Genomic DNA, 72,089 nt, shown 5'->3' with positions numbered 1-72,089 from the left:
CAAATGTAAATCCAGTCAAGGAGATTAAATGGCATACCATAAGATTTGGTGGTGAGCTCATAATTTATTTTTATAATAAAATAGGCTAGATATGCATAATGCTAAAGACTTTGGAGCTATTTTAGATAGCTTACAATCTATTTACTTGTGCAATAAAATTAATTTTATTTAATAATATCAAAAAACATAGTTGAGAGGACAAAAGAATGCCAACTGAAAGTATGGAATAATTTCTACAATTGAACAAAAATTCAGATTTTTGAGATTTCAAGTATTCAGATAGGCAGAAAGTTAATGAACCATATTCACACTTGAGAATTCCCATATTATTAACATCAGCCTCAATATCTTGTCTGTTCTTATTAGATTATCAATTCCACTTCACTAGCTACTGTCTATCTCTAGGTTAATTTTTTTCTTTTTTTTTTTTTTTTTTGGTATGGTGGGAGTATAGTGGAAGGAATGATGTTATTTCAGGATATTTGTTTTTCCATTGTTTTGCTTTGTTTTGTTTGGAAATGTTTTTTTTTATCTGATAAATAAAGTAACTTAATGAAAGATAGGCAGCAAAATTTAAAATCACATATATCATCACCAAAAATAAGAAAATACAATACATCTTAGATTTTTTAAAGGGACATTTTTCTGATAGATATGCAGAGCTACTAGCAGTTTAAAAAAAATTTTAGGGTGTTGGAAAAATTGGAGGGCATACAATGTAGAGATTATATATGAGAGAACAAAAGTCAAGAAAAGTAAAGTTACTTGTACTTCTGTTTAAATCATTTTTACAGATGAAACATGAAGAGAAAAAAGAAGGCAATGGTTCCACAGTGATGCAATTTGTACTCCTGGGATTTTCTGATCTTCCAAATCTCCAGGGATTTTTATTTGTCCTGTTCACCATTATTTACATGATTGTTTTAATTGGAAATAGCCTCATAATCATAATAACAAGGTTTGACCCTCCTCTGCGGAAACCCATGTATTTTTTCGTGTCAAATTTTTCCTCTTTAGAGATCTGTTATGTGTCTGTCACTCTCCCCAGGATTCTGGTGAACCTCTGGACTCAGAATAGAAGTATTTCTGTGCTGAACTGTGGCACCCAAATGTGCTTCTTCCTTATGCTGGGAGCCACTGAATGTTTCCTCCTGGCTGTGATGGCCTATGACCGCTACGTGGCCATCTGTAACCCTCTGCATTATCCTCTAGTCATGAACCAAAAGATGTGTATCCAGCTGGCAGTTGGTTCCTGGGTCAGTGGGATCCCTGTGCAGATAGGGCAAACATGTCAAATTTTCTCTCTGCATTTCTGTGATTCTAACCAAATTAACCACTTCTTCTGTGACATCCCCCCCATTCTCAGGCTGGCCTGTGGGGACACTTCTGTCCATGAGATATCTGTCTATGTGGTAGCTATGTTGTTTGGTGCAGTCCCTTTTATGTTAATACTTGCCTCCTATAGCAAAATAATTTCCCCCATTCTGGGGCTGCCAACAGCCCAAGGACGGGCCAAAGCCTTCTCCACATGTTCTTCCCGCCTGCTGGTTGTTCTTTTATTCTTTGGATCTGCTACCATCAGCTATTTAAGGCCCAAGTCCAATCATTCTGTAGGAATTGACAAACTTCTCTCTCTTTTCTACACTATTGTGACTCCAATGTTTAATCCCATGATATACAGTCTTAGGAACAAGGATGTTATAGCAGCACTAAGAAAACTATTACTTAAAAAATAGTGTGATGAGCTTAATTGCTATTGATTTACCTGATTGTCACACAATTATCAAAAACACATTCAAATTTCTGTATTACCCCTTTGATAGATAAAGACTTCTGCCTGATGATGTCCTTTTAGATTTTGCCTGAAATGTGCTGTACTTGGTATATATTAGGCACATTAATCTACCTTCAGTGTGCTGTATCTAAAGAAAAATCTTATCTCATAAATAAATAGTAATGTGCCTCTCATCTTCCATTAAAAGCTATGTACAGCATTCAAACTTCTAAGAAGTTTGGCTTAAATTTACTAGAAGGTATAAGATTAGTTGCCCAAGCAATTACTTAATCTTCACACTTGCATTTGTTAGCTTTCTTTTCTGTTTCTATAACACACCACCTGGTAGGTTGGTGAAAATTTATTGAGTGAATGATAAAGTGACTGAATGGATAAATGAATATTACTATGCCCTACTTCAAACTCTAGCTTAAACAGTTACATGTTAAAGCATTAGTAAACATTGGAAGTAATATTTTGTTAACCTACTATGTCCCCATGTAGAATTACTCAAGCCATGTTCCTAAAAGGAAGGTTTATATGGATTTAGCTCTCTTACTTCTAAGTTCCTGACTGTGTACATCATAGAACAGAAAACTCCCTCTAGTCTTAACCAGTTTACTTTGTACCTATTTCTATGTTATTCTTAGAAAATATGGTCCTAAAGTACTTTGAATATTTTATCTCTTTCATGACTATACTCCAAACAGATACATCATCAATCCATTTTGGAAGTGTACTACTGTATATAAAATGTGGCCTCTTCACTTTCCTTCTAAAGGGGCATTTATACAATGTCTACATAATAACAAATAACATCTTTGACATAAGGTCTCCCTAAAGAAAATGTATTTGAAAACTAAAAATAGTTATCTATAAGATTGTTGCAGCAATTAGTTATTACAAAACCTCATTTCACCAAACAATTGCATGATAACAGAAATAAGATGACCTCTTGGAGGGTAAAGGATTTTAACACAAACTCTTGAAACTGCAAAATAGTGCATGCCTTTTTCCTTTTATCAACAATCCCCCAAACCTTCTGCATTTTGATCTTCTCACTCAAGATATCAATATCCTCCTAGGGCATAATCAATGCTCTAAATAAAAATGAAAATTATGGTAAATCTCTTCACATCTCTTCAGACTCCATGCTCTCTGGTACCATTGTCCATTGCCATTGGAGTTAGCTCATGAAATAGTCACATGACTGAAAATGATGTTTTGGACTAAATGGTATTTTATTGCTTAATAATTAGTAAAAACCCCATTATTATTTACATGAATACTGAGGTGTATTTTGATTAGATCTACTTCATTTCTTAAATAGGATTCCAGGAATTTGTGGGAAAGATAGAAAAATCAAGAATGTAAATGTAATGAAAATTTTCTTTATCCTCTGTAACAGCATTGATAGGCTTTTTATGTAATAGTTGCACCTTTTTATCAAAAAAAGGGGGAGATGCAGATTTAATATATTTTTAAGACTCATCAGTAAGGTTTGGAGTTTGAATTCATAAGCATAATAAGCATTTGGAAAACAGCTATATTCTTTCTCAAATTCTTTTCTAGACAAACTCGTTTGCACACAGTTTGGTTGTTTTTTTTATTTATTTATGTATTATTGTGATTGAATATCAATATTCTCTATGAATCTATTTTAGTATTTAAATTTATATTTTTTCTATTCATTTCTTTTTAAACTATTATCAATATTTGCTTTGTACTTCTCTTACTTTTTTTTAGGCATGTCTTTGTATCAATTCTTTATTTTGCCATCCCTAAATTTCATAAACTAAGAATACCTTCATATGAGTATAATCTTAATTCCTCACCACATACACACACACACACACACACACACACACACACACACACACAATTTAAATCCCATGTTCTCTCAGCCTCTGAATGCTCTATTTGGCCATCTCAAGAATCTGTTCTTGATACATATGCCACTTCTTTATATAAATGCACTCATTCTTATGTTGCTTTTAATTGTATTTGAGAGGTATGTAACAGCACTTTTGTTCTGTAAGTGCATATTTGTCACATTTTCCGACCAGTGTGTAATAAAGGGCCAACTTGTTTTGCAGTGGTAACTAGTATTAAGCTGTTGTTCCAATATATGTATGTATTTTGGCATTGTGTACTGTCTAAAAGAAATACTTGTTTTCCATCTGTGTATGCATAAATAATCATTTTAAAGGGTGCATATAAATCATCATGTTTCTGCAATGTTGAAACTGTTAGAATTTTCTTTCAGCAGAATCTTTTAAATTCCAAAAAGTAATATCTTCAAAGACAGATGTGCATATTCTATAGTACTATTAGTAATTGTAGACCTTTTTATCCCCCAGTGATGAAAGGTTTTTGATTAATACTACCACAATGGGGATGTTCTGATTAAAACATATTTGAAAAATTTTTCAAACCCACTGAGTATGTTATTTCCAAGTTGATGACTTGGATATAGCAACTGATGTGTTAAAGATTGTTTTTTCTGATGAAAATTTCAGAAATTATTACCTAAGATATAATATATATGTGTGCATATTTAATACAGCACTATAATATGTAATATACCTTATATATTATACAACACATAGCAATTATATTGTTAAATATTATATAATATATAGCATATTATATTATATCTTATACATGTAATTATATATAATACCTGCTTATTGAACATTATGGTGAATTTTTATTTAGCTACAAGACTCATTCCACAATCTCTTAAAGACTAGTCCACTTGAACCAATTTTTCTGTTCACTTTGGAATGGACTTTCTGCTAGTGTGTAAAATTGGTGTATTTTTAAGCATGGGCTTGGATATCATAAGTGATTGGTTGATTCTTATTCAGTTATCATAAGTGGTCCATTTGATGATGCTTCACTATACATTCATTACATCTTATATTCATAGGCCTGTCCTTGGTGAATATTCATTTATGATATTAGGGAATGATGGATTAGACAAGAGAAAGTGAAACTCTTCAAAGTCATAAGTCTGTGATAAGAAACCTAAGTGTAAGAAACTTTATACCTACTTGAAAGGCAAATATTGTGAATCAATTATGTGCCTATGCCTCCCATCTACCCAATCAAGACCTGTCTAACAATATTTGATATGATTTTGCAGATGATCCATGCACTTTACCTTGGTCCTCTCTCTTTGGCTTTGGTACAGTCTGTCTTCTATAATTTTCAATGAATATGCAATCATACTAACAGCAGTCATAGTAAAATTCACTAGCAACACTAAAAGTTATTATTTTGCAAATAAATTCAGGCAAGAAGATTCTCAAGGCAAAGATTTTAAAGATAAAATCCTCTTGGTGGTGGATATAAAATTTGCCTGTAAAATCTAAAGGACCAAATGTCATGTGAAACCTGGCAAGAGAAATCATATGGAAATCAGCAATCACCAGGTTGACTGTCTCTAGAAACAGGACAGCCCCCAAAGTTTTGCATCAAATGGACTTTTCTTTATAGACAGAAGAGAATTTACCAACTAAGTCATTTTGTCTTATGAGTTGCAATCCTCGTGTTCTTTACCAAATAGCCAAGTAGAAATTTGGTCACAGAAAGGAAGGTGATAAAATGTCTCACTATACACAAAGCTATGGAAGATTTTGTAGTAAGCATTAAAGAGAAACACTTAGAGTTATGTCACAAGGATGACAAGTGAGGAGTTATAGGTACAATGCAAATAAAGTAATGGTGGCTTGTCAAATTGGTCAAGAATAAGTGTTTTGAGTGGTTGGAGTAGCCAGACTCTATTTCAGGTACTCCTGCCCTGGTAACATATTTTCTGAATTTAGTATTTTAAACCCATTAATTAACCAGAACAAAGTAGAGTGTGAATCCTAAGTGAATTAATCAGCGTTACTCTTTGATATAATATTATATGAGGCATGAGTGAATAATTTATGGCTTTCAGGGGTCTGAACAAATGAAGATCACATAAACCAGTCACTCTTATTTCATTGGGAGATCATGCTAGAGAAGAACATCACCCCCTAGAGAGGGACATATCCTAATTCATGATTGATATGCTACATAACATGGCAAAAAGGAACTTGCAGATGGAAGGAAGTTAATGAGTTTTGAGATGAAGAGTTTATCATGAATTATCCTGGTGGCCACAATTTAATCTTCTTTCTGACTGCTGAAATCATCATTTCTCCCTTAGAGTCCCTCAACTTATTGAATGAGACTTCTCTCATTCCTGAAGGCAATCTTCTTTATCAATTGTAGATATACTCAGCCATGGATGCAATCAACTGATGGGTTTAAATCCACAAATACCCTTGCAATAACAATCAGGTCAGTGCTTGATTGATCAAGTAGGTGGACACCATAACCTAGCCAAGTGACTCATGAACTTAATCATCACAAAGACGATAATATGAACAATTGTGTGGTAACAAATTATATAACTTAGATGAAATGGATGAGTTCCTAGAAACACACAAACTATCTATACTGACTGAAGAAGAAATGAAAGATCTCAAGAAGAAATGAAAGATCTCAACACACTAATAACAATTTAAAAACTTGAATCATTAATAAAAACCTGTCTAGTAAGAAAAGCCCAGGGCAAGATGCATTCATTGATTAGTTTTATCAAACATTCTAAGAATAATTAACACCAATCCTTCAAATTCTCCAAAAAGTTGAAGAGGAAGGAACATTCTTTTTTTCCTTCTATGAAGCCAAAATTACCATAATACCAAAATCAAATAAAGATATAAAGAGAAAAGAAAATTGGAGACCTATATTCCTTATGAATATAAATGCAGATATTCTCAAAAAAGTACTGGAAGACCAAATGCAACAACATATTAAATAATTATATACCATGATCAAGTGGGATTTATTCCATTTATACAAGGATATTTCAACATAAAATGAAAGAAAAAATACATAATAACCTCAACTGATGCAGAAAAGATATTTGACGAAATCCAGCATACTTTCTTGATAAAAACGTTAGAAAATTAGGAAGACACAGAAGCTTACTCAACATGACAAATTGTGTATAGGAAAATCCACAGCTAACATCATGTTCAGTGGTTAAAGACTGAAAGCTCTCCCTCAAATATAGAAACAAGACAAGGATGCTCACTGTGACCACTGTTATTCAAAATCATAATGGAACTTCTAGACAGAGAAATTAGGAAGAAAAAGAAATAAAAGGCATCCATGTGGGAAAAATATCCATCCATATTGGCAAATGACATTGATTGAAAATCCTGAAAAATTCACAGTAAAGCTACTAGATTTCATAAATAAACTCAGCAATTTGGTGGGGTACAAGATCAACAAACAAAATTCATTAGTGTTTCCATACACTACTAATGATCAATCTGAAAATGAATTGAAGAAAAAATTCCATGTACAATAGCAACTAAAAAATCAAATACCTAGGTACAAATTTAACCAAGAATACAAATTATGATAAATGGAAAACTATAAAACATTAATTAAAAGAAATCAAAGAAGACCTAAATGAATGGAAGAATATTCCATGTTCATGAATTAGAAGACTAAATATTGTTAAGATTTCAATTCTACCAAAACTGATTTACAGATTAAATGCAATCCTAAATAAAAGTCCAACAGCTTTCTTTACAGAAAGAGAAAAACCCATCATCAAGTTTATGTGGAAGAGTAATAGACTCTGCAGAGGTTGGGAGCTGTATGAACCCCAGGGAACATATTCTTAAACTTAATCCATTCCTGTGAGTGCAAATCCATTGTAAGTAGGAACTTTTGATGAGGTTACTTCAGCCAAGATGTGGCCCAATTCAATCTGGCTGAGTCTTAATCTCTTACTGGAGTACTTTGTAAGCAGAACAAAATTCAGAAAGAAAATCATGGGAAGCATTAAGCTGAAATTCAGTGGAACCTAGAATAGAACAGAGAGGACAGGAGAGGCCAAAATGTGCATTTCCATGTGGCAGAGACACCAAGGACCAAGGATTGCCAGCAGCCAGTACTAGAATGCCAATCTTCTGGAAGAAAGCAATGCCTTAATGATGCCTTGATTTGGACTTTCTCTTAGCCTCAAAACCATGAGCTCATGCTTACTTTTACATGACTACTTATGAAACAATATTGATTGTAGGAATTTTATATATATTCTCAATATAAGTCCTTTGTCAGATATAAGTTGTAAATATTTTCTCTCAGTCCATGCGTTGCCTTTATTCACTTTTTTAATGCAATTTTTTGAGATATATTCATATAACATGCAATCATTCAGTGTATACAATCAATTGTTCACAGTATTGTCATATAGCTATGCGCTCATAGCCACAATCTTTGGACATTTTCATTACTCTAAAAAATAAAATAAAAATGAAAATAAAAAGAATATCCAAAACATCCCCTTCCCCTCCTCCCCACCATTGTACATTTGCTTTTTTCTAAATATAGTTTTATTGAGATATATTCACACACCCTACAGTCAGCCAGTGTACAACTGATTATTCACAGCACCATCATACAATTGTGCATTCATCACCAGAATCATTTTTTTGAATTTTTTTATTGAGATTGTTCACATACCATACAACTGTCTGAAGATCCAAAGTGTACAATCAGTTGCCCATGGTACCATCATACAGCTGAGCAACCATCACCACAATTAATTTCCTTCCCCAATCCCTGGAACATTTCCTTACCCCAGAAAGGAAATAAAGACAAAAAAAAATGAAACTCCAATCCTCCCATAACCCTAACCACCCCCCACTCCAGCATTGACTATTGGTATAGTGCATTTGTTATTGTCAATGAAAGAATGCCAAAATACTACTAACTGTAGTATATAGTTTGCAATAGGTATCTTATTTTTTCCTATATGACCTTCTACTATTACCTTCTAGTTATAGTGTCATACATTTATTCTAGTTCATGAGAGGGATTTCTAATATTTGTATATTAATCACAGACAGTGTCCACCACAAGATTCACTGCTCTATATATTCCCATCCTTCAACCTCCAACCCTTCTTCTGGTGACATACATGGCTCTGAGCTGATCCTTTCCACAAATTTCATACACCATTCAGCACTGTTAGTTATCCTCACAATGTGCTACCATCATCTATGTACATTTCCAAACATTTAAGTTCACCCTAGTTGAACATTCTGCTCATAATAAACAACTGCTCCCCATCCTTTGGCCTTGTTCTATATCCTGTTAAGTCCCAAGAGACATTAGATAAAAATAAAACATGTTCTGCCTAGTGTTCCCCTCCCAGAGGAATGGACATAAAGACCTGCCCATCTGTAACAGTGACTTTTAAAATTCAACTTTAAAACTAAGCAAACAGGAGATTGTTAATTAACCTTAAAATGTAACCTAAAGCAGCTTTTATATGCAATCTTAAAAGGGTAAGTAGACAGGGATGAAATCCTTTTGTCTCACAAAAGAGCAAAATGTAAAGCCTGTAACAATATGTAAATGTAAAGTTTGCACCTTTCACAGGTGTAACCTAGTTCCTAAAGGAAATAGGAAATACGTAAATTACTGAAATTCTCCAAACCTTTACTACATGATACCTAGAATAATTAACTCTCTTTGTCCAGCTCTAATGGGTTTAGCCAATTAAAGGAGGATTTGAGGAAGATTGCCCCAAACCTTCCGGATATGGATAAGCCTTTTGTCTATCACTCTTGTTGCATTTTAACTGAATGATTATCTCTCTTTGTCTCTGAACCTACTTGAAAACCAAATAAAGAAACCCTTCCAGGAGGCACATTTGTTAAAGCTGCCCTGGTCTCCAGCCAGCATAAATAAACCCTTTCTCCTTCTCAGCCTGGTTCAGTGTGACTTCTATTGTCTGCACTAAGTGACAAACCTACATTCAGGAAATGCCCTTTCAACACATCTAGGTAGGTTTCTGAGTTGTCAAATTTAAATGGAGAAAAAAGTACTTATTTTATTTTTAGAAAAATGAGGAATCGAATATTGATGAATTTTTAAGCAAAACCACTTTATGTCAACTTGCTCCATAAAATGAATTCTGAAATCTAATTTGACTGACCTACTTTGTATAAAGAATCAATTTTACTTATTTATATTTAAACCAAGATTTGTAAGGAACCCATTATCTTACCACTATGCAAATGTAAATTAATTGTTAATAGTAGTTTAATTTATTCTAGTTTTATGCTAACAATAGCTTAAGACATCACTTTCCAACAAAATGTGTGAAGGTGTGTAAATTCAAGCTCTTTATGGACCATATACCATAACACATAATTCTAGAGAAAATTTAAATCAGACCAAAACCTACATTCAAACACACATTTTCAAACACACATAAAAACAATCACATACAAGAAAAACAGTAATATATATACAAAATTTGTAGTTACTCTTCCCATGGTCATTTTAATGGAAATGTCAATTTAGAATACAAAGTCATGTAAATATATGTGTTAAATTCGGTGGTTCTCACTTCTTTGTAGCCCATCTGTTTGGTTTCCCAAAGAACTTTGTCAGGTCAGTCATACAAGTTGGTTAAAATGTGGAAAAGTGATAAAGTATGATAGAAAAGTTCAATAAAATGTGTCTCATGTTATAGGAAACACTAAAGACACCATACACTAAAAACAATAACTTAATTATTTTATTTATTAACTTACATGGAATATTATGAATTCAGTGAAGTGCTCATTACTGACACTTTAAAATCATTAATTTTTCTTTAAGAATACAATAAATGTGGACACTATTTTCCATTTACATTTTTATTTCCAAATATAGGAGATATTTAGTGCTGTATCCAACTTCAGTGTTTCTTTGACATCATTTTGATCTGGAATGAGCTTTCAGGGCAGTGAAATTTATTGCCTGTAATAAGGCAACAGAAGCTAAAACATCACCTATCTCATGAGTGACATGTAAATTTAGAATCAAAATTACTCAACTTTAGTCACAGAATTTCTTTGAAAATACTTAAGAATACCTAGGTCTCTATCTGAAACTCTATAAAAGCTTCACTCACTAAGTCAATTTTTCAGAAACTTAAATCCTCCAGAGTACTCCTATGCCAGATAAGTCCCATATTTTTGTATAGGGTGTGAGGTAGGGTTCTTCTTTAATTCTTTTGGATATGGATATTCAATGAGAAAACAATACCTCTTTAAAAGTGTCACTTATCTAGATATTTTCTGAGGCTAGAAGAACATTTACAGAAACAAATCACTATCTGCTTTAGAGACAACAGTTTGTGGATGTCAAGAGAGTTAAACGTGGATCTCTTATTTCTTGATCATGTTGACAACTATTTAGAACAAGAACAAGGCAGAATGGACAGGAGAAATTTCTCCTCCTTAACTGAATTCCTTTTCCTGGGAATAGCTACTAACTCTGACATCCAAGTGACTCTCTTCATCTTACTTCTACTTGTTTATCTCACTAATATGGCAAATTTTGGAATGATCATTTTAATTAGAATGGATTCCCAGCTTCACACACCCATGTACTTTTTCCTCAGCCACCTCTCCTTCTGTGGCCTCTACTATTCCATAGCAATTGGGCCCAAGATGCTAGTGAACCCTTTTGCCAAGAACAAATAAATTCCCTTTTTTGGCTATGCTTTGCAATTCTTCATTTTCTGTATCTTTGCAGATTCTGAGTGTCTGCTGCTGGCAGTGATGGCCTTGGATAGGTACAAGACCATTAGCAACCCTTTGCTCTATACAGTGAACATGTCCAGCAGGGTGTGCTCCATGCTCATGGCTGGGGGTTTGCCTGATGGGAATGATGGATGCTCTGACACATACCATATTAACATTCTGCTTATGTTTTTGTGGGTCAAAGGAGATTAATCATTTCTTCTGTGATATCCCTCCTCTACTGTTGCTGTCTTACTCAGGTACACAGGTCAATGAACTAATATTATTCACCATCTTTGGCTTAATTGAACTTATTTCCATTTCAGGAGTTCTTGTGTCTTACTGTTACATTGTCCCATCAGTTTTAAAGATCTACTTTGCTGAGGGGAGATTCAAAGCTTTCTCCACCCTCCTTCCCACTTTACTGCTGTTGCAATTTTCCAGGGAACTATGCTCCTTATATTTTTGGCCCAATTCTTCCTATTCCTTAGATCAAGATAAAACTCCCTCATTGTTTTACACCCATTTGATTCCCATGTTAAATCCTCTGATTTATAGCCTGTGGAACAAAGATGTGAAAGAAGCCCTAGAAAGAATAAAAAATAAAAAGTGGTTTTAATTATTAATTAAAAATATTATATGTATGATGGCTCTCTATATAGCTATTGGTCATTATTTCACAAAAGCAAATGGTAATACATGTGAAAAAAGTTATCTCAAATACTCATTTTTTAAAGAAAATTGTTGTTTGTAAAAAATTCCAATCATATCAAAATTTTGTACTTCCCTAAATGGAAATGTCGCATTACAGATCCTGAATTTATATATACTATTTCCTCTTTGTGGAAAACTTACCTGACCCTTTTTGTCATGTCAAATTTTTATTTTTCTATTTTCATTTGCTTAGTATTTCAATTTTTCTAAGATGCTTTGAGTGTTTACTAAATATCCATCATATTATTAGGTGCTCAGTATTCTGTTTTAGGGTGAATCAGGAATTTTACACTAAGGAATATTATAATCTAGTGGAAGTAACAAACAATTAATTATGGATTCAAATAATTCATAAATACCTTCAAATCATCATGAAATTTAAAAAAAAAAACACTGTGTACTGTAAATCAGAAAAAAATGTCTTAGTTTGGTATGTAAAGAAGGAAGGCTACACTGGATGGAGAAATTTTGTCTCAGATATAAATGATGAGTAAAGATGCAATTTGGGTAGAAGAAAGGATTATAGTCAGGGGGACTGGAAATTAAAGAGGAATTGAGGAAGACAGTATCTTGCCCTTTTAGAGGAAATGAAATCCAACATGCTTAGGTTATAAAGAAGTAAGGGAAGGACCTCAGAAAAGTACATTCTTGAATGGTAATTCTTAACTCCTCCATCACTTCCCCTTTTTCATCTTTTTATTCTTTGTATTTCTACCATGCACCTTTCTGGCACATCTACCAATGACTAATGGGATTTCATCACCTCAAAATAATATGTACAATATGTGTTTATAGTGAGTTAATATTACAGGCATGTTTTACTATCTATATTCTTTCCTTAATCCTTTTCACTGATGTCCCAAAACATGATAATGTTGCAGTGGTATGATTGCAAAACATAAAATAGATGAATAAATACTGGTGACAGCCTGTTTAACTGCATTTGTGAGACTAGAGCAGTAATAATACTCAGTGACCCTTTAGTGGGAAGTAGGAAGTAAAGCCAGAAGCATCAACTTTACCTCTCTTGAAGGAATCCCTCTTTAGGAACATGTGATGAGCCAGATGCCCAATGACACTCAAATCACTGTGCCCTTTAACAAGTCCCTATTCCTTGCTAGACTTCAGTGTTCTCTGTTAAAAGGGGGCTCAGTTTCAATATTCCTAAGGTCCATTCCAGCTGCCTCTACATATGGTCTCTATGTATACCTCCTATGATTCTAATGCTGTTAAACCCATCCCACAATTGGGCTGATATGTCAAAAAAAAATGAGTTGCTTCACCTCTATAAAAAAGAAAAGTCATTGCTTCTCTAGACTTATTTGTCCTGATATAACAGTGGTAACAATATCAATGAGATAGTTGGATTATTAGAAGGCCAAATACTTTTAAACACAGCCCTTTTAACTGATCTCATTCACATTCCGACTTTCATAGACATTTCATAGAAGTGACTAAAGAACTGTATTAATGCTCAAGTAAATAAAAATTAAAACCTCAATGCAGTGACATGACTCAACTACAGAATGGCTAAAATGACAATAATCAAAACTAACAAGTATTGGTGAGTATGTGGGATAACTGAAACTCTCACACATTGGTAGGATGAGCAAGAATTGTCATACCTATTTGGAAAGCCACTTGAAGTTTCTACTATAGCTGGAAATATATGATATCGAACCCCAAAATTTGATTTCTAGTTTTATATCCAAGAGAAACGAGTGAAGATCCACCCAAAAGGCATGTACAAAAATAATCACAGTAGCATTATTTGCAATAACATAACAGAGAAATCAACTCAAGTTTATCAATGATTAGCATTAAATCATAGTTGAGAAATTTTTAAAGGTCAGATAGAAAATATTTTAGGCCTTGCAAGCTATAAGTCTCTGTCACAAGCATTCAAGTCTACATTTGTAACACAGCAACCAGATACAAAATATAAATGAATGGAGTGACTCTATTCCAATAAAATTTGATGTGCCATAGTTAGCTGATTCCAGCTCTACACTGAATAAATAACATATAGTATATTGTGTATTACACCTTTACACAGCAATGAGAATGAAGAACTACCATAACAAACAACAATGTGGAGGAATCTCACAAACATAAGCTTTAGCAAAAGAAGTCAGACAGAATTTTATACAAACACTATGATTTCACCTCCACATATTTTAATAATATAGAAACTAATCTCATATTGGATGTCAATTTATAGTGCTTACTAATGCCCTGTTTTATGCTCTGGGTTCTGCACGCAGAGATACTTTCATTTCTGAAAATTCACTTCATGTATATTATCATTTTCTTAAATGTTTTCCAAAAACAAAATCTATTCACTATCATATTGGAAGCAACGGCAAGATTTCAATATTACTATTTTTAATCTTTCATAGTTCCTTATATATAAGAAATATTCTAATATAATTATAAATGTAATGTAGGAAACAACTTTCATAGAATGTATCAATCACTATTTATACCTTATATTAGTCACAATGTGCTGCCTCACTTGTAGAAAAAAAATGTCTTTATAAACAAATGGACACTTCTAGTTCTTCTCCATCAGCAGGGAGACTTAATGTACCTCAGCACTAGTATTGTACAGTGCTTTCTGTTTCATGACAGTTCATGCCTCAGGGCAGGAAATATTTATCAGAAGATAGTGGACTTGTATGTAGACCATTGTCTACATAGTATTATTTTAGTAGCACCAGATTCACCCAGAAGGTCTTAAACATAGACATATATTTCTCATATTCTTGCTTCTGATCTCTAAAATTCCTCCTAAAGATATTGATATCAATATGAGCACCCTTCTGAATTATAATGCAAATCCTTTTGGAAAGACAATTAGGATAAACAGTGTAATAATGATGTAGCTATGCAAACCCAGGTTTTAATAGGGAGAGCTGGAGGGAAGTGAGACTATGTGATCTGTAGGGGCAGTTGTATTTAAGAAGCTTAGTCTGGGTCCTGCCTAAAGTGAGTGTACCCTGAAAGGATTTGACATCCCTGGAGACAGAGAAGCATCTAAATGAGTTTAGAAGAGAACCAGAAGAAATTGAGGAAGGATCACTCCACTTTCTTCAAAGGAGCAGATAATGATAGTAAAACTGTTGAGTAACGCAAATGCATTAGCTTCCTGTGGTTACCTGGTGGACAGTTTTTAGCAATTACCTAGGTGGTTTGAGAATCTAACATTTTAGTATTGCAGTCATTACACAAAGAATGAAAATGGAATGTGAAAAGATATTAAAATTGTCACCTCTATCACTTCACTCAAATTTAAAAATATACTAGTTTCACTGATTTTAGTCTGTTTAGTCTCCTAGCTTTATAGAAAGGAGCATAAACAACAACAGCAAAACCATATTCTGGATTTCTCCCAAGTGGGGTTTTAAAAGAAACAGGAAAAGATCTTCAGTGTTGGAGTTCATAAAATGATATATGCCTAACACCTCTTACTCTTTTTTTGCACAGAAATTTTGCACTGACTAGTTTAGTTACATTAAGATACAGATTTTACAGTGTATGCTTGACTTTGGTACATTACCTTGATGTATAAATCTAGAGTAGATGTTTAATGAACACATAGCAATCACTGCTTGATGATATATGGGAATGATTCACACCTTATAAAATACCACTCCAAACCTGAGCAGCAGAGAGAACATCCCCCTAGAATGCCAGTTTGCACAACTTCAGGGGACAACATTTTCCTTATTTTCTATTTGTTCCCTGAAATTGTGAAATAATGGCCATCCATGTCACTTACTCTTCATATCATTTTTAATAATGTTTTAGTGTTCAATGAAAATAAATAAAACAGTCTACCTCCAATATGGCAACCCTTTCTACATGCCTCTGTCTGCCCACAATTGCAGACTTTGGAATACTGCCTTGGTTTAGATGTGGTACATGGATGACTTCTCTGTTCAGTTAGAAATATAAAAACCTGTGGAACACTATTTTGAAAATCCAAACAAGACTTTAATGTAAACATACATGAGACTTCCGTTAGTTTAACTATTTGTTTTTTTTAAGATGGATTTGTATTCAGGAACTTCTTGAAGGCAAGTGCTTTGCAATCCAGAAAAATTTAATGTCTGTGAGACAGTAGATTTTGTAAATACATCTAAATAATGAGATTGCTAACAAAACTTAGGATATATGAGATAATATAGGAAATACATTGCAGTTTAAAATGAGAAATTAGGTTATTATATGAAAAATGTCTTTGTTGAGAATTCCAAAATAGTCTCTATTTAGACTCAATAATTTTGTCCCTGAAGTCCATTTATACAGACTTATTTTAAAGCTGTAAATATTATTTATTTGTAAATTTTATTTACTTTAGACTTCTTATGGTACGAGCATCTTTTTAGAAACCATAGTGGAATTAAATAAATTATTGTACATTAATAGGAAAAAATACAACTCTATTTCTCAGATACTGTATATAATTTTATATTTTATGTATTCATAATTGTAAAAATTAAAAATCTGATATAAATACAAGAAAGCACAGTTATCTCCAGGCAGTATTACTATATTAAATTTTGCTATCTTTATTAAAAACTTATTTTTTTTGTCTCAATGTATTAACGGGAGTGCATATTCATGTATATGTGTGTTTATAATATGGATTTAAAACAAAATGGCTATATTGAGATTGTTGAAGCAAAAATACAAATATTGTTTGTCAGGAGATTATGTAGCTATATTTTTTTTCAGGTACAATATTAGATAATTGTGTAGATAGGAATAAAATAATAATGTTAAAAATTCTGTACTTCTTCCTCAATCACCAACCTGTAAGGAATATCAGATGATAATCCAGAGGGTAAAGAGTTGTACACCAAGTAACCAGACACAAAAATAGTTATATCCTCTATATCAGTCAAGGGATGATGGTGATCATGCATGTGGATGTAGCTGCATCAAAGAAATGTCACTAATTCTGGATCAGGTACTAATATGTGTGTGTTGTATTGATTTATATTATAGATTTCTTTAGAAATATTTTCCCTCTTACCTGTAAAATCATATTTATAAAAAACAGAAAATGGTATGGAGCTTTATATAAACTTTCTTTTAAATAACACACATAGTGGTTTGAAGCTGTATGAAACACAGAAAAAATATTTTCTTAAATCTAATCCATTCCTCTTGTTGTAAACGCTTTTATAAGTAGGACCTACTGATAAGGCTACTTCAGTTAAGGTGTGACCCACCTCATTCGGGATGGGTCTTAATCTTATTACTGGAGTCCTTTATAAACAAAGTGAGGAAAGAAAGAGAGAGAGAGAATACTCTTTCCAGCAAGAAGCTGAAATCAACAAAATTCAGGAAGAAAAGGAAGAGACCAGGAGACATTGTCATGTGCTTTGCCATGTGACAGAGGAGATAAGGATTTCTGGAAGCCAGTTTTTGGGAAGAAAACTTTATCTTGATGATGCCTTGATTTAGATATTTTCCTGGACTCCAATAGTAAGTGAACAAATTCCTGTTGTTTAATCTGAACCGTTTCATGTGATTTGCTTGTAGCAGCCTAGGAAACTAAAACGATCAGCATCCTTATGTGAGTGGTGACCATGGGAGCTCTAGTAAACCAGGCAGAGGGAGCCATATAGTAAACTACACTCCCTTTCTTGCTTTCTTGTTACCTGCACTATCAGCACCCTTGTAATTAGGTCTAAAGCACTCTTGATAACCCCCCTCGCCCTCCATCAACAACAACTTTCCAAGAAAGGAGTGGTTAGCCCTTACATATTTCTCTTTATCAGTGTAGCCTATTGCTACCATATTACAGAGCAAGTGTGACTGTTTCTGCTTCAATGGTTCCCGAATCACAGACTATGTCCATTCCTCTGCTAAGTCTAGCAAACTCTAAATAAATAGACTGTATTTATTCCTTTGGATTGTCTTCAATTATTTCCACAACAGAAGAAAGCGTTGTTCCTGGGGAAGTCTCCTGGGTTGAGGAGCAAAAGTTATTTATTTCTCACCTTCAGAAGTGCCTTTGTCTCTGGGGAACAATGAAATTCCTTGGAATAGTTTGAAATCCACTGATAAAATAGAAAAAAAAAACAAACATTTTGAATTAGTTAAAGTGATTGAATCTTGCCTCTAAAACTTAGTACCCATGAAATAAAAATTAATCTCTAAATTTCAGTTTTCTCATCTGTAATATGAGAATGATAGTGCAAAAGAGGGGCCAATTAATGTTCTCCTATGCAATTATCAGCTGGCAAGAGAAGTTTCTGTAAACATTTACCAAGATGATGTATTTCAAGTTCTCTATCTTGAGCCCTACAGCTTATTTTTAAAACATTTTTTTTTCTATTCCCTGAAGGCCAATCCCCTACCCCAACCCCAGTCCCATTACTTGTGTGGCCACTCTCAGTATCAGTGCATTACCATATGATAGAATAAATAATATGATATAAAAATTGGGTCAGCCTCAATTGCTTTATAAATCTGCTCTTCTTTTAATAAGAAATAACAGCTAAGAGGAATTGCTTTTACATTTGGATATCTAATCAGAGTCTATTAATGCTGAGAGTTGCCCTATGAATACAATATTCTAAACTTGCTTGCTTACTTCATTGTTTTTTGTTACAAATACCTTGAGGATTTATGAACTGTCATATTCCACACATGCTTCCTTTCAGAACATCAGTTTCCTCTGTGTAAAATAAGTGAATATAAGATGAGATTTTAGAACCCAAATCAGGCACTAATATTCTATGATTCCATCAGACTTCTTATTAGGTTAATACCTTTCTTTCATTCACCTTCTTACTACAATGTTGTCAGCTTCAGACTGTTTTCTAGTGGGAAAATCAAGTTTGACATTCAAAGGCAAAAATAAAAAAAAAAAAAAAGTTTGTTGCAAAATTCATCAGAATTCATTTGGGGCATGACTTTTCTGTCCATAGAAGAAATTTTTTGCCCCACATAGGAAGGCTGAGGTTCCCAAGGAAAATGCAAGACATTTTATCCTTTGCTTTGAGACTGTTGAGATCATTTCCATGATCCCATATCAGTTCTCAGGGCCATAAACTCTGGTATCCAAATCCCAAAGGGGAAGGATGAGTGCACAATTAAACAGTGCTACTCAGGAGTTTGATTAAACACAAAATGAAATGATGTCATATGCTTTTACACATCTTGAGAATGCCCAATGGAAGTATATCTTAGCTTTCAGAGAAAATTAGGTTATATTATTTACTGTCTAATTTAGCCAGCTAAAAACAATTGATTTTACAAATATTGGAATATTGTATATGAAGGGATGGTGGAATAAACTGAGAAAGCAATAAATTTATCTAGCTAAACACTGAAAAGGAAAAAAATTCTGCACTCATCTTATCTAAAGAGAACAAATTGTGAAGAAAACTAAAGACTATGATATGTGCTATGATATACTGTTATCTGTGTTCAAATTGATTTCTGGTAATCTAAGGACAGAACAGCTCAGGAAGTCTTCATTCAATCAAAATATTCATGTCACACATATTGGGCCAGGCAGAAGAGTTGGATAATGTGAACTGGGCATGAATGATTTTGTCAAGTATAGAATAGTGAATGAAGAAGGGAGAGGGAAAAACCTAAGTAATTCCATGCAGATAGAAAACTGCAGGTTGTGCTTACAGATGCGAAATTGGAATTTACAGAGAAGATGTTGTCTAATGAGTACATACATAACTGTAAATATATATCTGATTTAAACTAAAATGGCCTTGAATTCCACTTCTAGGGGTGTGAACTTTAGTCTATGATAAATAAAATATTTATAATTAGGTGTATTGGTCATCTTTTGCTGCCAAACTCCTTTTTAAATGATTTAGACAAAAATGGGAATTTATTGTTGAGATAACTTAATCTGGATACAGAAGAGTTGACAGAGAATCCAACTGTACAAAAAATACGCCGTCAAGAATGTGTCTTTCTGCAGTTCTTAGTATTGTTTCCCCTTTGATGACTCAATTCTCAGTCAGACTCACTCCTCTTCCTGTCAAAGAGAACTACAAATGGTTTTGCTTCAATCTGCCCAAATGATTGGCCTTGGCAAAAAGAAGCTCCTCTTATCTAATACTTCGAACAAACTCTCACAGTTGGCTCATTAGCTCCCTGGAGTGTCGACAAGAAAGCAATCACTGTGACTCTCAGTGACAGCAGTTGATTCTTGCCGATGCCCTGAGTTGGTGCAGAGAAAGAGCCCTACTGAGAATGGCAGAGGTGTGGGTCCCTCCAGGAAAACTGAGATTCTATTCACAAGGAATTTGTGAATGCATATCATCCCTACAGTTGATAAGTAATGGGGTGATTGTGGTTGGATTACATACATGTATATAAGAAAATGAATTAAAGTAACTCAAGAAGGAACAGATATGTTCCTTCTTTGAAGAGCACTAAATGTGAGTTCACTATCCTCAGGAAGGTGGGAGCATTACCTGTGAAGTGAAATTGGGAAGAAAGATAAATATGGTATTTGAAAGATTTCATGGGGCTGAATGTAGGTCAGAGTACTCTTTTCTAGCAGCATAATGAGTCTTTATACTCATTGCACCCATATCTCAGAAGCAGAAAGAGAAAGAAACTTATCCACACTAATGATATACTGTGTGTCCCTGAAGTCCTAATGATAAGGGCACTGAAGATTCTGGATACTTGGAATACAGGGTTTATTCAGGTGACAGAGAATGAAAGTGCAATACAGAGCAAAAAGTAAAGGTGAAAACAATAGTAACGTTATCAGATAATTATTTAATGAATTGCAATATACCTATTTGTAGCACTAATAATTTAACATGTAATATGTATTCAACCATCATAATTTTATGTTACAGTACTATCTCCATTAAAATATGAGAAATTTCTAAAATTTATAATTATAAACTTGCAGCAGAAACAGTTGCAACCAAAATATGACTAAAATTAAAAACCACAAATACATATAAATCCATGGGAAACTCAATCCACAGTTTTCCAGAATATGCAAATAATATGAAGTAAGTGTATATTTCATGGAAAGAAAGTGAAGTCAATATTTGAAGGGTCACGTATTATAATGTTGTTGTAAAGACATGTCTTCCTAGTTGTCCTTTGTGAGACAACTCAGGTTGCCTAGACCTTGAAGATTGAAACTTAAAAACCATCCCAGATGCCCATTCAAAACACTTTGGATTTGAATTATGCATTTGAGTTATGTTCTATCCAACACTGGGTATTTTAAAATAAGGTGCAAGGTGAGTGGACAATAAAGAAGAATGGGTAGAACCTAGCTTCTAAAGTCCATCTATTTTATCACATTATCACCATCCACCCAGATAAAAGCTCCTACAAAAAGCTCCAATTTGAAACCCTGATACCAGCTAAGGAATCAATCCTTGAAAAAGTAGTTTGAATCCCACCATTTTCCTGAGTGCTCCTTTCACGTCCTTGTTCCTCAGGCTATAGATGAGGGGGTTCAGCATGGGAATCACTACAGTATAGAACACAGTGGTTACTTTATCAGTTTCCAGACTATAGTCAGAACTGGGTCTGCAATAAATGAAAAGGATCGTTCCATGGAAGACAATGATGGCTGTAAGGTGGGAGACACAGGTGGAAAAGGCTTTGTGCCTTCCCTCTGCAGAGCGCATTCTCAGGATGGTGATGAGAATAAGCAAATAGGAGGTGATGATGATCACGATGGTGGTGACCTCATTGAAAGTGGTCACAATGTACAATACCAGTTCATTCATAGACACATCAGAGCAGGCAAGAGACAAGAGAGGGGGTAAATCACAGAAGAAGTGGTTTATCACATTTGATCTATAAGACAGGATCTCAAGAGCTAAGCACATGTGAATCAGAGAACACACTACTCCACAGAGATAGCAGACAGCTACCAGTCCCATACAGAGCTTCTGGGACATGATAACCATGTACAGCAGTGGGTAACAGATGGCCACAAAGCGGTCATAGGCCATCACAGCCAGCAGGATGACCTCAGTGACTGCAAAAGTACAAAATAAATAGAACTGAACCATGCAACCCGGGAAGGAAATGGCTTTGTCTTTGCTTATGTTATTGGTCAGCATCTTAGGCACAATGATAGTGGAGTAGCAGAAATCCACAAAGGACAAGTGGCTAAGGAAAAAGTACATGAGGGTGTGAAGCTGAGAGCTGACCTGGATCACTGCAATCATGCCCAGGTTGCCCATCACTGTGACTCCATAGATGAGTAGGAACACCAGGGAGAGGAAGACACTCAGCTCAGGGAGATCTGATAATCCCAGGAGGATGAACTCTGACACAGTGCTGCAGTTTCCCTTCTCCATGTCCCCACTTTATTTTGGATGGGAAAATGGAAGAAACAAAACAAAACAAAAACAAACAAACAAAAAACTAAACAAAAAGTTATTTTCCATTATAGGATCCAAACTTCTGTTTCCTAAAAACAGACATGAGAATAATTAGAACTGCTTTTGGTAATAAAGAAATAGGGCATTGTGTTTTTTGACAGTTAGGAGTTCAGAAATATTAGAATACAGATGAACAAAGCTCATAGCTTATTTCACAGATCACACAAAATCATGAATAACATTAACAACTACAGAAGCTTACAAGATTCCTTAAACTCATCTTGCACACTTTAAGGAGGGACATAACATCATTAGAAAGAAGGTAAATATTAATTTGCTTTATTGCTCTATGGTTTCAAATCCGTTTTTAACCAAAAGTCCTTCAATCATTTATCCAAACCAGGAATCCTAGAAAATAGTGTTTACAATATAATACCTTCTCTGAGTTTTTCATTGAAGTGATGGAAAAAAATATTTATGTAAGATTACTAACCCACAAGTTTTCATTTTGTATTGATATTTGTAGATGTAGAGAATAGCTTTTATATTCTATACTAGCATTTTTTCTAAATATTAGCATAGTGATTTTGTTAATTATGCTCTTCAGTGTTGACCAGGGTTAGGGAATGGGATACTCTTAAATATCTTCCTGTAACTATGAACCCGAAGCCTTAAACAGATGTTACTGACAAATTAATTTCATTGCTTTCAATGTATTGCAAAAACTAGAAATTATTAATAAAAATGCCTACTGTTGCACTGCAGTATTGTTTATGATATAAAAACCTACAATTAACCTAAATGTCAAAAAAGGGAAATAACCCAAACTATGGTACGTATATATGATGAAAAGCTATGCAGCTATTAAAATGATAATTTTGAAGAATTTTAATTTCCTGAAAAATGACTGTGATAACATTGCAAGTTAAAGAATACTATGCCAGTTTGCACAGGTAGAATATTATGCATATATACATACTTTTCATTGTATATTTAATCCTCATAACACCTTTGAAATGTAAATATTTTATCTCCATTTTTTTAAAAGAGGAATACATAAACTTGTCAGAATTCTCACAAAGCATATGCGTTCATGTGGAGGATGGGGAAACAAGGAAAGAGAGTAGCTTCTTTTTTTTTTTTTAATTCAGAAGATGTCTTCAAGTCCTAGAACACAACAAATGCAAACAGAGAGTAAGGACCATTTCCCTTCCTGACTCATGGTTAGTACATAAAGGACTCTAGAGGCATGGGTTGGATTATTAAGGGAGAAAGAGAATCTGGACTAGAAACCAACACAACCAGGTATTTTCACCATACTTCTGCTGGTTTAGAAGAGGTCAAGGATACATGCATAGAGAAATCCCTGCTGAAAACAAAGAATGAATTCTGATGATATGGTTTTCTCTATTCCCTGACTTGGATGTTTGCGTTATTTAACTTTTCTTGAGTTCAATGTAGTACATAATGTTGAAAACCTTTTCCTGTTATCAAGACTAAAGTTTAAAAGTTGGGTTGTTGCATATCAATGAAGCAGTGGTTCTCAGTGAGGAGTGATTTTACCCCTCAAGGGTCATTGGCAGTATCTGGAGTCATTTTTGATTATGACAATTGGGTGAAGAGCTGTTGGTGTCTCATGGATAGAGGCCATGGATGTGGCTAAACACCCTACAATGTATGTACAAGACAGGTCCCCACAACCAAGCATGATCTGGCTCAAATTGTCAATATAGTATCAAGTGTGAAAGTCCTGCCATCAAAAAGCATTTCACAGCGTGTTACATGAAGCCAAACTGATTCCTCTCCTTTCCACTCCAGAGGTTGTTCACATGTCTGGGTCTCTATTTCAACAGTCCTGAGGGTCTCTTACTGGCACCTTCACCATCAGGGGGACTGTCAGGAGAACCTCCATGCTTTCTCCTCCAGGTTCCATGATGGAGTTAGTGTAAGACACACACACACACACACACAAACACAACAAATGATGCATGCTTTCCATTTTGTTCATGCTGTTTTCTTTCTCAAACTAATAGCTATTAGAGGATATTTGGTTCTGCAAATTAACTTGTTCTCATTTCCTAGCTCAAGCATTCATAATACTCACAAAAAAAATGTTTCCCTGAAGGTGTGCTCAAAAATATGTTTTTTTTCTTAAAACAGTCTTTAATTAAAAGGCAGCTAAAATAGAGATTAGTGCAAAAAAATCTCAGTCTAATTAAACTCTTCCTTTACAATTCTCTCTTCTCTCACATACGAGTTTCTTTATTTATCCCAATGGAGGAAAAAATTGAAAGCAACTGTCTAACTCCCCCAAACACCATTCATATCTTTCACAAATAACCAGAGTTTAGTTCAACCAACCAACCTGTGGGACAGACATTGCTTCTCCTCTTTCTGCAGATTCTATGATGGAAAATATTGTAGGCTTTATGTCTTTGTGTGTCTCCCTGGGGTCCATGTCCCTTAAGCTTTCTGAAACAATCATTTATCTCTGTGGGATAGCAACAAGGTACCAAGAAAACTACCCTTTCTCAGGAGAGAAGCAATTATTGATGTCTATGAAACATAAAAAGAGGGATAAAAATCTATGAGATATAGTATTGTAATACAAAACAATTCCTTACAGAATTCATGAAGAATTACAGAGCATTGCATGCTGCACCGGAGCATTGTCTCTGTGAGCCAGTGTTCACATTGTCATGAAATATATAAACATGTCTTACCATGTTGCCTGCTTCATATTCAAAAGCTCCTAACTTCCTGTACTACATAGTGTCTGAAGTCACATGAGAGATCCACCAAATACCAGAAAGGTGTGGGAATAATAATCTTTCTTTATGTGTCAGTTTGTATATTTATGTCCCCCAGAAAAAGCCATATTCTTTAATATATTCCTGTGGGGTCAGACATATTAGTGTGGATTGGGTTGGAATCTGTTGGTTCCATGTCCAAGGAGATGTGACCCACACAACTGTAGTGATAACTCTTGATAATTTCCATGGAAGCATGGCCCTGCCCACTCAACATGGGCCTTGATTAGTTTACTGGAGCACTATATAAGCTCAGACAGAAGGAGCTCATAGCTAGCTGGAGCTGAGAGACATTTTGAAGATGATCATTGGAAGCTGATGCAGACAATTTATTAATACTAATAATAATTGCTCACATTACTGACCACTTCCTATGTGTTAAATTCTGTTCTAAAAACAAGACATAACACTTCTTTATGAGAATAAGTGAATGAGGTATTTTTTTAATGTCCCCTTTTTAAATAAGATGACTGAGGCACAGATAGATGTGACTTGCCAAAATCATGTAAGAAATCACTGATAGGAAGAGGCCACATGCAGCTTTCTGGTTTGCACCACCCATATGAATGCATGAAGAGAAGAAGCACAGAAGGGTGCTTGGATAGCAGGAATTTTCATTACAAGATGCTGTTAAATAAGAATGCTTCAAAAGTCTCTCCCCAGTCTAGACCTTGCTGACTGTATATCATCTACCTAAACCAACAGTGTTCAAACCCATGTCTTTGTGCTCCTAGACATACCAATAATTTCAAGAATTTCATGGATATAATTAGGTATAGGTGAATCTGTGTCCAAATTCCTAACGGCTATATATATGTTTTCCTAAAACAAATATGAGAATGTCCTAAAGTTGAGGAGTGCTTTTGGTTCTCCTTTACAATGTAGCACCTTTTACAATTTCTCTTCTCTCATTTTAAAAAGTCAAGATATTGGGGGATCTAAGATGGCAGCATAGAGAGGAATGGAAGCCAAGTAGTTCTCCTGAAACAACTAAAAAAGAACCAGAAACAATTAGTAAATAAGCTGGAATAACTGTGGGGGAACAAACATGACCATCCACTCATCATATACCAACCTGAGTTGGGAGGAATGCCCATGATTACAGCATAAAATCTGTAAGTAAAAACTGTGGATCTGGACCTTCAGAAGATGGCAGTTAGGAGAGGCTGGGCAAAAAAACACCACCATGAAAAATACTAAGTAAAAGCCAGAAAGTCACCCAGAACACCAGTTCCTGTCATGCACCAGCTGGACAAAGTCTGCTAAATCCACAGAGACCATGCACTTGGTGAAACCTGCATTCTGAAGTGAGTGAGTAATCCTGCTGAATATCCAGCAGCCACACTGGGGTGTGGGAAAACCATGGGTTGGCATTTGGAGTCAGACTAGTTCCATTTTAAAAACCCAAAATGGCTGCAGATATGGCAGCAAGAACCACACAGGGAAGCATGGCAGGAACAGTGTCTCCACAACCTGTGAGTATGCCTCAGTATCTGGCATGGATGATAGCCTTTCATGCACCCACTGCTAATTGTCTTGGAGTGAGTCAGGCAGAGGTTAGTCAAAAGGGGAAAAAAACCATGCCTCTTGCAGCCATCTTCCTGGTAGGCTGGGAATGCTCTTGCCTGGTGGGTGCTGGAACCACAGCTCAGAGCTGCACCAAAAAAACCAGTGTGATGGGAAGTGTTTCCAGCAATGTGTGCACACACTACAAAATCTGGCATGGACAATAGCCTTTTGTGAACCCACAGCTAATTGTCCCAGAGCTAGGAGGCAGAGCAGTGTGAAAAGGGGGAAATTAACATGTCCCATTCAGCCATCCTTTCAGCAGGCTGGGAACACCCCTACATGGTCCTGCAGCCCAGAACTTCCCTTGAAGTTTGGCATGCACTTGTGATGTAGCACAGCCTTCCCTCAGCAGAGGCCCTAGAAGGGCATGGCTTGGAAGAGGGACTCACTTGGAAATCCCAGGGACCATATGCCAATACCAAGGACTTGTGGGACAGTGCAGAGACAATCTGTGGCAAGACTGAACTGAAGGTTTAGACTCTTAGAACAGCCTTATATCTCCAGGAACACCTAGGAGGTTTGATTGTTAAAGCTGCCCTTGCTCCCTAACTTTTCAGACACACACTCCACATTCAGGGCAGAGAGCACCAAATACACATGCAAAACTGGTGCACCATTTGGACCCCACAAGAATCATACCCCCACACACCATAAAGACAAAGCTGGAGAAAACTGGCTTGAAGGGAATAGGTGGCTCACAGACACCAACTGCTGGTTAGTTAGAGAAAGTGTATGCCACTAAGCTGTAGATCTGACAAATTAGAGAGAAGTCTTTGAATTAGCATACATATCCAAAAAGAATCCTATCAAGTTAAGCAAATACTAAGAAGCCAAAAACAACAGAAAATTGTAAAGCATATGAAAAAAACAGATGATATGGATAACCCAAACCCAAACACCCAAATCAAAAGATCAGAGGTGACGCAGTACTTGGAGCAAATAATCAAAGAACTAAAGACAAAGAATGAGAGCATGGCACAGGATATAAAGGACATGAAGAGCATGGCACAGGATATAAAAGAAATGAAGAAGAACCTAGAAGAGCATAAAGAAGAAATTGCAAGAGTAAATAAAAATACATATGATCTTATGGAAATAAGAGAAACTGTCAACCATATTAAAAATATTCTGGATACAAGACTAGAGGAAGCTGAACAATGAATCAGTTACCTGGAGTATGACAAAATGGAAAATGAAAGAACAAAAGAAAGAATGGGGAAAAAATAAAAAAAAAATCAAAATGGACCTCAGGGATATGATAGATAAAATGAAATGCCCAAATATATGACTCATTGGTGTCCCAGAAGGGGAAGAAAAGGGTAAAGGTCTAGAAAAAGTATTCAAAGAAATTGTTGGGGAAAATATCCCAAACCTTCTACACAACATAAATATACAAAGCATAAATGCCCAGTGAACTCCAAATAGAATAAATCTGAATAAGCCTACTCCCAGATATATTCTGATCACACTCTCTAATGCTGAAGAGAAGGAGCAAGCTCTGAAAGCAGCAAGAGCAAAGCAATTCACCACATACAAAGGAAAAAACATAAGACTAAGTAGTGACTACTCTGCAGCCACCATTGAGGCAAGAAGGCAGTGGCATGGCATATTTAAAATTCTGATAGAGAAAAATTGCCAACCAAGCATTCTTTATACAGCAAAGCTCTCCTTCAAATTTGAGGGAGAGCTTAAATTTTTCACAGATAAACAAATGCTGAGAAATTTTGCTAAGAAAAGACCTGCCCTACTTGAGATACTGAAAGGAGCCCTCCCAACAGAGAAACAAAGAAAGGAGAGATATGGAGAAAGTTTCTGTAGTATTAGATGAAGATGCACTTTTTAAGTCATATAGTGACAATTGAATATAAGTTTTGCTTTACTATCATCATAGTCATCATAAGACACAACCCTATATTAAATTATTTTTAATTCCATATTTCAGTGAGGAATAAGCACACAATTGCAGAATGGTGACATTATGAAGGAGAAAACATACTTGGTATCACATCCTATTCAATGCTACCATTTCTTTCACTCTATTTTAAACGGATAACTCAGGTTTATGGTATGGCATTCTTTCTGAAACACTTGAAGTCAGAAGATGAAGATACTTGCCTCACTTTTCTGACTTGCTGATTGTAAATGTAGTCATCTCACTTAACTCATAAGATGACTCTTAGTTTCTTAATTGATAAAATAGAAATTAGACTAAAAATATTTAAAAACTATTAAATTTAAGTCTGAAAATATAGACTTCTTTTAAAAATCCAAAGGAATACACTTATACTTTTTGAGACCATTGAACAGTGTGTATTCTCAATTATGTTTTATTGGTTGGTGTAGATTAGATGGCGTTGTCTGGAGATAGGCATGGGATATGTAGAGCAAAGCCATATAGCAAGCAGTGTTGGGGAAAATGTCTATATATGGAGAGACATCTGTCATGGTAGTCATTTAAGCAGCAATTATTAACTAAATTTAAGCAGCAATTATTAAGTGCTATTTCATACACTTTAACAAAAGAATGTTAATTGTGGACCCAATGACTATTTATTGAATAGTTAATGGAAAATACTGAACCATTTTAGCTTCTGAGTTCAAACAGAGGGTGTGGCAAAAAAAAAAATCTATTTACTCTCTGATCCCTAAGCTTGTATACTTTACTGTGAGAATTCCTATAAAGAAAACAAAATTATCTCAATGTATTTAATTCCTTGGTTCAGATAAAAATAATTTGAATAGCAAGTGTTATGTGTAGGTATGTTTATAAATATACAAAGGAGGAAGAAGGGAAAATATTGATCTTTATTCAGGTTTCTTCTGCAACCTATGTATGGTGAGAATAGTGCAACAATATCCTCATCTGTAAAATTTATAACATGGCCACTATTTTGTGATATCAAATAAGATGACTATAAATATCTGGTAATTAAATACTATTCTGAAACTTTAGAAAAATAATAGAGGGGCATATAGGGAAAAGTACCTACTGCAAACTAATTACAGTTAGTAGTATTTCAACATTCTTTCATAAACAGTAACAAATGTACTATACCAATACTATGAGTCAACAATGGAGGGGGTAGTAAGGGGTGGGAGGATTTGTGTTTCCTCTTTTTTGTCTGTATTTCTTTTCTGGAGTAATAAAAATGTTCTAAAAATTGAAAAAATTAATTGTGATGGATGCACAGCTGTATGATGGTACTGGGGGCAACTGATCGATTTTACACTTTGGATCTTTGGATGATTGTATGGTATGTGAACCATCCTAATAAATAGAAATAGATAAAATTTAAAAAGTCAAGATATTGCAAACTACCATGATGAATTGCCGCATGAGAAAAACAGATACAAAATAAACTTCTAAAAGTCAAAACAAAAAGACAACTTGAAATATTATTATCCTAAAGTTTTCATTAATCAAAGCACTTCAAACTATGGTATGGCTTCTCATTAATTCCTGGCTTTCTCATCTTTCTACTGGTGGTTGAATCATGTCCGCCACAAAAAGCACCATCAGATTCTAACCTCTGATCCTGTGTGAGTGAACACATTTTTATATAGGAACTTTGAGTATATCAGTTAAGGTGTGGCCAAACTGAATTAGGGTGGGCCTTAATCCAATATGGCTGAGGTACTTATAAGCAAAGGAAATTTGACACAGAAGAGAAAGCCAACAGAAAAGTCCAGGACCAAGGATTACAGACAGCCAGCCCCAGAGAACTGCAGTCTTTGGGGAGAGGATATCATCTTGCTGACAACTTGGTTTTGAACTTCTTCTGGCCTCAAAAGCATGAGTCACTATATTCCTGCTGTCTAAGCCCACCCTTGAAAGGATTGTTGTTTTAGCTATAGGAAACTAAGATACTTTGCAGGGTAAAGAACTGCATTAGACATATACTTAGTACATGATGATGTTTTCAAATCAGTTGTATAATTCATTGCTGATAATATATGTTTAACAGTCTTCCTTTTTTTTTTTAGTGTACTCCCAAATTATTACCCCAGGCTGAATCCTTCTAGAAAGAGAGAGTCTCATGAGAGATAATTATAAGAATGTCTCTAAAAGTCATCATTTGCATTGATGGCTCACATAATTTGGCAACCTATTCACAACAAAGTTACCTTGCCTCTCTCTTTATTTTAAACTTAAAGCGCTATGAGATGGTTTTAAAGGTTGATTCAAATTAAAAAGAAATTTGAGTAGAATTGACTTCATGCTCATGTTACTTAAATTGAACAATCAAAATGTGAAACCCCATGCTTTTTTTAAATTCAGTTTTATTGAAATTTCCATGGTGTACAATCAACTGTTCATAGTACCATCATACAGTTGTGCCTTCATCAGCCCAATCCATTTTTGAACAATTTCTTTACACCATAAAGAATAAAAATAAGAATAAAAAACAAAAGTAAAAAACAAACAAACACCCAAGTAACCCTCCCCATCCCACCCCAATCTTCATCCAGTGTCTGTCCCCAGTATTCTAGTCATCCATCCATACACTGGGTAAAGAGAGTGTGACCCAAAAGGTTTTCACCGTCACACTCTCACACTTATACAGTCATTTTCAAGAGTCAAGGCCACTGGGTTAGAGTTTGATAGTTTCAGGTATTTACTTATAGCTATTTCAGTATATGAAAACCTAAAAAGTGTTGTCTATGTAGTGCATAAGAATTTCAACAGAGTGGCCTCTCGACTACATTTAAAATCTCTCAGCCACTGAAACTTTATTTCATTTCATTTTGCATCCCCCTTTGGTCAAGAAGATGGTCTCAATTCCATGATGCTGGGTCCAGATTCATCTCTTGGAGTCATACTCTGCATTGCCAGAGAGATTTGCACCCCTGGGAATAAGGTCCCACACAGGGGGGAGGGCAGCAAGTTCACCTGCCTAGCTGGCCTAGCTAGAGAGAAAGAGTCACATCCGAGCAACAAAGAGGCACTCAGGGGGAGACTACTAGGCAGAGTCACAAGCAAATTCAGCCTCTCCTTTTCAACAATGAGCCCCATGAAGCAAGCCCCAAGATAGGGGTCTCGGCATACCAAACCACCAGTCCTCAATGTTTAAGAGAAGATCAGCAACAACCCAAATGAGGAAGTCCAACACTTCTGCATTTTCCCCCAGCTCCTCAGGGGGCCCTGCATATATATTTTTATTCTCTGACTGAATTACTCCAGGATGTGTTGCTATTTCACACTAACCTGTGCAAACCTACCAGATCTGACTTCCTGTTCAAAGTTCCATGTAATTGTGGTGTATGAACAAGCTGACTATACAAGTTAAATTGTTTAGGGTATCCTGTTCCACATAACAATCTCCTCCCTTGGAAGTTGAAGTTTCAAAACACAGTCAGTATCATCCTTTACCTTTTGGCCCAATTTGTCTTAGTCCTAACCAGATCTGCTTCATTCATATCTCTAATTGAGGACTAGACTCTTTTTCAGCCTTTTAAACAGTTGCTGTATGCACTAATACTTATGCTTATATCTGTTGAGCTCCAGCTCCGAGCCTCAGGTGTCGCATAGATACCCAAAGTTCCAGAAACCAATAAAGTCATACAAAAAGGGATCAGCATCTCAGAATTTGGAGAGAGCCATTACAATTCATGAATAGATGTTACTGCTATAAGTGCTTACAGTCTAGTGACCATTACAATGAGCATTCCCCTGATAAGCTGTGCTCTAAGATTTAATTCTGAGTTTACACATTATAGTTAGTCAATACTGGTGAGGCACTATAGTGTCTGCCTTTTTTTCTGGCATACTTCATTCAAAATGCTGTTTACAGGATCTTTTACCTTGTTGTATGTCTCACAGCTTCACTCCTTCTTACAGCTGCATACACCTCATTCACCATTCTGTTCCTCACTCAGTGTATTCTTAGGCCACCTCCACCCATTGCAAATCATGAATACTGCCTCCATAAACACCAGTGTGCAAATGTCCATCCATGTCCCTGCTCTCAGATATTCCAAGCATATACCCACAATGAGGTTGCAGGACCTTATGGCACCCACATGCTCAGCTTCTTGTTGAACCATCACACTGTCCCCCAGAAAGTCTACAACAGGAAATAGGTAAGTCACTCTCTACATGTTTTCTCCAGCACTTTTATCCTTATTTATATTTTCCTACAATTTTATAGAGATATATTCACATAATGTTCAATTATCCACAGTGTACAATCAGTTGTTCACAGTATCTTCACATAGGTTTGTGTTTATCACCACAGTCAGCACTTGAACATATTGATTTCTACAAAATTAGTGCTTTTTAAATTAATAATAAAAAAGCAATAAAAATAAAAATAAAATATCATGCAATACAATATAATAGTAAGGTCAAACAACAACACAACTACCAAGAATCCCATATCCCCCCTTATATTCCCCTCTCATTCATATTTAGCTTTGGTTATATTGCCTTTGTTACACTTAATGGAAGCATATTACCATGTTACTATTGACCACATACTCCAGTTTGCTTTGATTTTATTTTTTCCCCAACAACATCCCTTTTTCAACACTTTGCATGGTTGATCTTCATTTGTTCTCCCACCTGTAAAAACATTCCCACATTTGTAATTTAATCACAATCATCAACCACTCCAGCTTTTGCCAAGTCATACAGTCCCAGTCCCTATCATCTATCTTTACCAATGGTGTCATATATGCACCCAGCCTACCCCTCTAAGCTTCACTCACAGACATCTTTGTTCAGTATACTTAAAACATTGTGCTACCATTATCCTGCTGTTGTGAGGTGTAGTGTTCTATAGATGTCTGCCAAGTCTAGTTCATTTATTGATCCTCTGTCTAGATGTTCTATTCACTGATTACAGTGGTGTATTAAAATCTCCAACTATTATTGAAGAGGTTTCTACTTTTCCTCTCAGTGTTCCCAGTGTTTGCATCATGAGTTTTGGGGGTCTCTGGCTTGGTGCATAAATATTTATGATTATTATGTTTTCTTGATGAATTGACCCTTTTATTAATGTATAATATCCTTCTTTGTCTTTTAATTGTTTTACTTTGGAAGTCTAATTTATCTGATATTAATATATTTACTCCTGCTTTTTTCTTGTTGCTGTTTGTGTGAAATATTTTTTCCTTCCTTTCACTTTCAGCTTATGTTTGTCTTTGTATTTAAAATGAGCTTCCTGTAGATAGCATATAGATGTTCCTGTTTCTTTCCTTCTTTTTTTTTTTTTTTTTTAATCCATTCTGCCAGTCTATGTCTTTTTATTGGGGAGTTTAATCCACTAACATTTAGTGTTATTACTGTAAGGGCAGTAGTTTCTTCTACCATTTTGTCTTTTGGGTTTTATGTCATTTCTTATTTTTCCTCTATCTCCTTTTATTCTTACTGATAATCTTCATTTCTATACTCTTCCAATCTCTCTCCTGTCTTTTCTTATCAGCCTGTAGTGCTCTCTTTATTATTTCTTGTAGTGCCGGTCTCTTATTCCAAACTCTCTGTGTCTGTCTGAAAATATTTTAATCTCTCCCTCATTTTTGAAGGACAGTTTTGCTGGATATAGAATTATTGGTTGACAGTTTTTATCTTTCAGTGTCTTCAATACATCATACCACTATCTTCTCGCCTCCATGATTACTGTGGAGAAATCTGTACATGGTCTTATCAAGCTTTCCTTGTATGTGATGGATTGCTTTTCTCTTGCTGCTTTCAGAATCCTCTTTTTGTCTTTGATATTGGACAATCTGATCAGTGTCTTGGACTAGGTGTATTGGAATCTATTCTGTTTGGGGTATGTTGTAATTCTTGAATCTATAATTTTCTGTCTTTCATAAGAGTTGGGAAATTTTCAGTGAGTGTTTCTTCTATTATTCTTTCTGCCCATTTTCCCTTCTCTTCTCCTTCTGGGCCATGCAAAAAACATATATTTGTGCACTTCATGTTGTCATTCAGCTCCCTAAGACCCTGCTCTTATTTTTCCATTCTTTTCTCTATGTGTTCTTTTGTGTTTATGAATACAAATGTCTTGTCTTCCAGTTCACTGAGCCTTTCTTCTGCCTGTTCAAATCTACTGTTGTATCCCTCTACTGTGTTTTTTATCTCTTCTATTATGGTTTTCATTCCCATAAGATCTGCCACTTGTTTTTTCAAGCTTATGAATTCTTCCTTCCGGTCACCCAGTATCTTCTTTATATCCTTCATCTTTTTGCCATATCTTCCCTTGGTTCATTGAATTGATTTAAGAGATTTGTTTGAACATCTTTAATTGTATAATTAATTCTTCCCTCAGTTGCTTGAATTGATTTAGGATTAGTTGCCTCAACTCCTGTAACGTGGTTGAACTGTTGGTTTGTTGCTTTGGCTGCTGGTCCATATTTCTGTTTCCTAGTATGGCTCAATATCTTAAGCTGTCTAGGCATCTGATTTTCTTGATTAGTTTATTCTGGAGCTTGTGTTCACTCTTTTATCTTGGGTTTTCTTGTTGGTTGGCTTTGTTCTCTATTCTGTGGTGTTCTCTTCAACTTATTCTAGATCTGTAACTTAGGTTCTATTTAGCTGATCAGAGTTTTAACCTCTTGTTTTTCTGTTTCTTGCCCTGCCTCTATGTAGCCTTATTGTGAGAGGGTCTCCTCAGGTTTCATCAACCCCAGTCACGTTTTCCCAATCCAAAGAGCCCAGGTCTTGGGAGGAGGATATGGCATTTCCCTCAGAATGAGACCCTCCTGGGAGGCCTTTAGACTTTGTGCTTTCCCTATCCTGTCCAGCAGGTGGTGCTTGCCAGGCCACATCTCCCTCACCAGTGTAAAGAGGTGCAGTGCCTTTAGTTTTCTGACTGGGTCTGTCCTTGTGGGAACATGGCTGACTGAAGTTGGTTTCTGATTTCCAGCCCCTGGGGTCTGAGTTCTTTGAAGGAGGACTGCCAATTGCGCTGGACCACATTTTCTGTAAAGAGCTACTTATCATAGTTATTTAAAAAAAGAAATAAAAAGAAGAAAGAAATACCTTTTTAAGGCCTTTCCACAACCCCCAAGCCTTACCTAGTGATTTAGGCTATTGTCTGGATAGTTATTCTCTGACAGTTTTAATTCTGGTCTGGCCAGGGGGCTCTGAAGTATAAATAGACAAGTAGTCAGAGGAAAAAACAAAAAACAAACAAAAAAATCCAAATCTTTTCCCACCGCTTAGGGAAGACACACCACCTAAGGAGTTATCTTCTGCACTTGAATTACTGCTTTGTCTCTCTGACTCTGTTAACTCCACCCCTGCCTGGGTCAGAGGGCTGAGAGCTTAAACTGCCTGAGGCTTTCTCTGCTGATCCACTCAGATTGAGAGAGACAAAAAGGAGAAAGAAAGCTCCTTTTCAGAGCCAGTTTCCAACCCCTAGTTTTGCTGTTGGTCAGATAATGCCTGGTCTTTTGTGCTCCTTTTCTTGTGACACAGGCTTTTCTGAGTGTAATAAGCACAGTAGTTTCCAAAAGCTTCCACATTTTTTCCCTCTCAGCCCCACCTCCTCTCCACTGGGAGCAACCTCAGAGTACTTTGCTTCTTGTTAGGGGTTTATCTGTGTTTGTAGCTTGTATTCAGCAGTCCACATTTGTTAATTAAAACCCCAGGTGGAACTAGGTTGAGCTTTATTCACTTGCTCCTGACAGGGACTGCTGCTTTCTCCCACAGGAAGGTTTTGCAGCACAGCTTGCCATGGGGGAAGGGGCCTCCTGACACAAAACCCCTCACTTTTGATGAAAATATATTTAATGCATAGTAAGAAAATATAATTTTAATGAAACTTTATATTTTCAAGGTTCAATGAAATCAATAATATTTTGATATTTCCAAATTTTCTTATTGCATTATTGAAACAAGTCATCTCTATGTGGAAAAATAATAGATATCCTTAATTATCATATGGTAAATCTTGGAAAAGGTTTTTTGGTAACCTTTCCAGAACTTGAGAAAGTGAGTGACTCCAATGATTGCATAACAAGTCACTGAAAAACACATTGGCTAAGAAGAGTAATCACTTACTATTTCTCACTCCTGCATGAATCAGCTACATTGTGCTAATTCAGTACATGCTTCACTGATCTTGGCTTGCTCTTATGAACAAGACCAGCTGGAGTTTTAGAGAGGTTTACTCTCAAGCCTGGTGGTGGGTTAGTTTGCAGCTGGTATGATGTGGGCCATAGGCCTCTCACTTTCTGTCAGTTTATTTCATATTTGTAAACATGACAGGTGTACATGATTACATGAGTGTGTAAAAGCCATAAATCTTCTCAAAGGTTTGGAACTGACACAATGTCACTTTCTTAGCCAAAACAAATTGCAAAAGTAGCACATGTTCCAGAATGGAGAATAGAATCCACACTTGATGTGTAGAGCTGCAAAGTCACATTGGCAAAAGTCACATTGGTAAAACGAGGAGTGACAAATCTAAGCCACTTGCTAGCTAATTTCTGTTAAACAGAGGTCACTTCCAAATTTTGGACTTTCAGAAAAATTGAAAAGGTGAACTGAGTTTAATTCATTCTTAAAAGTATTTTTGATGAAAAGTCGATGAGAGGAATTGGCAAGTCCATCCACAATGTGGATGGAGTTAAAAATGTTGAGTGACATTGCTGTGACAATACAATTGTCAGCAGGATTTCTATTCCCATTTACTTCGAATATGGTCAAATATTTTCAGCATTTTCAGCAATTTAAATGTAGAAATAGAATTGATACTGATCCCAATTGTCTTCTAACATTAAGTGACTGAGATGGTTAAGTTCATATGCTAACTTGGCCAGGTTATGGTGTCCAGTTGTTTGGTCAAACAAGCACTGGCCTAATTGTTACTGTGGGAATATTTCATGCACTTAAATCATCAGTATGTTGATTGCATTTATGGCTGATTAAATCTATAAGCAACCAAGGAGATTGCCTTCAACAATGAGAGAAGTCTCACTGAATCATGTGAAGGCTTCTAAAGGAGAAGTAATGATTTCAGCCATCAGAAGAGAGAATTTCCATCTCTATTTTAGCCAGTGAGCATCTCTTTGGGAATTCATTGAAAAACTTCATCAGAGTTCCCAACTTGTGGCTCACCTATAGAATTTGAACTTATCCATCCCCACAATCATGTGAGACAATTCTTATAAAATCCCACAATACTTACATTACATACATACATACATATATATATATGTATATGTATATGTATATATGTATATATATATATATATATATATATATACAATTGGTTCTATTTCCCTGGAGATACTGATTAATACAGTGATTTTCTACCATGGATATACTAGTTAATTAAAAAAAATGAAACTCAAACTTCTAAGTAAACTAAATACTTCTTGTATTTATTTTTTTAATTTTGACATTCATATTTTAATTAACATTTACAATAAATTTCATTTCTTAATTAGCAGTGTATCTATTATTGTGTCATTTCTATACAAGTTTAACAACCCAGAAATGTATTTTGATAATCCTGAAAGAAAGTTTTGATCATAAGAAATAAAGGGGGTGATTCATAAAATTGTAATTTTCTTTGGAGAAGTAAAATTGAAATATGAGTTGAAGGAGAAGAAGGAAAGATATAAATCTAGCTATTAAAATTATGTACATGTATTTCAAATAAATTATAGTATGTGATAGAAATTATACTTTTTGATGCTATTTAAAACTAACAATGATATATATCAAAACAAGTTTTGGGGTGTATACTCTTTCAAAAATCAATTAGAGGCACATGTCCAAATATCTGAAGAACACTATCCTATTTTGCTGAGTCTGCTATGACAATTACCACAGACTAGTTGATTTAAACAAAAGGAATTTATTGGCTCATTGTTTGGGAGGCTAGATGACTTAAATGAAGCTGTAGGCCAGGCCCTGCTTTCTCCAATGTCTGTAGTGTTTGATGGTTCCAGCCCTCTGTCACATGGTTATCACTCTGGATTCTCCTAGTTGTGGCTTCTACTTCCTTGTCCAATTTCCTTTCTTGTCCTTCATCATATTGAATTAAGGGCCAGCCTCACTCAGTTTGGCCATACATTACCTAATAATGGCATCTTCATAGGTCCTATTTACAAATGGTGTCACATTCACAGGATGGGGTTAGGACCTGAACATGTCTTTTGTGAAGGATATGATTCAATCCTTAAAAACTACTAACGTAAATTACATTCTACCTAGAAGCAAAGGGACCCACCATAAAGAATCTGGAGAATCACAACTTGAAAATATAAGAATATGGGACTGATTCTAGAATTTAGTGGAAAATGTGCTTGCTGGTGTAGATGGAGACTGACATGAATACACTGATTCTGTCACCAATTGTTTTTACAGCCTTCAAAAAGTAACATAAATTGTATGGGCTTCTATTTCCTAACAGTAAAAACTGAGTGGGTTGTGCCAGTTCCATCACACAATGTGACCATTGTTTACCAAAGCAGGAGAGAAATAAGAGAAAATACTCTGTAATTGTCACTACATAAATTACATACATAAGATGTAAATGATAGGATTACCACTTAAATCAACTCAAGATTAATACATCTAGTTTTCTAATTTCAAATAAAATCAGAAGCTGCATAGGTATCTAAAGTGTAATGAAAGATAAATTACTTATAAAAACCAAGTGAAACAATTCAATAGAAAAACATTCTTTTATTAGATAATCAATATCTAAAACAATGCTGCTTACTTTTTTCAATTAAAATAGAAGTCGATGTTAATGACTGGATGGTTTTTTCACTTAGTTTTGAATAAATATATGCAGAATATTAGCTATGGGCACCTGGAAACTCCAATCACTTTTTTTTAAAATGTTGGATAAGAGTTCTGTGTAGAAGGATTCAGAGATCATACTAATATTTAGGGAAAAAATCATAAGGGATTGATACTTTGTGATGGCTTGGGGGAGGATGGCAGAATGATAGCACATACACAGACTGGGCACTCACCATCCTTGCTGATTAATTTCCTAGCTGCTAAATACAATACCATGCAATGGATTGGCTTAGACAAAAGGAATTTAATGGCTCATGATTTTGAGGCTAGGAGAAGTCCAAAATCAAGGAGCACATGGTCTCTCCTGGCTTCTACCTTCTCTTCCTGGTTCCATTGACCTTCAGTTTCTGGCTGCACCCTCTTTTTTTCTGTCTGATTTTCAATCTGTTTATAAGGAAGTCCAGTAATCAGGATTAAAGCCAACCTAATTCATTTGGGCCACACCTTAATTGAGTAACATCTTGAAGAGATCTTATTTACAATGGGTCCACACACCAAGAGGAATGGATAAAGTTAAAGAACATGTTTTTCTGGAGTGCATAGTTCCAAGCCACCATAGTCTGCTCTCTGGATGCCAAAAGGCATGTTCTTTCCACATCCGAAATATATTCATTCCATCACAATATCCCCAAAACCTTAAGTTATCTCAATAACGATGCTAAACACAAAGTCGCATTAAAATTGCTTCTGAGTGTGGTCTCTTCTGGGCACAGTTGCCCTCTGTCTGTGGATGTGTGAAATCAAGAAAGTAAGTTATCTGCTTTCAGTATACAATGGGGAACAGGTAGGGAAAAATGTGAAAGAGTCACAAGTTACAAAAAATTCCAAAACCCAGCAGAACAAACTCCATTAAATTCAAGGTCTGAGAGTCATCAAAGGATTAACATTTGTCATCTGGGCCTAGACTTTGTGTTCTTTGAAGACAAGGACTATGTCTTATTTTCACAGCAATTTATACTTTCATAAAAGAAATTCACAGTTTTATTGAGAACCTACTATATTGAAAGTGCCTTATAAAAAGAAGGAAGAAATTAGTATCTATTTAGATTATACACAGTGATTTATATGCCATTTATATTTTCTTTTAATCTTCATAATCAGATTATTTGCAAGGTCATGGTACTGAAATTTGGTAGATGAAAAACTAAAGATGATGGACATTAAGTTAATCGATTTTCTCCAGCAAGTAAGTGATAGAGACAAGTTTAGTCTACTTAATCCAAAATTAATGTCCTCACCAATGTAAAATATTAACTCTTTATTGATTTCTAAAGATATTTTTAAAAGCAAACTTTTTGGACATAATTATTGACAAAGTCAGGAACAAACTTTACTATAATAATATGCTTAGGTAGAAAATACTTTAGTGACCATTTCCTTAATGAGTTTCCTTGAAATCCTTATTGCTTGAAACTGTAGATCAGAGGATTCAACACAGGGATCACCTCTGTGTAAAACCACAGGGGCCATTTTGACCATACCTGGAATTTTTGGAGTGGGGAATACAGTAGAGGAAGAGGATGGTGCTGTTGAAGATGGTGATAGCAGTCGGGTATGAGGCACAAGTAGAGAAGGTTTTGTGGCACCCACTGGCTAAGTGCATCTTCAGGATGGCGACAACAATGAACACATAAGAGGTGAGAATGATGAGTAGTATGCTCACCTCATTAATGTGGCAAATATGTAAAGCAGCAACTTGAGATAAGTATAAGAACAGGAGAGAGAGAGCAGTGTGGAGAACTCACAGAAGTGATTGAGTGTATTGAAACCAAGAAAACATACGGTGAAAGCAGAGCATCTGAGTATCAAGGAACATGTCACTCTCCGTGCATATGATCCAACCACCAGCATGGCACAGTGTTTCTGAGACATGGCACCCATAGAGCACAGAGTTCAATTAGCCACTAAGTGGTCATAGGCCATTACAGCCTATACAAAGGAGTCAGTCACCACAAATGTACAAAGAAAGAGAAATGTACAACTTGTCCTAAAAATAAAGTGGTTCTGTCTTCTACAAGTAGGTTCACCAGAATTTTGGGAGCAGTGATGGAGGAATACCAGAAATCTACAAAGGAGAGATGGCTGAGGAAAAAGTACATGGGTGTGTGCAGTGTAGGGTTAATTTTGATAATAACAATCATTCCAAGATTTCCTACGAGAGTAATACTGTAGATAGCCAGGAATACTAAGAAGAGAGGGACTTGCATTTCCAGGTAATTTGAGAAGCCCAAGAGAGTGAATGTGGGCTCACTTTTATTTCCCTCTGACAAAAGCATGTTTTCTATCTGTTGAAAATCTGAACATCAGTCCTGGAAACAAAAATATTAAGGAGAGTGAACATATTGGAAGCTTGATTAACTATCCCTTGCTGATATCAGATGAGACATAACATAAGTCTTCAGAATCTCTCTCTGTTTTTATTATCCAATATACACTGAATGTCTACAATTTTATTATGTAACCAGTTATTTTTAATTTTTCTTAAGAAAAAACTAATACAATTTTGAACTATTTAAATTCTTACCTGTTATTTTTAATATATAAAAACATGGGAAAATGAGTGTAAGTTTTTTGATGAGAATTTTTAGTAGAATCATTGCATAACACTTTCAGAGCTCCTTGAAATTTATGAGTTCATAAGAGATAAGTTCAGCATAATGCAATGATTAATTATGCCATCTCTACAATGAGTAAACTAATTCATCTCATGTACACATGGAACGTAAAGACTGGACAGCCTTAACACTTTTCATTTGTGTCTGTATTGATAATTCCTTCTAACCCTTTAATTATTGTTTTCCTACCTGATGCAGCAAATTTGATATCAAAATGAATTTTATTTAATTTTTTCAGGGAGAATTCTCTTCAGTTCAGAAGTCCTACCCTCCAATTCTTCCTCATTGCTTGAGGAATAATAAAATTAAAACATATGATAATCTAGACTAATTTCTTTATTATGCAGGTAACAAAACAGAAGCTAGAAGTCTTGACTTGTCCAATGACTTATAAAAACCAATCCCTGAATCAGTGACCAGGACCCTGATCTCCAGACTCCCAGCCATATGTCCACTTCCCCATACCAGGCTCTGCTCCATGTTAAAGGTTTATATATGAACAGATTTCCTTGTCAATTATCACACTGTTTAATTTTGAGCAAACTAGAGACTCTAAAACTATGCTAAATATTCCAATGACTGTGACATGTGACAGAGATAGTCTAGAGAGCAGTATCAAGTAGAAACACATGAGAACAAGATTTAGAGAAATGTTCTCATCCAGAAATATTGTCATAAAGAATACTTGATCTAGGAACTTTAATTTTCAAGGTCCCTCTTTTTTATTTCCTTTCATGATACCTAAAATACTCATACTCATTCTGTACCTTTACTATATATGGAAGAGAAGGATGAAAATCTTAAGTTAATGCATGCTGAAGACATTTCATAGGAAAACAATAATTATAATTTTTATATCTCTAGAAATGAGTGCCTGGCACCTCTCAGATCCCACCATACCAGGAAACTCCTTCTCAGTCAGTTCTGGTGAGGTTATCTGTGGTCTTAATTTTCAAATGTCCCAGCAATAAGATGCCAGGTCATATGCAAGACTGAAACCCTCAATAGCCCCATGTGTTCCTATATGCACAAATCTGAAAATTGAACACAAACTCAAAAGGTAATCTGTCACAGAGTGGGACATTCTAATTATTACATTTTTTTCTTAGTACCACATTTCATTTATCTAAGATGTTTAAGAATTAATTTTTAACCAATGTATATGTTTTATATAATGACTCTTTGCCTCAACTGCTGTTATTAAATTGATGATAGTACTCATTATATCTTTGCACCCAGGAAATATGTTAGCTAAAATCTTCTTCCCTATAATTTCTTCTTATTTTCATGTTTACTTTGCTTCCAGGATCCAGCATTTGTTCCAGGCTTTATAATCTTAAAACTTGTTTCTTTTTAATTTTTTTGTGTGAGAATTTGTTTGATCTCCAATTATTCAATTGTACTCATATGCTTTTACCTTGACAGCTCTTCTAAAAATTACAGGAGGAAGAAAATACACATTTCTAAAACTCTCAGGCATCTTTTATTTCTCCACCCCAGATAACTATTGTTCATGGCACTGTTATTTAGGAGCACAACTGAGCCAGTGCTTCTATGCAAAACTCTGTTTAAACAGTCCACTTCCTGTTCCTTGCATGTTCATATATGAATCTACTGTAATGACTAAATGTTTCACAAAAACTGTCTTGCTCTAATGAATAAGTTCCTCCCCCACCCAAGTTGTGTTCTAAACACCCTACATTGAAATTAATAAGTACATCTTTAGAATCTTAAAGCAAACCTGCCGGTGGCAAAGGCAGGATTTCTCTCGCCTTTGGAAAGCTTGGCTGGGAGAGATTCCTGCGATCTAATATCTGTAGTCACAATTGTTGGGATGTGAACACTGAAGACTTTCTATTGCTTTATTCTCCAGAGACCACAAAGTAAACAATTAAGATTATTCACCTTTCTCTGATATAATTTTTGATGTACTACAAAAATTGGAGGAAAATGTAGCAGTATTAGGGACATTGAATATAAAACAATTTATATTTTAAAGTCATTTCCCTTAGCCAATGATCACACCTATACCCTCCCACAACTAGAAAAATACATGCAATCACAAGATTCATCATTATCAAATACATCAAGTATACTTTATGTGCCAGGCATAAACCTGTTCCTCCACACCACCCACTGAAACCATATTGGAGAAACGTGAAGAGCAAGCTTTCAGGTGATTGTGAATTATTGAGAATAAATACTTACAATGGAAAATATTCAACTGGAAAAAATGGTCTTGTCTCTGTAAAATCTTGTTGTATATTATTACTCTTTCCCCTTCTGTTTTTTCCAGCTATTCTGACCTCTTTGCAATTCCTCGACAAAATAGTACCTTCTTCATTTGGGTCCTTTCTACTGGTGTTTCCTCTGACTGGAATGCTCTTCTTTTACATTTCTGCTGAAATGCCCCTTTTCAATAACACAGAGTTCCATGAACCCACTTTTGTTTTGCAGGTGTTATCCTACAACCCAATTTTAGTGTTTAAAATATGTAATAAGCTTTAAACATATTTTATTGTATTTATTTTACATTGTGTTTCCTCCTGCTAGAATAATAGTTCCAGGAAAGCCAGGAATTTCTGCTTTTTTGCACACTGATCTGTTTCAAGCCTCTAGATGGTAACTAGCACAAAGTCAGTGTATCAAAGTATTTACTGAAAGATACATAAGATCTTCCACGGACTTAGAAAACTACCAAAACTCTGGGGATTTTGATTGTAGAGAGGAGACAGTTCAAAGAACAAAGGTTGGTTTTAGAAGAAGTGATTATTGAAACTGGGCAGTCAAAACAAAACAAAACAAAACCGTCATTCTGCTTGATTTCCTATCTCTAGTCAGGTTTACTAAAATACACATATTGGATTTCCAAAATAGAATATGGTCTTATGAAATTGCTTACAGATGGAGACCAATATCCTAAATATTCTCCTTTAGCAAAACTTTAGCAAATTTTATATATAAAATTTTAATTGTTGTGCTTATTTCATCAGCACATACAGTAAAATTGAAATGATACAGAAGATTAGCATGGCCCCTGCACAAGGATGATACACAAATTTGTGAAGCTTTCCATATTTTTATTTTAGGTGTATCTATGTCACTAGATTATAATTTTTTTAAAATTCAATTTTGAAAAAATAATTATCTATTTATTAAGCAAATATTTTGCATACCTATTATATACAAAGATATGCTATTAATATAAGAAAAATACAGAAATGAATCACATTCATTCTTTTATCTCAAAAGATATATAATCTCTTTGTAGTAATGATCAGCCCCATAGAACACAGACTGAACAGTATGCATACATTATCCGGTATTAAAAAATTTGCTATTTTGTGCACTTTGTTTTCTGATGTGTGAACCAGGGAAAGGAGGTTGAGTCCATTATGAGGTTATATATGTATTCATTTATTTATTCATCCAGTAGTTAGCCAAATATTTGCTATAGGTTTACCATGAGCCAGCCACTATCTTAGGTGTTGGGGGAAAAGAGAGGTAAAGATCCTTCCTTTATCAATGACATTTAATGGGGAAAACAAATAATACAAAAAAACAGATATGTAATTATTTTTCCAATAATGAGGAGTGCTGATGAGATTAACTAGAGGTGACAATTTCAGTAGGGACTGAAGGCAGGACCACAGTGAGATGCAATTTAGGCACAGAACATTACGAAGTGAGGGAGCAGGTTATGCAAATACATTGGGTTCCCTTGTATTCCCGTGTCTTGCTTTTCCCATACCCTCTCTCTCTGTGGCCTTCTTTGTAAGGCCTCCAGTAACAGGATTAAGGCCCATTTTGATTCAATTGGGCCACGCCTTAACTGAAGTAACCTCATCAAAAATCCTATATGCAATGGGTTCACAATGAAAGGAATGGATTAAGATTAAGAACGTGCTTTTATGGGGTATATAACTCCAAGCCACCACACATACCTTCTTTGATATCACAGCTGTAATGCTTCTCTTATGTGGACAATTTTGGTTTCAACATCATTTATATAATTTTTTATTTACTTTATACTAAAATAATCTTTATGTAGAAGTGAGGTGCTATCAAAATACTGTGTTAAAAGTCCTTTAAAGAAAATGCTTTACACTATGTAGGTGTGTTTGCAACATTATGAATAAGTTAATTTATTTTTATTTGTTTTCAGTTGGTAGAGATTGTTTTTCTTTCCTTTTTAGTATAAAGCTGTTTTTTCAGATAATGTAAAATATTACCTTTTTCTAAAATCAAAACTATTTTATAAGACACATTCCCAGTTTTCATCCTTACTTTCCCATTTTATTTATTTTCTATTTGTTTCATAAAATTTTCCATATTTTAAACAATTTTCTGCATCCCATCTTTTTTCTGTTAATAATGTATCATGGAGGACACTCCATAACAGTATATAAAAATCATCCCCCTTCTTTTACTACAGTTATATAGTACTTTGTTGTGATCCATAGATTATTAAGCCATTTTCATATTGAATTTTATCTAACCTTTTATTATAAATAATGCTTGCAAATGTTATTTCATATATTTTGTGACTCTATCTTTAGAACGGATTCTTAGATTTGGGATTGCTTAGTAAAGGAATAAATGTATATGTAATTTTCTAAGTGTTTAAAGTCTCCTTCTATAGGGACTCTAGCTTGTTACAACCCTGCTCCCAATGAACAAAAACGTCTTTTTCCCCACATACTCATTTAAAGGATATGCCATCAAATTTTTGTATTTCTGCCAATCTGATACTGGGAGAAATGATATCTCAGGGAAATTTTCATTTTCTTTTCTTACTATAAATGAGGTTGAAATACTTTTCATATATTTAAAGGCTAATTTGTATTCCTTTTATGGGAACTATATAAACAAATATCTGTTTTTCTATGGGATTGTTGGTTGTTTACTCTTCAACTATATGTGATACATAATTATTTTTTCACAATTATTCATTTGTCATTTTAATTTCTTTTCTGTCAGAAAGTTTTGGTATATTTACTTAATCTAAATTTTACATCCATTTTCTAGAACTCTTCTTTGGCACGTGGAATAAAGAACAGATCCAATTTTATCTTTTTTCATAGGGTTATGTATTTTTCCCAGTATCATACTGTTTAATAATGACACTACATAATTAGCATTAAATTTTGTAATGTTTAGCCTTCCTGCTTTAATTTGTTTTAACTTTTAGGGTTTTTTCCTGGATTTTGTGCTTGCTTATTCTTTCATATGACATTTAATTCAGATATTTTGAAGTATGATTCCTCAGTAACCCCCCCTAATGATTTATTGCATTGATTCTGGACCTAAAACTGTGCATTAGAGAAAACTTGAGGAGATTTTCAGGCCCAATAATCCTGTGAATGCAGCCTTTGGAGTGAATACTATCCAGTCATAATCTAGGAATATTGAAATGATCTCATCAGTTATGCTTTCTGAAGGACAAAAGTAATTTCTATGACTTCTCAGACTAAAAGCCTCAAAGACAGTATAGTAAAACAGCATTCAATTTGGGCTCAAAGACTTAAGTTCCCACTTTAATTCAGTCATTTCTAGTTTATGAACTTGTGGAAATGACAATTTCCTTAAATCTGTATGTCATCACCTATACAACAGGTATAACTGTCCTTGTCTTGTGTACTCCTCAACATAAGAAGTTACTCCCTCAAGCATGAGGACACCCATTCATGGAATTCACAGAAACTCAGGATGGAAGGAAAGAAGATGTCAAAAAACTCTTCCTTCTTTTACCACACATCACGTACACCTGTGTCTCCCAACAGACTCAATGCTTCTTACATATGATTAAAAATCACCAGTGACAAGTGCAACAAATAACTTTAAAGGCAAATCACTCATTATCATGTGCATTAAGAAATCAGAAAGACCTTCCCTATGGTGAGTCAACATCATCCTCTAAGTGACTCTGTTCCACACCTTCAATTAGGTGAGTAAACAACACACTCATAGGATTTATTGACTCTGTGGATGAGAGTTTAAATAGGTCCATTTAGAAGAATCCTCAGATGAAACAGAATTGTGTTAAGATACTGAAAACAAGACCAGACATCATGTCACCCAGAAAAATCTAGACTTTCTGATACAGGATTATTAGATGCCTGATACCCAGCTTTTGGACTTTAATACATTTTGCCTTCATAATAACTTTTGGCTCACAACAAACTTCTACTAACTCATTGTTTAGCCAGGTTAGAATATGAAAATAGAATTTTAATTAATTAGACACACACAGAAGTAAATGCAACTCCCTTCTGACATAATTATTTCACACAAGAACAAATATTTCAAAACCATAAAATGAAAAGTATAATGTCAAAATCTGTGCCATCCCAATATTTAATATTATGAAAAACAGTTTGCATTATTCTATTATCATCATTTTTAAAACTTCATTACATAGATACTCATTCGTATTGATGTGTAACAGTTTATGGACTAATGTTTGGATACATTGGATAAGAGTTTGCATTCATTGCTCAGAAATCCTGCAAAATATCAAAGACCTTCTCTTTCTGCCATGGATTCAGTCACACTACAGCTAAAATTCTGAATGGAGGTCAATTAATGCATATACCTCTTAATATGTAATTGAAGGAGGATCTTCAGGGAGACATTGACATCACTGATTTAATTTTGCAAGTACTCATGCCTATTATATATTGGCAAATTATTACCTACTTCAGGAAGTAAACTACACCTGTTAGGTATTGTAAAAAAAAATTTTATATAGGCTACAAAAACCCCATGAATCAATACTTTCTCCAAGCAGAGGTAAGGAAATCTGAGTTCATTGAATCAGCCAAATCCACAGAACCTAGTTAAGAAGTGCAGACAATGGTGTCAGGCGGACTTGGGTTTGAATTTAAATTTAGACAGTCTAACTATGGAACCTGGGGCAATCTTTTAAAGTTCAGGGTTCCTGTTTGTAAATACAAATACAGTCTTTATGAGGATTAAATAAGGGCAAAATCTTATAAACCATTTAGCATAATGTCTGACACATAGAAATTCTTAATAACAATAATAATGTTCCCATTTGCTAATGCTGCTGGAATGCAAAACATGAGAAATGGATTGGCTTTTTATAAAGGGGGTTTGTTAGGTTACAAATTTACAGTTCTAAGGCTATAAAAGTGTCCAAATTAAGGCATCAACAAGAAGATACCTTCACTGAACAATAGCCAATGGTGTCCAGAAAACTTCTATTTGCTGGGAAGGTATGTGGCTGGTGTCTGCTCTGAGGTTCTGGTTTCAAAATGGCTTTCTCCACAGTATCTCTGGGCTTGCCTCTCTTAGCTTCTCTGGAGCAAACTCTGATCTAACATCTCCAAAGCATCAGCAGCAGTCTGGGCTTGTCATGGCTTTCTTTAAAGGACTCCATTAAACTAATCAAGACCCATGCTGAATTGGTGGGGTAACACTTCCACAGAAATAATTTATTCAAATTTATCACCTGCAGTTGGGTAAGTCACATCTCCATGAAAACAACCTAATACAAATATCCCACAAGATTGGATTAAAATATCATGGCTCTTTGGGGTACATATTATATCCAAATGGGCACTAGTAATAATAATAATAATAATAATAATAATAATAGTGACAATATGAGAGAAGAATAAAAGTGAACAACAGAGCTTCATGGGCAAATGGGCAGGAAAGAAGGGTTACGGCCCAGATTATGTTCACTTTTCTACCACACAAACCACACTTCCTTATTTCCATCCACTTTAACCACACAGAAGTTCATCAAATCACTGTGATATTTTACTGTGTGAACATTTGCATTTGCTGTTGTCCCTGTCATCAAGGTCCTTTCCCCAATCAACTGAACTAAGTTTTATTCTCTCTTCTATGCTACGGGCATGAAATTCTCTTCTTGTAAAGTGAGCCTCAAGACCTTCTTTCTGCTTTAGCCAACATCCTTGCTCTTTCAAAAGCTCTTCCTGCTCATTCAGTCATTGAGTATATCATATAGAATTAAAAGTGCTGTATTTATACCCCAGACTTGTGGTTAAGTTACATTAAGTAATGGGCTCTTAGAATAAATCCTTCTCTGAGACTTTGTTCTATAACTTACTAGATATAAAACACTAGGCAATGTATTTAATCTCCTAGGTAAATTTCCTGTGTAAAACAGGACACTTATATTATCTGACCTCATGTATCATGTTGGGCTTAAATGTGATAAAGTTTGTCAAAATATATCTCAGTACCTATCATGCAGAAAAAATTGAAGAAACATAAGTTATTATTAATTATAACAATATTTACCTTTACCTGCAGTTATTTGTAGTATTTTTATTTGCTTGCTTTTAGAGAATTTGAAGAAATAGATGATTTATGGATCAAAATCCTGTGTAATGTATCCCAGAATTAAACTCTTGCATCATCAAACGATTTGAACTTACCAGTTCACAATCTATGAAAATCATAGTCATCTATAAAAACATCTTACAAAATGCTGTATGTTTTAAAAGCATATAGAAACAGACCCTGTTGCTCATTGGAATGAAAAACAACTTTTGAGGTCGGTTCAGTGAAATAGGACTTTTGTGTCTATTAACTTTTGAAAAGCCTCCTTCACATCTTTGTTCCTCAGGCTGTAGATCAGGGGGTTCAGCATGGGATTGACCACTGTGTAAAATACAGAGGCCACTTTGACTGTTTGCCCAGAGTTCTTGGAGTTGGGCACACAGTAGAGGGAAAGTATGGTGCCATGGAAGATGGTGATGGCAGTCAGGTGGGAGGCACAGGTGGAGAAGGCTTTGTGACATCCACTGACAGAGCGAATTTTCAGTACAGTCACAAAAATGAAAACATATGAAGTGAGGATGATCATGAGAGTGCTCACCTCATTGAAGGTGGCAAAGCCAAAAAGCAGCAGGTGGGGAATGTGTATATCAGAGATTGAGACAGCAATGAGAGCAGTATATTCACAAAAAAAGTGGTTGATTACATTATGTCCATAAAAGTTTAGATGGAGAGCATAGCAAAGGAGCACGAAGGGGCCAAACATACCCCAGAGATATGACGCATCCACCAGCAGGGCACAGAGCCTCTGTGACATGGCCACTGTATAAAGCAGAGGGTCACAGATGGCCACAAAGCGGTCATAGGCCATCACAGCCAGCAGGAAGGACTCAGTCACCACAGCAGTGCAGGACAGGAAAAACTGCAGCATGCAGCTCAAGTACAAGATGCTTTTGTCTGCCATGACCAAGTTCTCTAGCAGCTTGGGAGTGACGATGGAGGAGTAACAGAAATCAACAAAAGAAAGATGACTGAGGAAAAAGTACATAGGGGTATGAAATTTGGGGTTAATCTTTATGATTACTATCATCCCAAGATTTCCTACCACAGTGATAATATACATGGATAGAAAAACCAGGAAGAGTGGAATCTGAAGCTCTGGGTAATCTGTGAACCCTAAGAGGGTAAAGGTGGTCTCCACACTCAGATTTCTTTCAGCCATCACCACAGTTCCTTTAATGGAAGATGATGGGACAGAATTGTTCCTGCCAAAGAGATTTATGCAAGTGAACATCAAATATGCTGTAACTTTCTATAAAGAAAAAAAAATGAGAAGGGTTACTGGAGCGAGTTTTCTCTATAAGATCATGCCTCATCCAAATAGCTTCTATGTATGTACCAAACCAAGCTGAGTCTCTAAAACATCTTTGAATTCCCACTGCACTTTGTGTTTTCATGAAAAAATAGAAAAAAATACTTAATTGTAGTGTAAAGGAGTAATATTTGTAAATATGTTACCTTTCCCCATTGTCTCCACACAGTAGCTAGTAGCATAGCATGTGCATAAATTATACTGAGCAAATGTTTGTACATAAATACATAATCTACTGAGGGATTCTTTGAAGAAATTTGAAACATTTGCTCAAAGAACAAAACATGCTGCTGTTATGTTTTCCCTATATACTTGGATCAAATAAAATATTTAATATGTTTTTTTCAAAGAATAAGATAAGATGTTAGAACATATGAAGAAAGTTTAGCAATCCCATTAGCACCTTTTATTGCATGAAGACTACTTCTCTCATTGAATACCTCAGTTGCTAAGGGGCTGATGCTAAGGAAGGCAATGGCCTTCTTTTGACCTAGAAGTGGAGGTATCTGCTTTATACACACACACACATACACATACACACACACATAACTTTTGGATGCCAAGTTTTATCAGACATTCTAATAATAAGAAATTCATTTTTGTATATGAATACTAGCACATTGAGCCAATTCTTATGAAAGTTTACATACACATATTCAAGATGTGTATGAATTGGATATGGATAAATATCCATTTTTAGGTGGCAAGTTTATTCTATTTTTGTGAAATGGTTGTTAATAGACAATAAAGCCAATTATTTCCAGACGATCAGCTTATTTAATATGATTGAGTCCAGTTTTAGAGAGCAGTTACAGTAACAACATAAAAAGAAAAACTAAAGACCCAGTTACTCTAACAGGAACTTCATATTTTCACTGTTTTTGAGATAGTATGAAGCAACTCACCTGCTACAGAGAAACAGGCCACCACCTCCTGTTTCTCTGTAAGCTGAGCAAAATTGGGGCGTCATGGATCTTATATCTAACTCTATAGCCCTTGGGACTCAAACTCTGGAGAATCACTAGCAACCCATTCCTTTCAAGCCTCAAAACAAGTAATTAAGGCAAATGCTTGGTATCTTATACACTCTTTAATGACTAGAATTTCCTTGTAATTACATGGAAAATTGGAAACATGAAACTGACTACCAGGCTTTATTTTTATATCATTAAAATACTCTCTGGGGATTTCTCAAAGTATAGTCCCTGCATTACCAGAATTGACTAGGGTTCTCAGCTATGAAATTCCCAGGTCAAAAAAGATTTCCTAGATCAGAATTCCTAGAAACAAGACCAAATATCCACATTAAAGAAGGAATGTGGGTGACACTTATGATCACTAAAGTGTAAGAACCACTGCTAATTGATTCTTTAAACAAAAAAAAGTTCAGAATAATCATTTTGTTTTCCCAAGATGGTGAGAAGCAGTATTTAAGATCTTCTATATATTTAGCAGGGTGCTAGAAAGTGAGAATAGAACAATAGGTTTTGCTAATTCACCCTTAAATTCAATGTATTTTTGAATACCAATAATGCATATGATTGCTTAGTATTTTACATTTGCTTCTTTAAGTCTACTTTCTGATCTTGTCCCTCTCACCATGTGCTCCAGAAGGCTGCTATCAATGGGCTGTGTCACTCAAGCTCCTGTTCTCTTGAAATTTATAGGGTCCTCTCAATTGATGGTACTGTCAGAATATTGGTGTGAAGGAGGAAACCTGAAGCCACAGGTCTTTTTTGGTTACCCCATTCCATGAGCCATTTTCTTAATATCTTGCTTTAGTTTCCTTCCTTAAAGGCTCCTATAATCTACCTTTTCTATCTTCTTTGCCTACCTAAAATATGTCACTCTTCCTTGATTTTTTTATTTCACTTGTTTTTACATTTTTCTTTCTTAAACAGTGATGTAAGCAAAAATGGCAAAGTAGGAAACTTGAAATTTTCATCCCTCTACAAAAGCAAGGAGTAAACTTGCAAAAACTGTCAAAATCAACTTTCTTTGGAACTTTGGAACTTTCTTTGGAACTCTTTGGAACTTTCTTTGGAACTCTGAAAGCTAACAAAAAAATTGTGGCAAGGAGGGACATGCTTCATTAAGAACAAACAGCTGAATCTCAGTAAGAATAGAGAGTGTTGTGCTATTTTAGCTTGCTCTTGTCCTACTTCCCACTCCTTGGTTTGGTGGTGGCCTTGGAGCCACCTTGGTACGGGCAATGGTAACAGAGGAAGCAGAAGGGACTTTATTATCAAAGAAGGGTGACTGCTTGTTTTACCCAGTCTGGTGGCTCCCTGGAGGACTGGTTCAAAGGGCTTGTCTTGATGTCACCTCTTCCAGGATTTTTGCAGTGCTGAGAAGGCTATTTGGGGAATGAAAACATTTAAAGGCAAATATAGTTGTCAATGTACCTGTGGAAATGGATTACAGTAGGGACAAACAATAGACCACAAAAAATCCTGGGAGACAGCTGGGTCATGAGATGCTTTGAAAAGCTCAGACATGTTTCTAGGAATATAGAAAGCCTGGTGCATGCCCAAGCCTAGATGATGCTCACAAAAGACCTGTGAGTACCCTGATCTCTCATCTCAGCCTGATGTTCAGGCTCAGTGTTGAAGGTGTGTATCAACACACATGAAACTCATTTGGAAAGACTGGGACATTCTTCTTTTATTGTTCCAGGCATTTAAGGAAATATCTCTTCAATCACCAGTTGACCACTAAGGTAATGGAACAGAGTGAGTTTTGAAATTAGTAATCAGTATTCACCACCAAGTGGTACTGGGCTATCATTAGACATACAGATTAAAGGAATATAGTTGAGAGTCCAGAAATAGCCCAGACATTCTCATGGCTTAAATGGGATGTAAAATATTTAAAATATCATTTATCATGCCAATATATGAGCTGAGAGATTCGGGTTTTGTGGTCTGATATTTCCTTGCTGTATTAGTTTCTTAGAGCAGCCACAAAAACTTATCACACACTTGGTGACTTAAAACAATAAAAATTTATTTTTTCACTGTCTTAGGGCCCAATGTCCAAAATAATGGTGCCAGCAGGGCTACATTCTCTTCAAAGGCTCTAGGGTAAAGCCTTTTTTTGCCTCTTGCACCTTTTGCTTGCTCCTGGTATTTCTTCATTTGTGACAGCCTAACTTGCATCTGTACCTCCATCTGCACATGGCCTTCTTCCCTTTGTGTCTGTGTGTCATTTCCTATCTATCATAACAATCCACTATGATCTCATCTGGTTCTTTAGCTTAAATACATCTGAAAAGGCCCTATTTTATAAAAAGTTTACAATCTGACATTCTGGTGGACAAGATATTGGGGGGGGGGCATTATTCAATCCATTGCACTTGTATTACTTCACATATGGTTCAAAGTTACTTTATTAAACAATGAACTTAATAGAAATAAAATGATCAGATACCTGGTCTGTTACAATAAATTTAAAAATCTGGCCAGATGAAATGAATAAAATAAATTGAATCATCATCTGTATTGTAAACATTGAATAACCCTAAATATAATGAATCAGATTCCTTTGGAAATAAACAATTTTCAAAAAAAATTTATTGGATGATTCATTAACTTCCTGAGAGTCTCCTTTACATCTTTGTTCCTGAGGCTGTAGATCAAAGGGTTCAGCATGTGGATCACCACTGAATAAAACACAGAGCCTACTTTGACAATGAGCCCTGAGTTTTTGGAATTGGGTACACAATAGAGAAGTAGGACCATCCCATGGAAAACAGTGATGGCTGTCAGGTGGAGGCACAGGTAGAGAGAGATTTTCATGTCCACCCACAGAAGGCATTGTTATGGCAATGACGAAAATGAAAACATAAGTGAGGATGATCCCAAAACTACTCACTTCATTGAATATGGCAATGACAAAACAAAGCATTTCACTGATGTAGGGTTCAGAGCAGGAGACCAAGACGATGACAGAGTACTCACAGAAAAAATTGTTTATGATGTTAGACCCACAGAAAGATAATTCTAGGAGAAAATAGGTCAGTATCAGGGAAGAGACTATACCCCATGTGTAGGGTCCAGCCACTAAGGATGCACAGAGCTTTGGGGACATGATGACTGTGTAGAGCAGAGGGTTACAAACAGCCACAAATCAGTCATAGGCCATCACTGCCAGCATGAATGTTTCTGTCACTGAAAATATACAAGCCAAGAAGAACTGCATGAAACACCCACTGAAGGAGATGGTTCTGTCTTCCACAACCAAGTTCTGCAAGAGTTTTGTGTAACTATAGTGGAATAACAGAAATCCCCAAAGGACAACTGGCTGAGAAAAAAGTACATGGGGGTGTAGAGTTTGGGATTGATCTTGATAATCATGATCATGCCCAAATTCCCACCACAGTGACTGTGTAGATGGTCAGAAATACCAGGAAGAGGGGACCCTGGAGGTTAGGGTACTCTGAGAAGGCTGAGAGGATGAATGTGGCTCCAGCACTCTGGTTTCCTTCAGCTAACATCATGATTGTTCTTGGAGAAATTCTGATGTAATGACAAGAAAAATAATTAAAATATCAATGATGATCATACACTTATATAAAACATTTTCCATGTGTCAGACATTGTGCTCAGACATTAAAATATATTAATTTCAGTCTCTGAAAAATCCTGAACTATAAATCAAATGGCCCAGCTTTCACATAAGGAAACTGAGGCATCTATAAATTAAGGAACTCATCTGTGGTTGTGTAGTTCGTTAGTGTTGTGCTGGATTTTGAACCCAGGAAGATTATTTTAAGAAGCAGAATTTGAATTAAGGATTTTCCTTAGGGGAAGTAATTTTCTACAATATTGTAGAAAACACGTGTTTTTCACAGTTCCATCATTCTTAAGTTTGATACTTTTTAAAAATATTAATACAGCAATGAATGTAAATTTAGTGCTAAAAAGCATTTCTGAAGATCATGTAAACCTTTAGAGGAGATAAAACTGATACAGTTATGATGCCCAGAGAGAGGACACTGGAGGTGTCCTGGCCCTGGTAAGGACCAGGCCCTGGTAAGGTAGTCTTTTTGAGTCACTACAGGAATTTGTGAGTTTTGAAAACATGTGGATGTTGAAGGAAATATAGCCCTGTATTTCTTCAAGTTTTCCTTTGATTCTCTCTTGATGCTTCAATAATCACCTTACTGTCCTGAAAATAATGAAACAACCTGGTAATGTGATGAAGTAGCATTTTCTGACATTCCTGTGTTTTCATTCCCACATTGTTTAGTGTCTTCTTAGAGTCACCCAATGCTCTCAAAACACTAATCATTAGTGTGAGAACACTTGGTCATTAGCTTTTTAAAAAATCCAATTAGCAATTTTATTGAGATATATTCACACACCACACAATCCAAACTAAACAACCAGTGGTTCACAATATCATCACTTAATTGTGTGTTCATCACCACAATCAATTTTAGAACATTTTCATTACTCCAAAAACAAAACAAAACAAAATAACAAACTCAAAACATCCCATACCTCTTGCTACCCCTATTATTTACCCCTAGCATTGGTGTGGTATATTTGATAATGTTAATGAAAAAATATTAAAATATTACTGTTGACTATAGTACACAGTTTGCAATAGGGGCATTTTCCTAATATACCACTCTATCATTAACTGCTTCGTACACGCAGAAGTTTTAACTAGGTTAAAATTTAAGTATTTGGACCATTATCTTTTAAATCTCTGTTGTTTTTTAATGTGACAACTTTAGCCATACTATAGTATGAAATGGCTGTACTACTATATGACTACACAATCTCAGAACTGGAGGGTAATTGAAAATGTGTTTTGCCCAAGCATTCCATATTTTCCAGAGCAAGATCATCAAAGATTACAGATTGTTACTGAGACACTGCCTCATTGGGTATTGTAGAGGGGTGCTGATTAACTCCACATTGGTGATTATCATGTTATGATTCATTCTATCTTTGTAATATTTCTTTATGTTATTTTGAGAGAGAAAAAGATCATGTACTTGCAAGGTATTTATAACCATAAAAGTCTCTGTTTGACCAATTATGATTACAAAAAATGTTGTCAATAATAAGTATGTTGGTGAAAATTTCAGGTACATAAAAGGCTCTTAATATAACACCATCTAAGGTTTCCTGGCCAGCTTAAGGCAGAAAGGAAGTATCATCTTTTTTCATAGTTAAATGTCATTTCTGACTTTCATAAAAGTGTATTTCCTGCACGAGGATAAGAGATTCATCAGGGTAGTAACAAAGACCTCATGAAAAACCAACGTTATGAAAGAAGCATGCATTTTGGAAACAAATGATACAATTTCAATTTCAAGCTTTGCCGTTTGCTGCTATCTTTTGTGAATTACTCAAATTTTCTGAATCTTGACTTCATTATATGTAAAATAAGAAAAATAAGGATTCAATAGCACATAGCTAAAGCTGTTTAAGTATTAAATTAGAAAACAATGTTAAAATTCTTAGTTCTGAGTCTGACAGTTATGGATTACAGGAAACGTTTGCTCACCCTTTTAATTTTTAATGCTATGACTACTCAGTATGATTTTTAAATGCTTATATGAATATAAATCTTAAGTCTTTGAGCAAGGGCAAAACTGGTCCATCAAACATCAGGTAGGACCAGTGTGAGACAATGGGAGGCTCAACTTTCTTTCCTGAATCTCCTTTTGACCTCCTTGGTTTTGACTCACTAACTACTGTCCTATAAAACATTTTTCAGATTCTCCCCTTTCCTTTCTCATCACTATCTGGTTCACTATAGTTCTCCTTTTCTACTTTCAGGTTGGTAGGTATGGTAGCGTGCTGGTTTGAATCTGTTATGTACCTCAGAAAAAAACCATTTTCTTTTAATCCATTCTTGTGGGGGCAGACCTATTGTGGATGGGACCTTTTGGTTCAATTGAGATGTGACCCAGCCCATTCAAAGTGGGTTTTAATCCTGTACTGGAGCACTTTATGAGAGCACAGAGAGAAAGAACCCCCCCCCCCCAGAAATGCTGAGAGAAGCACCCATAGGTGCTCAGAGATAAAGCCACTGGAATCAGAAGCTGAAAGCAAGGGAACCCAGGAGAAAAGGACCAGAAGATGCAAGCCATGTGCCTTCCCATGTAATAGAGGAACTTTGGACATTTTCTTGGTCTTAGAATTGTAACTTATAACTCAATAAATCCCCATTGTTAAAAGCCAACACATTTCTGATATATTGCATTTCAGCAGTTTTAGCAAAGTGAAACAGCAAGAGATATCAAATTGCAACCACTACTCAGACTACCTCCCTGAAATGTTCCTGCCTTACACTGTGAGATCACTGATTTCTTCATCCCTCAATTACAATTGTTATTATAACAATCTATGGTTCCAAAGGCTTCAGTTGTGCCCTGTTATATAATCTATCAAATCTAATTGTCTCTGCTTGGTTTTACCTTAAGCTATAACTTAGTTATTTCCCAGTGTTCAGCCTTCTTTAATTATGACAACATTCTTTTACTCCTTGACTTATTTCATTTTCCATTTCTTTTACCGGGAACATCCTGTTTTAGTAGTCTACTGATTAGAATACTTCTTATACTTAAAGCATTAGAACAAAGCCAGTATTACAAAAACTTTCCCTTTTTACTCAAGCAAAAGTTTCCACATTCTTGGCATAACTACACACATTAATTTTCAGAAAAGCAAAATTTTGTATGTCAGGTTCACTATTTATGCATATTACTCTCATCTCTTGACAAGATTTGAGATATGAGGCTATTCTCACATTTTATTATTTTATTTTTAAATAATGCTAGGTACATGACAGGTAGTCTCATAACAGAAATAAGTATGATACCTCAGGGAAGAAGGGAAGGAGTAGAGTTTAACAATGTGAACCCTCAGTAAATGGACATATGGATATATAGATAATAAAGTATTTGGACTACACAAGACATCCCTGCTTCAGAGGTTCCAGGACCCCAATCTCTCCCACACAAGTGAAAGTTACCACAAGTCACCTCACCTGAAGGCAACTCACCTGAAAATCTGCAACCGATATTAAATATATCCAGGATAATGATGGCACTTCTTTTCAATATGAACAAATTGGGGTGGTCTCTGCCTATACACCCCTGAAGACTGAGAAACTGATTAAGTGAAAGGAAGGGGTAACAACAAACAGATAGGTTTTAACAAAGGATTATGAATACTGAGTCTTCATATTAATTGTTTTAGATGCTAGAGTATTGGAATAGCTAGAGGGAAATGGCTGAGAATGTGGAACATAATATTCATTGAAATTTGCTCTATAGCTACTCATTAAATTGTTCTTTGAAAGTTATCACTTTTCTGTATATGTTATATATTACAATAAGGAAATAAAAAACTTGCAGAACTGTAACTGATAACATTGTTTGAAATTTTTTCTCTAACTGATTGTTAAATCGTACTTTTAAAGTTTTCACTGTTATGTATATATGTTAAATTTCACAACAATAAAATGAAAAATAAAATTCTCCAGGAAAGTTCCCACTCAGGATTCAAACAATTTTTATAATATCAAGAGGTTTATATGTACACAAGTAGTCCACATTGCATTTAAATTAATGTTCTAGGAACAATGTTTTTCTTTCATAATACCAAGAAATCTCAGAAAAAGGAGAGAGAGACACACAGAGAGAGGGAGAAAGAGAGAGACACACACACAGAGAGAGAAAGGAGAGAGAGAGAATTGGAAGCTGCCTCTTTGGGAAAATATCTAGGGTTTATGTATGCCTCCATGACCTCAGACATTTAGACCCTACAGAATCTCTTTACTGAAACATTTCTTTTTAATCACAAACCTAGAAATTAGATGAAATATTCTCCCACATTCCATTTTGGAAGAATGTAATTTCTTCTAAATCACTGGAGACAATGTCTCACCAAGTCTAGTTGAAGTATTTCTGTAAAAGTTTTTAATTGTAGTTACAAATCATGATAACTACAGTCAAACACAAATGAAAAGAAAAATTAGCTAACATGCAACTATTGAGGGATCATTTAGGTTAACGTTGCTATATTGCTTTTCTTTTTCTTTTCTATGTATATACGTGTGTGTGTGTGTGTGTGTGTGTGTGTATGTGTGTGTGTGTTTAGCTCTATGGACTATAAATATATAGAATATGCATCCTGTTTTTTTTTTAATTTGACCTAAAATAATCATCATTGTCCTTGGAAAACATTGATTCCCTTAATTAAAATTAACTTGTGTTTTCTTTTAATATGGCCACACCAATGTTCAAGTTTATATTATTATAATTGAATCATAAAATCTGTTAGCATACATATCTTCTTGGCAATCACAAATGCATTTTTTGAAGCATGTTTAACTCTGTAAAACCACTGTGTGCTGACCACTCCATTTGATCCGCTGCACACAAATACCACCCAGTTAGATCCACTTTTGCTTTCCCTGGGCTCCTGACAATCTGACTAAGCTTTTCCAGACTCTCTACCTGTACCACACCAGGAGAAGTCTATCAAGGGCCACATGATTCTCTTTTATAGACAGCATGGCCTTGTTCCAGAATCCCAGGTACCTGGGATTTCCTTTAGCTCCACACTGAGCATCCATCAGGAACATTTTATTTCCAATTGAAAGTGGAACAGGCAGATACATTTTAAAAGTTCATGATTGTTCACATTATTTTATCAATGATATTTTCTTCAACTTTTGAACAAATGGCACACTTTTATTAGGCAATCTTTTAGCAGTTAGGGTGTTGTTATTACTACTGTGGTAAAAACACTCATATTAGGTCAATGACAAAAAGATACACAGAAAAAAACATTGGTATTTAACTGGAACAATTTCAAATGAATTTTATGAAAACTCATGGTTTAGTATTAGGCTTGTATGAAAACTGAAACTGGAACCAACTAGAACTGTGCAGTTTAAAATCAAAGTCATCCTTATAAATTTTCTGTGTCTTTTCTGTACTGTTCCTTAATAGTGCTACTGCTGACAGTACTTTATTGAATAGGTTTTATTTACAGGAAAATAAGCTTTAATTTAAGATGACTTCCAGATTATACAGTGGAGAACAATTTTCCTAGTTTTCCATAAAGATGGAAAGACTCCTACTAAATGAAAAAAAGCCATAAAATTATATTCACAAATATAGCACTCTTCTATCTCAAAACCTTTCACATGTTTAATCACAACACTAATACAACAACATAAGAATCAGTGATTCTGCCAAGTTGGTTAGGTACAATATGCCAGTAATGAAAATAATGCAAAATCTTCTAACAGATATTACTTCAAGCCAAAAATGAAAATTTGTTACTAAGTAAAGATAAAATGATTAAATATATTATAATTTTAAATGTTACATTAATGGTACATTATAAAAATGTAGTAAATGCTGAAAAATCTATATATGTATCTGAAAACTTTAGACTTCAAAATAGAATCTTACCACACAAACCTTAATGTATTGTACAATATATATATGCATATATATATGATTTTTCTACTGTTTTAGTTATAAAGTTTCATTTAGTATGTACTGAAAGTTATGATATAGTGGAAAGAAGGGTTGAGAAAGCAAATATTTGACACCTCCCAGGAGAGGTAGCTTCGTAAAGTTTCACCTTCAAATTATGACCAGTCCTGGCTCATCCACTAACAGGCTATATAGCTCTGAACAAATCACTTCGCCTTTTGCTGCCAGTTTTTATGCTACAAAATTTCATCCTCATGAATGTTTCATGTTGTACTACTGAAGACTAAAATGTATCCAAAGATAAAAACTGACATTTAATTTCCTGATTAATCTGTATGATCTGAAGCTCCAAGTTTTCCATCTGAATTGAAAAATACTGAAATATTGAAATAACTGAAACTGTGGAACTGTAACCCATAGCATTCTTTGAAATTACCTATTTAACTACTTGCTAAATTGTACTTTGAAAGTTTTCACCTTTCTGTATATATGTTATCTATCACAATAAGGAAATAACTGAAATAGTAGAACTGTAACCCATAACATTCTTTGAAATCTGCTCTCTAACCACTTGTTAAATTGTACTGTTAAAGTTATTACTGTTCTGCATATATGTTAAATTTCACACTAAAAAATGTATTAAAAAAAAAAGAAAAATACCAAAAGCAAAATGAACTGAACTGAAACCAAATCTGCTTGATTGGTTAATTTACTGAGTATGTCTTTTTATGATTAATGAACTCCATTCATTTTCCTTCTCAGAAATCAATTATTTTATTAGATAGCAACAGTCTTGATATTTATAACAAAAATAATAATATATTTCAACAACTGAACCAACAAAATGGCATTTTTTTCCAGGACATGAGAAATTTCAGGGAGTACAAAGAAATAATAGAAAGCTGAATCCACAATTTAAATACTGTCAATTTCAGGTACTTATATCTTCTCCATGACCCTAAGATACCAACCTGGGAGAATTATAACTGGAGTAGTACCTGGTGGGACACAAACAAAACAATTAGTTGTTGACATATTTTCTCTTGTATTGCAGTAGATGTATTTTCTTCTAATTTGTTAGGGATCAGTACATCACCAAATCTATTCCATTAGCTTCTTTTAGAACTTGAATTATTGAAATAAGGCATATTCACTTAAGAAAATAGGTACTACGGATTTGAGAAGAAGAAAAAAGTAAATAACAATTCAGAAATTGTTATTACTGACTCAATCGCATTTCAAATTCCACATTCAAATTCATACTGAAGAAACCTGGCAAACACTACCTTAGCCAAGCAGTGAAGTGACATCACCAGTGACATCATGCATTCCTTATATGATGGCACAATGTGAAACAGCACCTCACCTCTGTGATGTGCTTCCCCAAAACTCATAGCCTCAGTTTAATCTCAGAAAATCATCAAAAAATTCAGATTTGGGAACATTTTATAGGATATCTAGCAGGTACCCCTTAAGATTGTCAAGATCATGAGAAACATGAAAAGAACAAGAAACTGTCACAGCCCAGAAGAGACTGGGGAGACATGGCAAGCAAATGTAATGTGGTACACTGGATTGTGTCCTGGCACAGAAAAGGTATTATGGAAAAATTGGTGGAACCCTAATAAAGTCTGGAGTTTGATAATAGTAATGTACTACTTTTTTTGTTAGGTTTGACAAATGTATGATGATGATGATGATGCAATAAGTTAATTATGTGGATAACTGGGTGAAGGGTGGATGGGAAGTCACTGCATTATGTTCACAACTTGTTTGTGTACCTAAAATTATTCACAATTAAAATATTTCTTTTAAAACTGTCAGCATTCACCTTAAATAAGTTCATTTAATCCAGCCACCTCCACCACCGCAACCACCATCGCCTTACACCAAGACACTGTCATCTCTGACCTGAAAGGTGTAAGTGTGTAAGTAATTTCTCAATATCATCTTTTTATTACACATTTGCCAGATTGCTTTTTAATGAACATGACTGTGGGTGTTGGGGGCAGGTAGTTAACATTTTTGAGGTCTTCATTGCTAATTAATTCGTAATTCATTTCATGTGCATAAAAGCCCATATTTCCTAATAATTAACCCATTTCACAAATAAAGTAAGCAAGTCATAGAGAGTCTATTTTCTCAGGTCACAAAGGCACTATGTGGAGTTGCCATGATTCAAATACCACTCTCCCCACGCAAATAGATCCTGAAGAAATATAGCAACCTAAGACATACTTCAATCATAATAATTATTGTAAGTGTTTTTTTAATATTCTCAATCAACACTTTTAAAGGTTTATTGAAGGGAAAGATTATTTTTCTGCACAAAGCTTATATTTAAACTTTTAAAACCCTGAAAACTTAAACATAAGTCCAAATTATGTAGTCCCTTCCCTAAAACTGAACCTTTGAAACTCTGAAGTTTCAGGAAAATAATAAATCATATCTTAAACACATCCAACACAAGGAAAATTAAATGAGGATTGAGAGATTAGGTGATGGTTTGGGGAAGGTGGCTTTCCCTTTTTACTATGTACACTACTACATTAAAATTTATTAAAAAAACCATGGCTTTTTATCTCTTGAAACTTTCTTCTAAAGCGTAATAATATAATACAGAAAATGCTACTATAGATATGGAATGAATCATAAATCCACTTGATAATAAAGGAAGAAAATCAAGATGCTTACGGAGAGACAACTAGATCAAAGTCTACTATGCACAAAAATTAATCTGACATCTATGTATACTTCCAATAATAGTTTCTCCAAGCTTATGGGAGAAAGATATCATGAAACTGTAATCCAATAGTAACACATCAACTTCTATTTAAGGCTGAGTTTTGATTTTATTACTTTCCTTTTATATTTCTTTACTGCATTTTCTACCCCCCACTCTATTGTATTCCATCTTTGCATTGTTAATAACTAGCACAGTGCCAAGGTATATATTAAAAATATATTTTGTAAATGAATAGATGAAAATCAATATCTTACATAATTTTCAAATCATAACTGTAAATACAAAGTAATTTTGTACATATTAGCTCACTTGTGTTTTGAAATAAAAATGACATTAATATGAGATTCTAATAACTGCTTTGACATAGAATGTGATTTCCAGAAGAAAATAGCATTCTGGATATTAGCATTGTGGAAGTTATTGTGAATATTCCAAGCCTGCATTGCTAATTAGAGGCAGAAATTGGGCCATTCCCCATACCTTTAACTCTCTGCAGTATCTATACTCTCTGAAACTCTCCATGCAGTAAAGCAAAATGAAAACTTTCTGAAAGCATAAGCTAATTATCAGTGAGAATGATTGGTGTTAACTAAAACCTGAAAAGAGATTGAATGCTTATGATTTCATGAATATGAACTAAAAGTATAAAACATTAAAATATCTAGCAGTGATTAAAGCAGTTATTGAAGCAAAAGTGATATCCCTTATTACAGTTCAACAAAGGCAATACATTTTCTTTTAAAATTACAGAATGGAACAATGGATGGATCTTTATGATTGCTTTAATATGATGACGATGCTATGACAAATACCACAGACTGGTTGGCTTAAACATCAGGAATTTATTTTCTCACAATTTTGGAAGGCTGAAGTCCAAAATCAAGGCCTCAGCAGCATCATGCTTTCTCTGAGGCCTGCAGCATTCTGGAGGCGGCTTCCTGGCACTTCACAGATCAGTATCTGCCTCTGTCACATGGCCAGTTGTCTCCTTCTGCCTCCTCCTGTGCCCTCTTCCTCTTTACAAATTTCCTCTGTTTATAAGCATTTCACTTATATTGGATAAAGGCCCATCTGGTCAGTTTGGCTTCACCTTAACTAAACATCTTCAAAGATCCTATTTACAATGGGTTTACATCCAAAGGACTGCGGGTTAGGATTTTAATATGTCTTTGTGGGGGATGTGATTCAACCTATAACAATGATATTTCAGTTCATCTACAAGTCCAATATTATTTGGCTCTTGATGTAATATATTTTGCATTTTACTGTGCATCTGTTTTTAAAGCATATATAAACATGTGGACACACAACATAAATGCATATACACATGAATTATATATGATGTAATATTATATATGTAATATGTAGTATACACATCAAACACTTAAATATCTAAATATACAAAATATAAATATATTATTATGCACAAACATGTATATTTATAAATATGAGTATCAATCAATCTACATAGAAAGAGAGAAAGAGAGAGAAACCTTGGTAATCATAAAATGTGGAAGTTGTGCCAACATTTTTCATTCATTGATTTCTGCATTAAAACACTTTATGGTGAATTAAATGTAAAGGTCTTTAATTAGATAATACATTTACCTGATATGACCAAATGATGAGATAAAAAGAAAAATAAATTCCTACATGCTACTTTCCCTCAATCTAGTAGTTTTTCTTCCCGAGGTAACCACTCCCACCAGTTTTGTTTTGTTTTGTTTTCTGCAATAAGGAAACTTTTTATTAAACAAATGGATGCACTTATTTTGTACAAAACTACAAAATAAGTACTTTCCTCTGCCTGGCTCCAGAGGCCACCACTCCAGAACCTCACATTCACATAAACACACTTTCCAGGACATCAAGACAAGAGGCTGAATGAAAGTGCAATTCTGAAAGTAATTTCACATAATCAAAGTGGGGAACAAAAACAGACAGAGGTTGGCAGGTCTCTTGGTTAGCTCTCTGCCAATAGACGCTAGTCCTATTGTTTTAACAAGAAACATTTTAGGAACAGACATGCCTGAGCATTTATTTAAGTAATATTGCCCAACTCTCTTGGTAGTGTCTCTTCCAATTCCATCTATCCTGACGTTGTAGCTAGCTTATTTGTAACTCCTTCAAGAAATTCTCTCCTGGTTTATATCCCTTTTAATTGCCCATCTCCCTCTGAGCTTCAACACAAAGCAAAACAAAAAAACAGAAGGACAGTAAGTTTCAAAAGGATGTCAGTTGAGACCTTTTATAGAAAAAACTTACGTCTTAGAAGTCAACTTGTCAAACTTATGCACAGCTGAAGACAACAGATTGTGAAAACAGATCTAGCTAGAAAATATCTCAGGTACCCAATTAGATCCAGTTATTCTGCATCTGTGGATTTAAAATGATCATCACCCACAGTGGAATAGATGTGCCCCTTGTTGCTAAGATAATCCACAGCTTGCTTGACTTAGGCTACCTTCATGTGCTGTAGCTGGTTCTTTGAGATCATGAAATTTCAATCCTTCAGGTCTTGGGAAAGTTCTTTTTTAAGCAAACTCAGCACCTGGTTTTTGGGCCACAGTGAGGCCATTGGTTGGCATGAATTTATTCTGACCAAAGTTCCCTGCTTCTCCCATTCCTGGATTGGCACTAGGTGCTCTTCCTGCTGAGGGCTGGTTGTGGGATTTGCTCAGCATCATGTGTGCATTGAGTACTTCCAAAATATGTGTGGTGAACTCATTCAAATTCTTCAGGGCTATGATCTTAAAGGCAACCAGGCTTTTTTGTTTTGAAAAGATCTCAGGTGGTCAGCCACTTTCACATATGTTTCTGAAGGAGCCACAGTATTTTCACTGCTTGCATCATCTGTGTCAACCCACTGGTGAACATCCATGGGTGCAGCTGTCATGTCAGTTATTTTGCAAACAATGTTGGTTGGAGCCCTCCCTGCAAGTCTGATCATGCCTATGATAGTGACTTGTGAAATCCCAACATTCCCAACTTTGAACACTTCATCAACCAGAGTGGTGGAAAGCACTCTGGCATATGGTACAAGGTACTATGTGCCAGGCTCAGGTTCTTGATTTCTTTTCAGCTTGAGTAGATGTCTGCAATCCAAAGTCCCTAGGGGACTGCATGTGGCCACCCGCACCCCCAGGTGGAGCTGCCATAGTTTCCAAATCCACTATTCCACATCTTGTTCTCAACTTCCTCAGGTAGGAGGCTCAGCAGGCTCTGGTCCCAGGGGTCCCCCTGGCACCTCAGGACTGGGTTGTTGCCACAGCACTGCAGCTACTTTTCTACCAGTTTTATGTGAACATTAAAAAATTAATAAAAACATATACCTGCTCATCACACAGAGATATACAAATGCATTCTTTACCTAAATGGTATCCAGTTACAAATTAGTAATACTAAGTGGTTCTTACTCAATTTTTCTGAAGTGCTATATTTTGGAGACTGTTCCAGTTTGCTGAAATTTCACTGAAGAAAGGCTGATGGCTTCTGGAACACCTTTGTCAGCTGGGAAGGCACACGACTGGCGTTTGCTGGTCCTTTGCTCCCAGGTTCTGGTTTCAAAATGGCTTTCTCCAAAATGTCTCTGGGTTTCTGTCTCTCTTAGCTTCTCTCTCACTTAGCTTCTCTCTCTCAGTCCCTGTGCATCCTTGTTTGTTTTCCCAGGGTGTTTCTCTAAGAGTTTAGGAGTCCTGTCTTAGCTCCTCCAGGGCAAATTCTGTGCTTCATCTCTTTGCTTAGCATCTCCAAATTTCTTTCTGTCTGTTATCTCCAAGTGTCAGTGTTGGTGTCTGCTCTTGGGCTCTCTTAATCAACACCCACCATGAATGCGTGGGGCCACAACTCCATGGAAATAATCTAATAGAAAAGTCTCACCCACAATAAGTTCCCATCCACAAGACTGAATTAAAAGAATATGACCTTTCCTGGGGTACATAACAGTTTCAGACCAGCACAGAGGCCCTTCCATTTAATTATTCATAAAAATGACTAAATTTTTAATGGTTGCATGCTGTGATTTTTTCAATGTGCTATAAATTTATTAGCCAAACATATATTAATGGACACTTAGAAGTCTTCATTTTTTTGCTGTTACAAAGAACACTTCAAAATATCCAAATGCACATTCCTTTACATCTGTTAGTCACAATGTAAACTGAATTCTCAGAAGCAGAATTGCTGGGTCATAAGGTATATTTTATTTATGTGTGTACTACCAGACTACTCTCTGTGGTAATTCTGCCAACATCCACTCTCACCTGCAATATATGAGACTGGCTGATTCCCTATTCCTTGCTATGTTAGACAGATTTTCACTCTACAGATCCTGCTTCGAGGAAGGACATGTTCTTCCAACTGTCAACCCCTTCACAGGTGACCCCAGCTGTGGAGAGCCACCAACCCAGGCTACTGATTAACATAGGGTTATAAAGGCCTGGTCACAGGGGGACAACACTGATGGGTCATATATATAGCAAAGTTCCCCTTGGGGTAAGCCAGGGATTGGTGGGTGCATCACAGTTTGAATTATCACTTTGTCCCAAATTGCATCCTTTTCTTCCCTTCCATAGCTATAGATCCCTAAAATAGACTCTGCATCCCAAACTCTGTCTCAGCATCTGCACTCAGAGAACACAACTGCAACACTGGCCAAATTTACATTTTTTTCCAAATTCTTCTGGTAAACATTTTTATTGAAGTATAACTTAAATATAAATACAGTAAAATGCACAATTACTATGAGTACAACTCAACTAGTATATTTATCAAGAAGAAGACATAGATGATTAATGACATATTGACAGAAGCCTCCTTTATGTTCACCTATTCAGCACTCCTAAAATGTAATAGCTATTCTGACTTACATTACTGTAGAATAATTTTGCCAGTTTTGAACTTTATATTACTATAATAATACGATATATGTACTTTGCTGTTTGCCTTTTCTTGCTTAACACTATGACTATGGAATTCCCTAATATTCTGAGTATCAGAATATCAGTCTTTTTCATTTCTATACAGTGTTCAACTGAAAAAATACAACCAAAATTATTGATCTGTTCTTTGATGGACATACAAGTTGTTTCAGTTTTCAGCAATTAGAAATTGTGTTGTCATGAAAATTCATGTCCCAATCTTTAGTTTCAATTATGCTTTGTGTTTCTACTGGGTATATGCCAAGGAATGGAATGATGAGTTCATACTGCCAAAGAGTTTTTCCAAATATTTGATCAACACTGTTACCCAGCAGTTCATGCCAACTATTGGTTTTACCAATTTATTTTTGGTGTTTCTGTTTATTTGATTGTTTGCTCAAACCTCTAGGGCTGTTTCTATATTTTCAATTAATAGGAGCTCTTTCTATATAATAGTAATTATATTTATCTCACAAATCAGTTGCAACAATGTTGTCTAGTTTTTCCTAGGCTGTTTCCCCAGGAGAAGATCCCAAGACAAGGATTTGAATGCAAGTAGTTTACTTGGAAGATGATCCTAGAAGGCACTAGTAGGGAAGTATTAAAATGAGACAGGGAAGGGAAGACAGACAGTAGAGGATGCATTACTGAACAGATTATTTTTGCAGACAACTGGAACTCAGTATTATTGGGGACTTCTGGAAGATAATGTAGAACTTAACTCAGGCCTGTCCCAACCAAGGGGGAAAGGAAGCTGGGGTATTCATCCACCAATTACCTTCTATCATTGGTTGAGACTCATACTGGAGGTGTTAATTACCTAGCACTTTTGGGCTGCCCTATGCATGGACTGACCATACTACAGGAAAAAAGGCCAGGAAAAAAGCTGCCAGGGAGAGATGCATGGGTATTTGCAGTAAGAACCAGTTGGAGAAAAGAAAATACATAAATAAAATCAGAAAACAGAAGTGATTAATAAAGAAAATAGCAAACATAAAATAGAGATGAATAATTCCAAAGCTGGTTCTTTGAGAAAAGCGGCAAATATGAACAAATTCTCTTAAGTCTAATAAAGGAAAAAAGAGAGAGAAGGCAAAAATAACTAGTATTTCCCACAAACCGTATCATCACTATAGATACTGCCAACTTTAGAGAATATTATGAAATGTTGAGTCATTAACTTTGAAAACTTAACTATAATAGATAACTTCCAATGAAAATAAAAATAACACTGACTGAAGAAGAAATCGAGATCATAATTTTCCTGCCACTATTAAAGAAAGCAAATCTGTAAGTGAAAACTTTCTTATGCAATTCAAAACTCTCCTATTCACCAGTGAGCTCTAATATTCAGGAGACTTTTACACTGAATTAAATAAGATACACTTCCCAACTCATTTTAAGAGATCAGCATGATGTTGAGACCCAAACCTTATAAGGACAGTAAAAAAAAGATAAAATTATAGAACAATTTCATCTATGAGCATAGTTTTTAAAATCCTAAATGAGGTTTGACACATTGAACTAATCAACATAAGAAGGATGATATATTTTAACACATCCAGGTTAGTTTCCTCCAAAAACATCTCTGGTTAAACAGCAGAAAACTTAAAAAATGTAAGTTGCCATATTAAAATATTAAAGGAGATACATCACATTGTCACCTTATAAAATGAAGAAAAAATACCTTGAATAAATTCATCATCCCCTCACCAAAAAGCAAAAACCAAAACAACAGCAGAGAACTCCATTAACCTGAAAGAAAAGAAATTTACTGCAAGCAACATTTTAAAATATGAAATATGAATGTTTTTGCTGTAAGTACAGGAAGACAAGTAACCCTATTTTTAATGTTTTTATTCAATATGATTCTGGAATCTCTTTAGGAAAGCAAAACAATAAAAAGGTACAAAGTTGCAAAAACAAAATAAGACTATATATAGAGACAGATTATATGACATGCATGTCAAAGATCCAAAATAATCTACAAATAAATTATGAAATTAATAAGATATCTTGGTAGAGTGGACAGAAGCAAGTCAATATGAAAA

The 72,089-nt window shown here is 35.1% G+C and overlaps 3 protein-coding genes, 1 non-coding gene and 4 pseudogenes across 4 annotated transcripts; 3 read left to right on the top strand and 5 right to left on the bottom strand.

Moving 5' to 3' along the window:
* The first annotated feature begins 785 nt into the window (after positions 1 to 785).
* LOC119537597 (olfactory receptor 10AG1-like) lies at positions 786 to 1,736 on the top strand. The gene has a single exon (XM_037840129.1). It carries the CDS (start codon positions 795 to 797, stop codon positions 1,734 to 1,736), a length of 942 nt encoding a protein of 313 aa, XP_037696057.1. The 5' UTR covers positions 786 to 794.
* Positions 1,737 to 11,103: 9,367 nt separating this feature from the next.
* LOC119537591 lies at positions 11,104 to 12,034 on the top strand (annotated as a pseudogene).
* A 9,481-nt stretch (positions 12,035 to 21,515) lies between these two features.
* On the bottom strand, positions 21,516 to 22,466 carry LOC119536793 (olfactory receptor 5L2-like). The gene has a single exon (XM_037839542.1). The coding sequence runs from the start codon at positions 22,464 to 22,466 to the stop codon at positions 21,516 to 21,518; it is 951 nt and encodes a 316-aa protein (XP_037695470.1).
* An 18,569-nt stretch (positions 22,467 to 41,035) lies between these two features.
* LOC119536792 lies at positions 41,036 to 41,911 on the bottom strand (annotated as a pseudogene).
* A 3,316-nt stretch (positions 41,912 to 45,227) lies between these two features.
* Positions 45,228 to 45,332, top strand: LOC119538972. The gene has a single exon (XR_005217748.1). It is a non-coding gene; the product is annotated as a U6 spliceosomal RNA (small nuclear RNA).
* Positions 45,333 to 50,807: 5,475 nt separating this feature from the next.
* On the bottom strand, positions 50,808 to 52,866 carry LOC119536791 (olfactory receptor 5D14-like). The gene is made up of 2 exons (XM_037839540.1): positions 52,802 to 52,866; positions 50,808 to 51,789 (listed from the first exon to the last, which is right to left on the bottom strand). The coding sequence occupies exons 1-2, from the start codon at positions 52,864 to 52,866 to the stop codon at positions 50,808 to 50,810; spliced, it is 1,047 nt and encodes a 348-aa protein (XP_037695468.1).
* Positions 52,867 to 55,456: 2,590 nt separating this feature from the next.
* On the bottom strand, positions 55,457 to 56,394 carry LOC119536790 (annotated as a pseudogene).
* An 11,090-nt stretch (positions 56,395 to 67,484) lies between these two features.
* Positions 67,485 to 68,302, bottom strand: LOC119538526 (annotated as a pseudogene).
* Positions 68,303 to 72,089: the final 3,787 nt, after the last annotated feature.

Source organism: Choloepus didactylus, chromosome 6, assembly GCF_015220235.1.
Source record: "Choloepus didactylus isolate mChoDid1 chromosome 6, mChoDid1.pri, whole genome shotgun sequence".
Lineage (NCBI taxonomy): Eukaryota > Metazoa > Chordata > Mammalia > Pilosa > Megalonychidae > Choloepus > Choloepus didactylus.
The sequence above is the reverse complement of the archived record's forward strand: the minus strand, read 5'-3'. Positions and strand labels throughout refer to the sequence as shown.

Coding starts and splice junctions, on each gene's coding strand:
- LOC119536791 (XM_037839540.1), bottom strand. CDS start 52,866: ATGACGCCCCAATTTTGCTCAGCTTACAGAGAAACAGGAGGTGGTGGC. Junction 51,790..52,801: donor GGCCTGTTTCTCTGTAGCAG/GTGAGTTGCTTC, acceptor TCTCTTTGGCAG/GAACAATTCTGTCCCATCAT.
- LOC119536793 (XM_037839542.1), bottom strand. CDS start 22,466: ATGGAGAAGGGAAACTGCAGCACTGTGTCAGAGTTCATCCTCCTGGGA.
- LOC119537597 (XM_037840129.1), top strand. CDS start 795: ATGAAACATGAAGAGAAAAAAGAAGGCAATGGTTCCACAGTGATGCAA.